Source organism: Nerophis lumbriciformis, linkage group LG37, assembly GCF_033978685.3.
Source record: "Nerophis lumbriciformis linkage group LG37, RoL_Nlum_v2.1, whole genome shotgun sequence".
Lineage (NCBI taxonomy): Eukaryota > Metazoa > Chordata > Actinopteri > Syngnathiformes > Syngnathidae > Nerophis > Nerophis lumbriciformis.
In genome coordinates, this window is record NC_084584.2 from 23,615,146 (window position 1) to 23,687,234 (window position 72,089).

General features: G+C 40.3%; 2 protein-coding genes across 3 annotated transcripts in view; both read right to left on the reverse strand.

Moving 5' to 3' along the window:
* Window positions 1–4,573: 4,573 nt before the first annotated feature.
* nt5c1aa (5'-nucleotidase, cytosolic IAa) lies at window positions 4,574–43,986 on the reverse strand. 2 transcript variants are annotated; one of them, XM_061931094.2, is made up of 7 exons: window positions 43,648–43,986; window positions 34,390–34,434; window positions 19,769–19,936; window positions 19,542–19,671; window positions 13,408–13,530; window positions 6,630–6,814; window positions 4,574–6,565 (listed from the first exon to the last, which is right to left on the reverse strand). In XM_061931094.2, exons 1-7 carry the CDS (start codon window positions 43,795–43,797, stop codon window positions 6,209–6,211), a joined length of 1,158 nt encoding a protein of 385 aa, XP_061787078.1. In that variant the 5' UTR covers window positions 43,798–43,986; the 3' UTR covers window positions 4,574–6,208. The 2 variants fall into 2 exon arrangements, with proteins under 2 accessions (XP_061787078.1, XP_061787079.1); XM_061931095.2 differs by lacking the exon at window positions 34,390–34,434.
* Window positions 43,987–64,460: 20,474 nt separating this feature from the next.
* LOC133577146 (hippocalcin-like protein 4) overlaps window positions 64,461–72,089 on the reverse strand; it is a 74,917-nt gene continuing 67,288 nt past the window's right edge. The window contains exon 4 of the mRNA XM_061930736.2: window positions 64,461–71,587. Coding sequence (XP_061786720.1) covers window positions 71,390–71,587 — 198 coding nt within the window. The 3' untranslated portion in view covers window positions 64,461–71,389. The remainder of the gene's footprint in view (window positions 71,588–72,089) is intronic.

Below are 72,089 nucleotides of genomic sequence, written 5' to 3' on the forward strand. Positions count from 1 at the left end.
CATCCCGCAGGGATTCTTCTTTTGTGTTTCTGCACCTGCGGTTCCCACACAAGGTTGCAACATTGTTTGTCAACACTGTCTGCTCTCATTTTCTCGCACATTTGACTCTCTGATGTTCTGTGTACCTACACTCTGTCCTCCTCCTGTCTAGGCCTGCCGTGTGTGTGTGTGTGTGTGTGTGTGTGTGTGTGTGTGTGTGTGTGTGTGTGTGTGTGTGTGTGTGTGTGTGTGTGTGTGTGTGTGTGTTTGTGTGCACAGAACATCAATTTCCACACTTCTATTAGCCCCGGGTCCAGTGGACCCAGACATCTTATATGTAATAGAAATGTGTAGGGGGGTGTATGGTGTGTGGTCATTAAATATGTATTCTGATATATGTTCTTCACAGAAAATGAGCCAAAGCCAGTGAGTCTCAGTTTGAAAAATTAATCAATTGTATCATTTTTATTTTAATAAAAATCAAAAACGGGTCCCACAGACCCGAACACCACACAAGGGTTAATGAAAAAAAAACTAGTGAACTTGTCTAATTTGTAGAACAGTTATTGTTAAGTCGCTTACTAGTCACACATAAATGTAGATTCAAGCCACTTTTTTTTTTTTCCTGATTTAAAGGGGCTTTATTATGCAAAACCAACTTTTCTTACCCATTGGTATCTGCTGTTGTGTATTTGGGAGGTGCATATGTCCCGCCATTTTGAAATCAAACCATGGCAACATTGCGGAGATACAGTATTTATAAAATCTCGCTTTCCTTTATACGTCCTCCAAAGAGCCGTAGAACCTGTGACGATTTTTGCACCGATGACGTCAGCGATATATCCATGTATGTTAGAAATGTACCTAAAATGCTAGTGCATTGTAGTCTCACGTTGTAGTCAATAAGCTCCTTCTTTTTTTTCTATCCTCTTGTTGTGGGGCAGACTCGCTCGTACATGCACGTGCCATTTCTACTACAAAGTAGTCTGTAAAACATAATCTATGCAACATTTTGATCAAAGAACCAACTTTACATGTTATGTAGACCAGTGTTTTTCAACCTTTTTTGAGCCAAGGCCGTTGAAAAAATGCGGAGGCACACCACCAGCAGAAAACATTAAAAAATGAAACTCAGTAGTCGATGTTGACGGTAAAAAGTCGTTCTGGCAATTGTAGGATATGACTTTTAACCATCACTGTAGCTCTTGTCTCAAAGTACTGTCACGACCTGTCGCTTCACGCCATGACTTATTTGGAGTTTTTTGATGTTTTCCTGTGTGTAGTGTCTTGCGCTCCTATTTTCATGGCTTTCCCTTTTTGTTGTTGATTGTCATCTACGGATGTACTTTGTGGACGCCGTCTGCTGCTCCACACGCTGTAAGTCTTTGCTGTCGTCCAGCATTCTGTTTTTGTTTACTTTGCAGCCAGTTCAGTTTTAGTTTCGTTCTGCATAGCCTTCCCTAAGCTTCAATGCCTTTTCTTAGGGGCACTCACCTTTTGTTTATTTTTGGTTCAATCATTACATACCTTTTTACCTGCACACTGCCTCCCGCTGTTTCCGACATCTACAGAAGCAATTAGGTACCGGCTGCCACCTACTGATATGGAAGAGTATTACACGGTTACTCTGCTGAGCTCTCGACAGCACCGACACTCAACACCACATAATTTGCAAAAAAAATATTTTTAACCCAAATAGATAATCTCCCACGACACACCAGACTGTATCTCACGGCCGCGGCACAGTGGTTGAAAAAAACTGCTGTAGACCACAAGAAAGTGTTTTAACTGTTAGAAAACATTTATAACATGACTCCTTTAATGGCAATTTGTAATGAAAATAAAAAAACTTATCTTTTTTTTTACCCATTCTTCTGGGAAATTTGCCATACTGTATATTGAAATGCAAACATTTACAGCTAGGCTGTCTCTCCCTTCATTAAAAATAACAAACGGCAGTCAACAGCTGGCCAAGGCTTTGAGTCAGGGGGTAGCGGGGGTGGGGGGGGGGGGGTGTATATTGTAGCGTCCCGGAAGAGTTAGTGCTGCAAGGGGTTCTGGGTATTTGTTCTGTTGTGTTTATGTTGTGTTACGGTGCGGATGTTCTCATGAAATGTGTTTGTCATTCTTGTTTGGTGTGGGTTCACAGTGTGGCGCATATTTGTAACAGTGTTAAAGTTGTTAATACGGCCACCCTCAGTGTGACCTGTATGGCTGTTGACCAAGTATGCTTTGCATTTACTTGTGTGTGTGAAAAGCCGTAGATATTATGTGACTGGGCCGGCACGCAAAGGCAGTGCCTTTAAGGCACGCCCCCAATATTGCTGTCTGGGTGGAAATCGGGAGAAATTCGGGAGAATGGTTGCCCCGGGAGATTTTCGAGAGCGGCACTGAAATTCGGGAGTTTCCCGGGAAAATCGGGAGGGTTGGCAAGTATGACTGGGAGACGCAACTGCTCTGTACTTCTCCCTACGTCCGTGTACCACTCCGTACTGCGGCGTTTTAAAAAGTCATGAATTTTACTTTTTGAAACCGATACCGATAATTTCCGATATTGCATTTATCGGCCGATAATATCGGCAGTCGGATATTATCGGACATCTCTACTATTTATCTGTCCCCACTTAAAATGATCTCCTGGTGGCCCCGCAAATGGACTGGACTCTCACACTATTAACTAGATCCACTCGACGTCCATTGCACCGGGGGGGTCCCCACATCTGCGGTCCCCTCCAAGGTTTCTCATTGTAGCTCATTGGGTTGAGTTTTTCCTTGCCCTGATGTGGGATCGTTGTGGCTTGTGCAGCCCTAATATGTTGTTTATAAAGCCCTAAAACTTGTGGTTTTAGGGCTTTATAAATAAACTTTGATTGATTGATTGATCTATATGATGTAGAGCTAGCACATTAAGACAGGCATAGTGCATGTGCCTCACAATACGAAGGTCCTGAGTAGTCCTGCATTCAATCCCGGGCTCGGGATCTTTCTGTGTGGAGTTTGCATGTTCTCCCCGTGACTGCGTGGGTTCCCTCCGGGTACTCCGGCTTCCTCCCACCGCCAAAGACATGCACCTGGGGATAGGTTGATTGGCAACACTAAATTGGCCCTAGAGTGTGAATGTTGTCTGTCTATCTGTGTTGGCCCTGTGATGAGGTGGTGGACACTCTAACCACAAGGCCACTACCATACTTGCCAACCTTGAGACCTCCAAATTCGGGAGGTGGGGGGTGTTTTGGGTAGCAAGGGGTGTATATATTTTCAAGTATTTCTTATATATATATATATATATATATATATATATATATATATATATATATATAATCCGTTCATGAATGAGTATATCCGTTCGGCCACCGTGTTCAATGGAGAAGTCTGATCTACAAAATGTGCAGGCAGCATACCCCTTCCCCTTCGAGCTGTCCTGGATGAACTGAAATTATTTTTTTCCAATCATTTTGGAACTTGCAAGCGTACTTCTTCTTCTTACTCGTCGTCGCCATGTCTCTTCTTCGTTCTTCTGGTTCGTCTCTGTTATGTTTTTGGACATTACTACTTGCCGTAGTTTTGAAGCAATGCATGATGGGAATCCGGATGTTGTGTGTCAGTCTATTAACATGCCGGCTGGAATAAATACACGCTGAGAAATAGCTCCGTACCTGCCTACTTTATATATGTTATAGATCAACCTATGGATAACGGAGACATACTGTATTTTTCGGACTATTAGTCGCAGTTTTTTTCATAGTTTGGCCGGGGGTGCGACTTATACTCAGGAGCGACTTATGTGGGAAATTATTAACACATTACCGTAAAAAATCAAATCATATTATTTAGCTCATTCACGTAAGAGACTAGACGTATAAGATTTCATGGGATTTAGCGATTAGGAGTGACAGATTGTTTGGTAAACGTATAGCATGTTCTATATGTTATAGTTATTTGAATGACTCTTACCATAATATGTTACGTTAACATACCAGGCACGTTCTCAGTTGGTTATTTATGCCTCATATAACGTACACTTATTCAGCCTGTTGTTCACTATTCTTTATTTATTTTAAATTGCCTTTCAAATGTCTATTCTTGGTGTTGGCTTTTATCAAATACATTTCCCCAAAAAATGTGACTTATACTCCAGTGCGACTTATGTTTTTTCCGTTCTTTATTATGCATTTTCGGCCGGTGCGACTTATACTCCGAAAAATACGGTATATAATAGTCTCCTTTTCAGGCGAGAGAGGACGCTAAAGGCAGTGCCTTTAAGGCACGCCTTTTCGGGAGGGGCACTGAAATTCGGGAGTCTCCCGGGAAAATCGGGAGGTTTGGCAAGTATGCACTAAGCCCCAGGGATTAAAACGTAGGGGAAAAAAAGTAACCGCTTATTACTTACCGTACTTATAGTGCCAATGACAAAATCAACTCTTTATTGATAGGAGGTAGCTAATTTTGATAGGTATTAAACTAAAAAAAAACTAAAAACGTTTAGCACGTGCTGAGTATGCCAAGGTAGCTCATTTCGACAGCAGTTTGGGAAGGACTTTTCACAGGAACTCAAATATATGCCCTGTCAGATATCCAACGTATTTGGGAGGAATTTATTACACATAGTGTTTTTACTCTTAAATGAATGAAGACACAAATGGCTCCGGCAGAAAGAGCACTTTTCTCATGGAGAGCAAAAGGGCAGGTGCTTGAGCATCGCTCGGGTCCACCTGTGCACGTGCCTTATGGTACCGCTGGCTGGTTTCATTCACAATGAGGATCATTTTGTGACCCCAAGCAGGTGTTTCTGTTGCAGCTTTAAAGCAGCAGGAACTCATTAGAGGATAAGACTAGAGATGTCCGATAATGGCTTTTTTGCCGATAGCCGATATTCCGATATTGTCCAACTCTTAATTATCGATTCCGATATCAACCGATACCAATATATACAGTCGTGGAATTAACACATTATTATGCCTAATTTTGTTGTGATGCCCCGCTGGATGCATTAAACAATGTAACAAGGTTTTCCAAAATAAATCAACTCAAGTTATGGAAAAAAATGCCAACAACTCGTGGATCGATTGGTACCGGGCCGCACAAGGGAAAAAAAAAAAAATTGCTTTTTTAAATGTTTTATTAAATCAACATAAAAAACACAAGACACACTTACAATTAGTGCACCTACATTATATATCAATATAGATCAATACAGTCTGCAGGGATACAGTCCGTAAGCACACACGATCGTATTTTTTTATGACAAAAAATATATATAATATTGTCGTCCCCCCCGGTCCGTGGGACAAATTTTCAAGCGTTGACCGGTCCGTGGCTCCAAAAAGGTTGGGGACCACTGCATTAAACAATGTAACAAGGTTTTCCAAAATAAATCAACTCAGGTTATGGAAAAAAAATGCCAACATGGCACTGCCATATTTATTATTGAAGTCACAAAGTGCATAATTTTTTTTAACATGCCTCAAAACAGCAGCTTGGAATTTGGGACATGCTCTCTCTGAGAGAGCATGAGGAGGTTGAGGTGGGCGGGGTTTAGGTTGGGGGGGGTGGTTAGCGGGGGGTATATTGTAGCATCCCGGAAGAGTTAGTGCTGCAATGGGTTCTGGGTATTTGTTCTGTTGTGTTACGGTGCGGATGTTCTCCCGAAATGTGTTTGTCATTCTTGTTTGGTGTGGGTTCACAGTGTGGTGCATATTTGTAACAGTGTTAAAGTTGTTTATACGGCCACCCTCATTGTGACCTGTATGGCTGTTGACCAAGTATGCATGCATTCACTTGTGTGTGTGAAATGCCGTAGATATTATGTGACTGGGCAGGCACGCAAAGGCAGTGCCTTTAAGGAACGCACCCAATGTTGTTGTCTGTGTGGAAATCGGGAGAAATTTAGGAGAATGGTTGCTCCGGGAGATTTTCGGGAGGGGCACTGAAATTCGGGGGTCTCCCGGGAAAATGGGGAGGGTTGGCAAGTATGACTGGGAGACGCAACTGCTCTGTACTTCTCCCTACGTCCGTGTACCACTCCGTACAGCGGCGTTTTGAAAAGTCATAAATTTTACTTTTTGAAACTGATACCGATGATTTCCGATATTACATTTTAAAGTATTTATCGGCCGATAATATCGGCAGTCCGATATTATCGGACATCTCTAGATAAGACTATTTGTAAGAAACGTTCCTACAACAGAAGTGTCTTTCTCGTAAAGGTTCAGTTTGTGCTCCATCTTGTCTACTTGCCCACGCCAGACTTGTGCCGGGCGTTGTGTTTCTGCGCTATGCCGTAAGGCACGTGCGCGGCCACGGTGCCCATCTCGGTCGCGCCCTCCACGTGAAACATCTGGTCGTCAAAGTAGATGTGAGGCCTGATCTTCTCCAGCATGGGGCCCTTGGGCGCCCCCGCTAGGAACAGGGCCTCGTCGATCTCCAGACCCCAGGCCCTGAGGGTCTTCAGGGCTCGGATCCCGGAGCTGGCCGCGCTTCGGGCGGTGACTAAGAAGGTCCGGATCGGGCAGTCCAGGCGCTGGCCTTTTGCGTAAAACTTCTTCTGGAGCTTCCCAAGGGCCTCCAGGAAACCTTTCAGTGGCCCCTTCCAGAAAAGAGGATAGATTGTGATTGGGTGATTCTGAGGACGTTTGTTCAAAAGCACATACATGGTCAAGTAGCGTGTCCTCGTTTTCGCGCTCGTGCTCGAAGAACTTGTCCAGCCCGTGGGCCTTGAAGATGCGCTCGGACTCGTCGGAGAAGAGAACGGCGTCGCCGTCAAACGCCACCCTCAGCTGGGACTCGGACACCTCTGTTGCCTTGTCTGGCATGAACATGGTGGCCGCAGCAATGCCTGAACACACCCGGTGAAAGAATGTCGAAATGTTATTCTTTCCATAAATGGCAAGACTTTAAAGCTGGGGTGTCTTGCGCACAGAATTGGGTTTTTTCTGAATGCGATTCAGAAAATGTGTCACGGATGATAGGTGTGTGCTGCTGGTTCAACACATCGCACACACGTGATAACAAGAATGTGCAGAAAATGATCATCTTTGTGATAAAAGCCCCGTATGCACGCAAAATAATCCTTTACACTGCAAAAAGTCAGTGTTCAAAAACAAGAGAAAAAAATACAAAAATTAGGGGTATTTTACTTGAATTAAGGACGATTATCTGCTAATAGAACAAGAAAATTTGGCTTGTCAAGACTTTCCAAAACAAGCAAAATTGACTAACCTCAATGAACCCAAAAATACCTTAAAATAAGTATATTCTCACTAACAAGTGCTTTTTTCTTGGTAGAAAAAAAGAGACCTTTTTGCTCAATATGTTGAAAAATATTCTTAAATGAAGTAAATGCTAGTGCCATTATCTTGACCTAATGGTATGCGCTCGGCATTACATTTCTTGAAAACAGCAAACTTATACTAAAAACTAATTTATTGTTCTTAATGGAAAGGCAACAAGGCAAGCGCTTGTTACTCTCGGGGTCTCCTAGCCGCTCAGGCAAATCATATTGTCTAAAAATGCATTTTTCCATACATAACATGACATCATCGCGCCAAGTGCGTGCTCTTTCAGTCAATTAGTGCGCATATATACAGCCCGGCCCCCGGACAAATTTATTTTTATTGTAATTTTGAAGAATTTACCTGAATGTGCATGAACTATCTCTGTTCAAAATAGTTTGAAATGTCACATGTTAAATGTTTAAATAGTCAGTTTACTGTACTGTGCCAACTGTACTACTATATATGAGTACGTGTTTTCTATTGTTTCATTGAAAATAAAACAGCAAAGTCCATTTGGCTGTCATCTGTTTTAATTATGAGACACATTTGTGTCAAAGTCATGATTTTTTTTTTCATGCTTGAAGTAAGAAATTATTACTTTAAAAAAGTATTTTTTTACTTGTGAGTGTTGATGACACAGCTTTGCAACAGTTGATATTCTAGTTTCAAGCATGTTTTACTCAGCAACCAGCTGTAATATCTTACTGAGATCATTTAGGACACTTAAACAAGTAAAACACTCTAACATAAAATCTGCTTAGTGAGAAGAATTATCTTATCAGACAGAAAATAAGCAAATATCACGATATTTAATCTTACTTAGATTGCAGTTTTTGCAGTGTACAAACCCCGTTTCCATATGAGTTGGGAAATTGTGTTAGATGTAAATATAAACGGAATACAATGATTTGCAAATCCTTTTCAACCCATATTCAATTGGATGCACTACAAAGACAACATATTTGATGTTCAAACTCATAGACTTAAATTTTTTTTTGCAAATAATAATTAACTTAGAATTTCATGGCTGCAACACGTGCCAAAGTAGTTGGGAAAGGGCATGTTCACCACTGTGTTACATGGCCTTTCCTTTTAACAACACTCAGTAAACGTTTGGGAACTGAGGAGACACATTTTTTAAGCTTCTCAGGTGGAATTCTTTCCCATTCTTGCTTGATGTACAGCTTAAGTTGTTCAACAGTCCGGGGGTCTCCGTTGTGGTATTTTAGGCTTTATAATGCGCCACACATTTTCAATGGGAGACAGGTCTGGACTACAGGCAGGCCAGTCTAGTACCCGCACTCTTTTACTATGAAGCCACATTGATGTAACACGTGGCTTGTTATTGTCTTGCTGAAATAACCATGGTAACGTTGCTTGGATGGCAACATATGTTGCTCCAAAACCTGTATGTACCTTTCAGCATTAATGGCACCTTCACAGATGTGTAAGTTACCCATGTCTTGGGCACTAATACACCCCCATACCATCACACATGCTGGCTTTTCAACTTTGCGCCTATAACAATCCGGATGGTTCATTTCCTCTTTGGTCCGGAGGACACGACGTCCACAGTTTCCAAAAACAATTTGAAATGTGGACTCGTCAGACCACAGAACACTTTTCCACTTTGTATCAGTCCATCTTAGATGAGCTCAGGCCCAGCGAAGCCGACGGCGTTTCTGGGTGTTGTTGATAAACTGTTTTCGCCTTGCATAGGAGAGTTTTAACTTGCACTTACAGATGTAGCGACCAACTGTAGTTACTGACAGTGGGTTTCTGAAGTGTTCCTGAGCCCATGTGGTGATATCCTTTACACACCGATGTCGCTTGTTGATGCAGTACAGCCTGAGGGATCGAAGGTCACGGGCTTAGCTGCTTACGTGCAGTGATTTCTCCAGATTCTCTGAACCCTTTGATGATATTACGGACCGTAGATGGTGAAATCCCTCAATTCCTTGCAATAGCTGGTTGAGAAAGGTTTTTCTTAAACTGTTCAACAATTTGCTCACGCATTTGTTGACAAAGTGGTGACCCTCGCCCCATCCTTGTTTGTGAATGACTGAGCATTTCATGGAATCTACTTTTATACCCAATCATGGCACCCACCTGTTCCCAATTTGCCTGTTCACCTGTGGGATGTTCCAAATAAGTGTTTGATGAGCATTCCTCAACTTTATCAGTTTTTAGTGCCACCTTTCCCAACTTCTTTGTCACGTGTTGCTGGCATCAAATTCTAAAGTTAATGATTATTTGCCAAAAAAAAAAAATGTTTATCAGTTTGAACATCAAATATGTTGTCTTTGTAGCATATTCAACTGAATATGGGTTGAAAAGGATTTGCAAATCATTGTATTCCGTTTACATTTACATCTAACACAATTTCCCAACTCATATGGAAACGGGGTTTGTAGATAAGGCGATTTTGGACTTAGACTTAGACAAACTTTAATGATCCACAAAGGAACATTTTCCACACAGTAGCTCAGTTACAAAGGATGGAAAGGATAATTCAGGTAAGAAGTAGACTAAAATGTAGTAGCAATATAAAATATAACTTATATGTAATATTTACATATTATATATACAGTATATAATATATCCTGATATATTATATTATTATCCATCCATACATTTTCTACCACTTGTCCCTTTTGGGATTGCGGGGGGTGCTAGACCCTATCTCAGCTGCATTATAATATTATATTTTGATATATATTATATATATATATTGATCTGCACCACTTTTCAATTGCACATGTATTGTTAGTACATCACACGCAACATGCTCATAGTACACGCCGTTTTATTTTTTTGCACACGCTGTCTCGCGCGTGGCGTTTGGATCTTAGTAAATCAGGCCCAATGTGTCTCGAGAGCCCGTTTGAGCACCAAATGTGAGAGAAATCTTTATCAATTATTGCGCCGCTCTCTTATGAGATCAGAGGCACTTAAGTGGTCGCTTTTTAGATTTTCATGATATCATAAATTAGAAAGATAATGAAACCCCAGCTTGATAAACCTTTCTTGTGGTTACGTTCACCATTTTACTAAGGACAGCTTTGTAATAATTTAAAAAAAAAAGACAGGCTTTGCTACACATCTTAAAATAAAGCCCAGCAGACTATCAGTCTAAAGGTTTATGAACATTATGTTTTTCATGTTGTCTTTCTCCTGCAAATAAGCTAACCTCATTTGAATTTGCTGTTAAAATATGAGTGTATTGTTCACGCTGTAGCTCACATAGCTAATATCTAATGTTGCTAACTTTTTTTGTACTCTTGTCCCACTCTTTTACATATTCTTCTTACATATTTTACTCCGTGCAAGTACAGAGTTAGTGTGTATATGTAAAAAGTGGATACAGTACATAGGGGTGTAACGGTACACAAACATTTCGGTTCGGTACGTACCTCGGTTCAGAGGTCACGATTCGGTTCATTTTCGGTACAGTAAGAAAACAACAAAATATACATTTTTTGGTTATTTATTTACCAAATTTGTAAACAATAGCTTTATCCTTTTAACATTGGGAACACTATAATAATTCTGCCCACGTTAATCAACATTAAACTGCCTCAAGTTGTTGCTCAGATTAAATAAAATGACAAAACTTTTCTTCGACATATAAAAAGTGCAACATTAAACAGTTTCAGGTCAACTCATCATGCTTAATTTATTACAGCATTTGGCAAGCCTGTAGTTGATTTTTATTATGTAAATGTTATATTTTTATCAACATGTGATAGCAGGGACCCTGCCATTCAAAACTAGGCTGCTCCATTACTAATGATTAATGTAACTATAGCTGAAAAAATAGTACAATAGCAATAAGAGAGACTACACACGCACACACACACCGCAAAATGAGCTAACGCTACGCTAAAAGCTAATTAGCCTTCACCTCAAGCCAGGACTGCGAGCGAGCTGAGCTGCAGTTTAAGTTTCTAGAAGGTCAACGGGCTCATAGTGATGTTACTAGTAGTTGACTGGGAGGTGTTTATTATAATTTGGGAAGAGTCTGCTGCCTGATGCTCACCTGCTAAACACCTATCTGCTCGACGCTGAAGCGCTGACTACATGCGCTCTGAATACGCACTGCTGATTGGCTGTTATCGCTTTGTGTGTACCAATCAGATGGTTGTGTGGGTGGGACTATGCTGGGTGCTGAGACAGAGGCAGAAGGAGCAAAGCAGCATGTTAAGACTTTAAGCTTAGAAACTCGTTCGGTACACCCCCGTACCGAACCGAAGCCCCCGTACCCCTAACAGAACGTAATAGCACCTCCAAAACCCTCAAATCGAGACTCCAAACATCCCAGAACAAGCTAGTCAGGTTACTTCTAGACCTCCACCACAGATCACACCTCACTCCTACCCACTTCTCCAAAGTGGGCTGGCTCAGGGTGGAGGACAGAGTAAAACAACTTGCACTGAGCCTAGTCTATAAAATTCGCTACTCCTCCCTGTTACCGAAGTACATGTCAAACTACTTCCAGAACGTAAATGAACGCCATAACCACAACACCAGAGGGAGCTCCACTAACCACGTTAAACCCAGATTGCGATCTAACAAAGGTCTTAACTCATTCTCTTTCTATGCCACATCAATATGGAATGCACTCCCAACAGGTGTAAAAGAAAGTGCATCTCTATCCTCCTTCAAAACCGCACTAAAACAACACCTCCAGGCAACTACAACCCTAGACTAACACCCTCCCCCCACCACATCCCACCTCCCCGGATTGTAAATAATCAATCACTTGTTCTTATGCTTTCTGAGCTCACTATGTTCACTGCTCGCTGTACATTTCCTACCAAGTCAGACCTACACTGTTTCAATGTCCATTTCTCAGATGATATAATTGTTGATGACTGAAGTGCTGATATCAACCAAACCTAACCCCCCCACCCCAATCCCCTCCAATTCCACCCCCCGGATTGTAAATAATGTACATAATTCAATGTATATACTCTGATGATTAACTTGTGTGATGACTGTATTATGATGATAGTATATATTTATACCATGAATTGATTAACGTGGACCCTGACTTAAACAAGTTGAAAAACGTATTCGGGTGTTACCATTTAGTGGTCAATTGTACGGAATATGTACTATACTGTGCAATCTACTAATACAAGTTTCAATCAATCAATCAATCTTGGAGACACACTCTTTTAGGAGACAGATGTAAAAGGAAAACAGCTCATTAGCCACAGACACAAAATAGTGTGTTTCTCAGTAGACGTACAAAAAGCACTTATAAACAGAATTCCAACATCAAAAGCTATATTTTGGTCAGCACATTTTAAATACACGACTGACTCCTGAGACTTATGTAAAATATTTGTAAAAAATATATATATATATATATGGGACCTGTCATAACCGCAGTTCTAATAAAATACACAGAATAGATCCAGCATGCTGGAAGCACGAGGAATTGTCCTGCGAGTTAATTGAAAACGTCAAGGACGTCTTGATGTGCGTATGTGCATGTGTGTCCCGATGCATTAGCATGTGTGAGTCACATGATGATGTCACCTTGAGATGAGGTATGGGACACACTTTTAATTCTTGCCGGAAGCTCTAAACATAGATGATGTCAAAATGTTGTCTGACTGGGAGAGAATTGAACTTTGCAGAATCATTGGTTTTATTTAGTTAAAGTTAAAGTACCAATGATTGTCACACACACTAGGTGTGGTGAAATTATTCTCTGCATTTGACCCATCACCCTTGATCACCCCCTGGGAGGTGAGGGGAGCAGTGGGCAGCAGCGGTGGCCGCGCCCAGGAATCATTTTTGGTGTTTAACCCCCAATTCCAACCATTGATGCTGAGTGTCAAGCAGGGAGGTAATGGGTCCCATTTTTATAGTCTTTGGTATGACTCGGCTGAGGTTTGAACTCACGACCTACCGATCTCAGGGCGGATGCTCTAACCACTAGGCCACTGAGAAGATTGTCTATCTTCTGTAGATTTTTTCATTCTGATAATCGATAATGTCAAAGTGATTGAATTCACTTCCTTCGGGCTTTGTTATTATTGCACAAATTACAGCAAACATTCTTGCAAGAACTCAAACTAAGCTTATTCGTCATTGTCAGTCATCGTTAGTGCTTCTTGGTTGACACCTTGTGTGTTCTTACCTTCAGCCAGCGCTTCCCTGACCTTGTCTGCATCAGCTGACAGGTAGAGGTTGGTTTGCCAGGCCTTCAGATAGCCGATAGGACTGCTTCCACCCGTCATGCAAAACCTCTCTATGAACAGATCTGACGACAAAATCAAAAAGGAAACAGATGTGTTAGAAGTGCATAGGCCAGAGGACGCAGTTCCTATATATAGCTGCAAAGGGAAGAACTAAAAGTGGGACCCGTTATGCAAAACCAACTTTTCTTACCTATTGTTACTTGTTTTTGTGTATTTGGGATCTGCCGAAGTCCCAAAGATGTTTATAAAACAATCTTGCCTTCCTTCAAATTTCCTCCAAATGAGCCGTTTGGAATTTGCCCCAAATTAAGACATGTTTCCCAGTGGTGATGTCAGCGGATATCTCCATATATGGTAAAGTTTTACCCAAAGAGCTTTGCGCGAGTCCACCTGTGTAGTCCGACGCTGTAGGCCAGGGGTGTCAAACTCATTTTAGCTCAAGGGCTGCAAGGAGGAAAATCTCTTCCCACTTGGGCCGGACTGATAAAATCATGGCATAATCATTTAAAAATAAAGACAACTTCAAAATGTTTTTCTTTTGAAAATATACACATTACAAATAATCCGCTTGGCAAAACACTTTGTTAGTGGAAAATTCTGAGGAAAAAATTGGTGCAGTTTCAAAAAACACCATAAAGAACACAATGAATTACTGTGTCCCAGTATATTTACAATTTTAAGCACTTCTTGTTTAGTATACTCTTAATGGCGGTTCATCATTCAAGATGTGTTTGGAAAAGGGTTCCCTCAAGCCGCCGCATTGGTGAAATCCACAACACATTAATTTGTCATGATTGGAATTAGAGCTGTCCGATAATATCGGGCTGCCGATATTATCGGCCGATAAATGCTTTAAAATGTAATATCAGAAATGATCGGTGTCGGTTCGGAAATTATCGGTATCGGTTTCAAAAAGTAAAATGTATGACTTATTAAAACGCCGCTGTATGGAGTGGTACACGGACGTAGGGAGAAGTACAGAGCGCCAATAAACCTTAAAGGCACTGCCTTTGCGTGCCGGCCCAATCACATAATATCTACGGCTTTTCACACACACAAGTGAATGCAAAGGCATACTTGGTCAACAGCCATACAGGTCACACTGAGAGTGGCCGTATAAACAACTTTAACACTGTTACAAATATGCGCCACACTGTGAACCCACACCAAACAAGAATGACAAACACATTTCGGGAGAACATCCGCACCGTAACACAACATAAACACAACAGAACAAATACTCAGAACCCCTTGCAGCACTAACTCTTCCGGGACGCTGCAATATACACCCCCCGCTACCCCTTATCCCCCCCGCCCCCCATCTCAACCCCGCCCACCTCAACCCCAAATTCCAAGCTGCTGTTTCGAGGCATGTTAAAAAAAATAATGCACTTTGTGACTTCAATAATAAATATGGCAGTGCCATGTGGGCATTTTTTTCCATAACTTGAGTTGATTTATTTGAGAAAACCTTGTTACATTGTTTAATGCATCCAGCGGGGCATCACAACAAAATTAGACATAATAATGGGTTAATTCCTAGACTATATATTGGTATCGGTTGATATTGGAATCGGTAATTAAGAGTTGGACAATATCGGAATATCGGATATCGGCAAAAAAGCCATTATTGGACATCTCTAATTGAAATATTACAATTAGAATATTATCAAAACAATTGTCAAAATGACACCATCATAGCTGAATTAAAGGTAACAGGGGGGGGAGTAGCGGGAGGTGTATATTGTAGCTTCCCGGAAGAGTTAGTGCTGCAAGGGGTTCTGGGTATTTGTTCTGTAATGTTTATGTTATGTTACGGTGCGGATGTTCTCCCGAAATGAACCCATTCTTGTTTGGTGTGGGTTCACAGTGTGGCGCATATTTGTAACAGTGTTAAAGTTGTTTATACGGCCACCCTAAGTATGACCTGTATGGCTGTTGACCAAGTATGGGTGGCATTCACTTGTGTGTGTGAAAAGCCGTAGATATTATGTGACTGGGCCGGCACGCAAAGGCAGTGCCTTTAAGGTTTATTGGCGCTCTGTACTTCTCCCTACGTCCGTGTACCACTCCGTACAGCGGCATTTAAAAAAAGTCATAAATGTTACTTTTTGAAACCGATACTGATAATTTCCGATATTACATTTTAAAGCATTTATCAGCCGTCCGATATTATCGGACATCTCTAATATTTACTTATGTAGATCAGTCGTTCTCAAAAGTACCACTTCAGAAAACACTTGGTTCTCCAAGTACCACCATAATGATCAACATTAAAGTACAGTAGCGTAGTAGGTAAATAAGTGAGTATTTATTAAAAACGAGGCAGAGGTTTTATTTAACAAGAACATTTAATACTTTTGAACGCTGTAACATTACACACAGTTTGAACAGTAACACTGTGTTTGAATATAGGAAAATAAACAATGTACCAAAAATAATGACTCAAATGAAATTAATTACACACAAAAGATGAATAAGCATATTAAAACTATCACAATTTAATTTTTAAATATTAAATTAATATGTACTTAAATGTTAAATAAAACTGTACTGTAGTTAAATATTAAGAAAAAAAAAAATACTGCACTTGATGTACTTGAAAAAAATCCAAACATGCTATGATTGGCTGGGATTTTGGGAAAGGGCGGACTTAAGTAATATTTGTTTCCCACACGTGTTGAGTGATAGAAATGAGGAAGTAAGACAGTTCTGTTTCTGTCCTAATTGGTTATTTTGGCGTCGACTACGCCCACAGTAGTCGGGTTGTAACGACTTCCATTGAAGGCTGATAAACCTTTGATAACGGCTCGAGTCACGTCGTTACAGTGTTTAATTAAGTGATTATTTGGCATCCCACTAGATGGAGCTTGCGTACCAGTGCCACAGTTTGAGACTCACTGCTGTAGACCTCAACTATCATAACCTGACCCCTTTAAGATCTCAATATTCGTTTATTTAGCTTTTTCGAGGAGCCCCGGTGGTTCTGCCGCCCTCCAGCGCTTTGTTTTCTCGCTTTGAGAGGGAAAACATCCTGGAGTCTCTGTGCTCTTCCTCCCGCAGCAATACAATCTTGTTGATCGTCTCCGTATGATTTGTTTTTGTCGTTCTCAGAATGTGAAACCATAGAAAAAACAGGAAATTGGCAGAGGCTGCATCAGTGGTCCATTTGGGATATGAACATACACCTGCTTTGACCCACATATGAACTTGAAGTGCCATCCCTTTCCTAACCCATAGGGTTCAATATGATTTGGGTCCACCTTTTGCAACTATTACAGCTTCAACTCTTCTGGGAAGGCTGTCCACAAGGCTGCGGAGTGTGTTTATAGGAATTTTCCATTGCGCATTGGTGAGGTCACACACTGAGAAGGCCTGGCTCTCAGTCTTCGTTCTAATTCATCCCAAATGTGTTCTATCGGGTTCAGGTCAGGACTCTGTGCAGGCCTGTCAAGTTCAGTACACCAGACTCTGTCATCCATGTCTTTATGGACTTTGCTTCGAGCACTGGTGCACAGTCATGTTGGAAGTGTAAGGGGCCCGCTCCAAACTGTTCCCACAAGGTTGGGAGCATGGAATTGTCCAAAATGTTCTGGTATCCTGGAGCATTCAAAGGTCCTTTCCTTTTCCTTTCACTCCTGAAAAACAACCCCACACCATAATTCCTCCACTGACCCCTCTCTGTCAGTTTACGTGGCCTACCACTTCGTGGCTGAGTTGCTGTTGTTCCCAAACTCTTCCATTTCCTTATAATAAAGCCGACAGTTGACTTTGGAATATTTAGGAAATTTCACTTCTGGATTTGTTGCACAGGTGGCATCCTATGACAGTTCCACGCTGGAAATCACTGAACTGCCATTCTTTCACAAATGTTTGTAGAAACAGTCTCCATGCCAAAGTGCTTGATTTTATACACCTGTGGCCGGGCCAAGTGATTAGGACACCTGATTCTCATCATTTGGATGGGTGGCCAAATACTTTTGGCAATATAGTGTATATTGCTCAATTTGAGCAATATACAGCAGATTCTACAAATAGCATGTGATGCTGTTAAGTTTACTACGGTATGTGAAAAGACATCAATGGAATTCAGTCTTAATGACTTTTTAATGATCGTGTCAGCCAGGTTGACCCATCAGTGGCCCCGCGCTGCAGGAAGTTTGTTCAACATCAACATAACATCAGAGGGTTGGTGTTTGCCTTCAGTCTCAGAGGTCTGGTAAGGCTCGAGTGATCTTCGCCGCTCACACGGAGAGCCACCAGTGAGATCTAACGCCAACATCATCTGGGTGGCTCCGTTCTGAAATGTTTTTTTGTTATTCTGGCCTCTTGGTTTAACCCAGGGGAGGCGATCTCAAACCCCGGGGATCCGGTGGTAACATTTTGAAGAGGCGAACAGGAAGCGCTCAGTGACGAAGATGACATTGCAAGGTCGTAGATTTGTGTGGGAATGAGGCTTGAAAAGTCAGCTGTTTTTCGGCAAAGTCAGCGCTTTATATTTGCTTAACTCAGTGTTTTTCAACCACTGTGCCGCGGCACACTAGTGTGCCGTGAGATATTGTCTGGTATGCCGTGGGAAATTATGCAACTTCACCTAATTGGTCCAAAAAATATTTTTTGCAAATCAATAATCATAATAATGTGCCGTTGTCTAGTGCCTGTGCTGTGTAGAGCTTAGCAGGGTAATCTTGTAATACTCCATATGAGTAGGTGGCAGCAGGTAGTTCATTGCTTTGTAGGAGTCGGAACGCGTCGAGGATGGTTTGTCATGATCCCAATATGCAGAGCACAGCGGGAGACAGCGTGCAGGTAAAACGGTATGTAATGCTTAAACCAACAATTAACAAAAGGCAAGTCCCACTAGTGCATAGGGATGGCTATGTAAAACAAAAGTAAAACTGAACTGGCTACAAAGTCAACAAAAACAGAATGCTGGACGACAGCAAAGACTTACAGTGTCTGGAGCAAAGGCGGCATCCACAAAGCACATCCGTACATGACATGACAATCAACAATGTCCCCACAAAGAAGGATAGAGTAGGCACAACTTAAAATAGTCTTGATTGCAAAAACAAAGCGGGTGCGGCTAATAGCACTCACAGGAAGGCGTGAAGCTGCTACAGGAGAACACCAACAAAACAGTTCTACCTTCCACATTTTTCACCCAATTCAAACCGTTCCAACTTCAAACTGTTCAGCCTATTCGGGAATCGCGGGTTTTCCCTTGACAAATTCCAAAAATTCCCAGATTTCCCAGAATTCCAGGTTTTCCGGGACATTTTTCCCATTCAAAATTAATTGGCCATTTTTCAAACTTCCACCATTTCCACATTTTTCAAACCATTCCACCTTCAACATATTCCACCATTCTGGAAATTCAAAGTTCCCTCCGTGCGTCGGTTGAGGCGGGCGAGGTTGGGGGGGTGGGGTTTGGAGGTAGCGGGGGTGTATATTGCAGCCCGGAAGAGTTAGGGCTGCATGGGATTCTGGGTATTTGTTTTGTTGTGTTTATATTGTGTTGCTGTGCGGATGTCATCCCAAAATGTGTTTGTCATTCTTGTTTGGTGTGGATTCACAGTGTGGCGCATATTTCTAACAGTGTTAAAGTTATTTATACGGGCACCGTCAGTGTAACCTGTATCGCTGTTGGCCAAGTTTGCGTTGTATTCACGTGTGTCTGCGTGCTGAAGCCGCACATATTATGTGACTGGGCCAGCATTCGCTGGACTGGGTGAAAAGCGGACGTGATGATTGAAATTTGAGAGGGTTGGCAAGTATGAGAATTAGCGGTGAATGCGGTGTTACCGCGGCACCGCCGCTGAATATAATCAGCGGGCCAGCTCTAGTGTTAATTTGATATCGCCTCAAGGGCCAAGTGAAATTACACGGCGGGCCAAGTTTGGCCCGCGGGCCAGAGTTTGACACCCATGCTCTAACCACTAGGCCACTGAGTAGGTTAGTGGCTAGTGCCTGAGTGAGTTACCTGTAGGACTTGGTAGAATCACTTCTAAACTGTCAATATTTTCATCATCAAGACTGAATTTTAGGCGCAAACATGTGTTCTTGGACATACTGTGATAGTTGATGGTGTTGATGAGGCGGATGCCTACATGAGCGTGGTTGTATGTCACCAGGACAATGTCGAACAGCTCCTCACTTTGCGGATACAACTCACGAAGCCGAGCGTTTACTGCCTCCAGAGCCTGTAGGCGACAACAAACCGGTCCTAAAATGTCTCTAAAACAAAGATCGGCTAGTCTAGTACTTTGCCGTATCTGATGTGTGTATGCAGGATGATACCTTGACGAAGGGGAACGCCGGTCCGGGGGCGAAGGGTTCGTTCTCGTGTTCGATTTGGTACCTCAGGTACTCCTCCACACCGTCATGCTCAAACACTTTCTGCTCCCGTTCCGTTCGGAACAGAACTCTTGTAGAAACGGCGATAGTCACTGCGTTCTCGGGCTTGGGCTGCAAACAAAAGATAGTAGAAGAGATGTGAGTGAAAAGTGGAACGGAGATATTGGCAACAAAGACTTGAACTGGACGGCTGCTAATTATCACATTGATGCTTCTTGCACAACATTCAACACATGCCAATTAGGTGCGGTGATGCAATATTTAGTCAACCTTTCTATTAGGGGCGTGGATAGGGTGAGTCAGCACAGTTCACACAGCACATGGCGCCACCAACAGAGAGAGACCAGTTAGGAGCCGTGTTGTGTGTCCACCAGAACCAAGGAATACAACATAGCAGGATACTGTCATGTCTCCATAAGTGTGGTGTTTGTGTGTCAATACTTTGGCAAAGCTGGGAGAGGAGTACCGGTAGGACGAGGCGACGTTCCAACTGAGGCAAAGTGGCATTAGTGCCTGTCTTGGGTATATAACAGGGGTCTCAAACTCAATTTAATTCGGGGCGGCCTGGAGGTAGAGTCTGCGCCGCACAAAGTATTCCCTTCAGAATCACGTTTTAAAGGCCTACTGAAATGTGATTTTCTTATTTAAACGGGGATAGCAGGTCCATTCTATGTGTCATACTTGATCATTTCGCGATTTGCCATATTTTTGCTGAAAGGATTTAGTAGAGAACATCAACGATAAAGTTCGCAACTTTTGGTCGCTGATAAAAAAGCCTTGCCTGTACCGGAAGTAGCAGATGAGTAGCGTGACGTCACAGGTTGTGGAGCTCCTCACATCTGCACATTGTTTACAATCATGGCCACCAGCAGCGAGAGCGATTCGGACCGAGAAAGCAACGATTTCCCCATTAATTTGAGCGAGGATGAAAGATTCGTGGATGAGGAAAGTGAGAGTGAAGGACGAGAGGGCAGTGGGAGCGATTCAGATAGGGAAGATGCTGTGAGAGGCGGGTGGGACCTGATATTCAGCTGGGAATGACTAAAACAGTAAATAAACACAAGACATATATATACTCTATTAGCCACAACACAACCAGGCTTATATTTAATATGCCACAAATTAATCCCGCATAACAAACACCTCCCCCCTCCCGTCCATATAACCCGCCAATACAACTCAAACACCTGCACAACACACTCAATCCCACAGCCCAAAGTACCGTTCACCTCCCCAAAGTTCATACAGCACATATATTTCCCCAAAGTCCCCAAACTTACGTACGTGAGACTTTTTGAGACTTTTATTAGTAGGTTGCACAGTGAAGTACATATTCCGTACAATTGACCACTAAATGGAGACACCCGAATACGTTTTTCAACTTGTTTAAGTCGGGGTCCACTTAAATTGATTCATGATACAGATATATACTATCATATATACTATCATCATAATACAGTCATCACACAAGATAATCATCAGGGTGTATACATTGAATTATTTACATGACATGCACATAGCGGCACGCACGTACGGGCAAGCGATCAAATGTTTGGAAGCGTACTCACGGTACCGTGTCTGCGAATCCAACTCAAAGTCCTCCTGGTAAGAGTCTCTGTTGTCCCAGTTCTCCACAGGCCAATGGTAAATATTGACTGTCATCTTTCAGGAATGTAAACAATGAAACACCGGCTGTGTTTGTGTTGCTGCAGTCGGCCGCAATACACCGCTTCCCACCTACAGCTTTCTTCTTTGCTGTATCCATTGTTCATTGAACAAATTGCAAAAGATTCACCAACACAGATGTCCAGAATACTGTGAAATTTTGCGATGAAAACAGACGACTTAATAGCTGGCCACCATGCTGTCCCAAAATGTCCTCCACAATCCGCGACGTCACGCGCTGACGTCATCATACCGAGACGTTTTCAGCAGGATATGTCGCACGAAATTTAAAATTGCACTTTAGTAAACTAACCCGGCCGTATTGGCATGTGTTGCAATGTTAAGATTTCATCATTGATGTATAAACTATCAGACTGCGTGGTCGGTAGTAGTGGGTTTCAGTAGGCCTTTAACCTGACTAAATTTGTTAACTACTATCAGCTACTAGAGTAGGGTGACGCTGAGCTATCGTCATCATCGGCGGTCACTCGAACGAGTATGACGATCCTCCTGGTAGGGGTGTATCCCTTTATGGCGGATGCCTGTGCGTGACTTAGTTTAACGTGGGGAGACTGGTGCACAGACAGTCACCACACGATCCTTGACAGAATCGGGTCAGGGTCCAGTGGCATGGAGTCCAAGACGACTGGGGACCCTTTTCTGCTGCAGCCTTCTTCCGCCATCGCAGCCGTTGTGGTAGTTCTTAAATCTACCGTCTTCTGCCTGCTCCGCCGTTGAGGTCTTCACCGTATCCCTGGCTAGGGGGCAGTCAGGTACTAGGCCTTTGCCAAGGGCCACCTGGGGTAACAGTAGTAAAGGGGTTAACCTCCTAGTGCCCCAACCCCATAGAGGAGCCTCCACTGCCGGATGCACTTTAACGTCATGCCCAGGCCTTAAAGGGGATCTGCACTTTTTTGGGGAATTTTGCCTATTGTTCACAATCATTATGAAAGACATGACAACAGATGTTTTGTTTTTTTATGCATTCTAAATATTAAATAAACATACTTAAACAAGTTGAAAAACTTATTCGGCTGTTACCATTTAGTGGTCAATTGTACGGAACATGTACTGTACTGTGCAGTCTACTAATAAAAGTTTCAATCATCCATCCATCCATCCATTTTCTACCGCTTGTCCCTTTTGGGGTCGCTGGAGCCTATCTCAGCTGCATTCGGGCGGAAGGCGGGGTACACCCCGGACAAGTCGCCACCTCATCGCAGGGCAGGTTTCAATCAATTCAATCAATCAATGACTTCAAAGCTCCCATTCACTCCATTGTAAGATGACTTGTTTTTACGTTTATTCGCGAGTTAGAATGCATTAAAGAAAGGATGATATGTTCTTGTCTGTCATAAGGATTGTGAATCATAGGCAAAACATTTTTTAAAAGGGACATTTCTTATGGGGTCAAACTTTTGGGTTTAATAACAGCTCCACCTTATGAAAAATAATATCACAGGCCACACAGCAGGGGTGCATATTTTCACAATTGATCACCCTTTTGTGTGCACAAGCACTTGGTTTCTTCATTTAAAAACACTGTAAAGTGCTAGGAATATAGCAGTTAGCTCTGGGGGGGTGCACATTAGATTTAGGACTAAAATTTAAACTTTTCTAAGTAACCCTGAATAAATACTGACTTCTTACTATTACTTTTGTTAGATAAATGTAACACAACGTACAGGTTCATAATGAATACCTGTGTTACTTAGTACTGTAGATACCGCTGCGTTTCGGTTTCAAAGTTTTCACAATATTGCCGTGACGTGACCGTATCAAACAAAAACTTGGGTGTGTAGTTTTCTTTCTGGCGCTTTAGCGTTGGCTGCGTCTGAAAATGAACTACCGGTACATCTCCCAGAATCCTCTGCGCATCGGGGGAGCGGCAAAGTGAGCGTGTGCAACACGCTGTAAGCGGGAAGTGATCTTTGTAGTAGGCATACTTGCCAACCTTGAGACCTACGAATTCGGGAGATTGGGGGGGGGTTTGTTGAAGTGAGTGGGGCGGGGTTAAGGGGGGAGGAGTATATTTATAGCTAGAATTCACTGAAATTCAAGTATTTCTTATATATATATATATATATATATATATATATATATATATATATATATATAAAATAAATACTTGACTTTCAGTGAATTCTAGCTATATACATATATTTATTTTATTATATATATATATATATATATATATATATATATATATATATATATATATATATATATATATATATATAAATAAAAGAAATACTTGAATTTCATGGTCATTTATTTACACATATACACACATATAAAAGTCTGATCTACAAAATGTGCAGGCAGCATACCCCTTCCCCTTCGAGCTGTCCTGGATGAACTGAAATTATTTTTTCCAATCATTTTGAAACTTGCAAGTAGGGATGTCCGATAATAGGTTTTTGCCGGTTTCCGATATTGTCCAACTCTTTAATTACCGATACCAATATCAACCGATACCGATATCAACCGATATATACAGTCGTGGAATTAACACATTATTATGCCTAATTTGGACAACCAGGTATGGTGAAGATAAGGTACTTTAAAAAATAAAAAATAAGATAAATAAATTAATAACATTTTCTTGAATAAAAAAGAAAGTAAAACAATATAAAAACAGTTACATAGAAACTAGTAATTAATGAAAATAAGTCAAATTAACTGTTAAAGGTTAGTACTATTAGTGGACCAGCAGCACGCACAATCATGTGTGCTTACGGACTGTATCCCTTGCAGACTGTATTGATATATATTGATATATAATGTAGGAACCAGAATATTAACAACAGAAAGAAACAACCCTTTTGTGTGAATGAGTGTAAATGGGGTAGGAAGGTTTTTTGGGTTGATGCACTAATTGTGAGTGTATCTTGTGTTTTTTTTGTTGATTTAATAAAAAAATTAAAAAACCGATACCGATAATAAAAACCCGATACCGATAATTTCCGATATTAAATTTTAACGCATTTATCGGCCAATAATATCGGCAGACCGATATTATCGGACATCTCTACTTGCAAGCGTACTTCTTCTTCTTACTCGTCGTCGCCATATCTCTTCTTCGTTCTTCTCCTTCGTCTCTGTTATATTTTTGGACATTACTACTTGCCGTAGTTTTGAAGCATTGCATGATGGGAATCCGGATGTTGTGTGTCAGTGTATTAACGTGCCGGCTGGAATAAACACATGCTGAGAAATAGCTCCGTGCCTGCCTACTTTATATATGTTATAGATGAACCTATGGATAATGGAGACATATATAATAGTCTCCTTTTCAGGTGAAAGGAGGCTAAAGGCAGTGCCTTTAAGGCACGCCCCCAATATTGTTGTCCGGGAGAAAATCGGGAGAAATTCGGGAGAATGGTTGCCCCGGGAGATTTTCGGGAGGGGCACTGAAATTCGGGAGTCTCCCGGGAAAATCGGGAGGTTGGCAAGTATGGCAGTAGGTAAGAGGAATTGTTTTTTTGAACATCCTGAACATTTCCGAGTTATGTTGCTAATTTCACCCTGGTGAAAACATCATGTCTTTATGCGAGTCTGCTTTCTGCCAAGCAAAGTGCGCCACTACTGTCACAGCCAGCTGATCACTGCGCATGGCATGGATGGAAATCACCAAAAAAAACCTTCTACAGTAAAAAAAATTAGCCTGCCCTACCCCTTTTTGGACTTGCCTCTCGTTTAACAGTTACGGTAACACTCAACAGTTAATTCCCACACACATACACACTCTTAAATTTTTGTCACACTCCGTTCTCTAGTTTACTAAGATTATTGTTTTGTTATTATGTATAAATATATAGTGTAACTTGGGACAGTCCGATATTATCGGCCGATAAATGCTTTAAAATGTAATATCGGAAATTATCGGTATCGGTTTCAAAATTATCGGTATCAGTTTCAAAAAGTAAAATGTATGACTTTTAAAAACGCCGCTGTGTACACGGACGTAGGGAGAAGTACAGAGTGCCAATACACCTTAAAGGCACTTCCTTTGCGTGCCGGCCCAGTCACATAATATCTATGACTTTTCACACACACAAGTGAATGCAAGACATACTTGGTCAACAGCCATACAGGTCACACTGAGGGTGGCCGTATAAACAACTTTAACATTGTTACAAATATGTGCCACACTGTGAACCCACACCAAACAAGAATGACAAACACATTTCAGGAGAACATCCGCACCGTAACACAACATAAACACAACAGAACAAATACCCAGAACCCCTTGCAGCACTAACTCTTCCGGGACGCTACAATATACACCCCCGCTACCCCCTACTACCCCCCCACACACACACACCTCAACCCCGCCCCCCCAACCCCGCCCACCTCAACCTCCTCATGCTCTCTCAGGGAGAGCATGTCCCAAATTCCAAGCTGCTGTTTTGAGGCATGTAAAAAAAAAATAATGCACTTTGTGACTTCAATAATAAATATGGCAGTGCCATGTTGGCATTTGTTTCCATAACTTGAGTTGAAGTTGTTCTCTTATTTTGGAAAACCTTGTTTCATTGTTTAATACATCCAGCGGGGCATCACAACAAAATAGGCATAATAATGAGTTAATTCCACAACTGCATATATCGGTATCGGTAATTAAAAGTTGGACAATATCGGAATATCGGATATCGTCAAAAAAGCCATTATCGGACATCTCTAAGTGTAACCTATTTTTATGGGCTTGCCTCTTTGTGATGTTAAGTTTCTGTTATAAGCTGTTATACAGTATAGGCCTTGAGCTCTTATTTTGAAGGCGCTACGAGCGGAAGTGGTGACACGCTGTCGTGGAGCGGAGGTTTTCGAAAGAAAGGAAATAAAAGTGGTCCTCGTGTAAAACTGGAGCCTCCGTGTTTGTTAATTTGTAGTTTTATACAGTATAGGCGACATATATAAACCCTCCGTTACATTGGTGGCAGCGGTGGGATTTAGGTCCCTCAAAAGAAAGACATCGGATTACCGTAAAGTTCGGAGAATCAGCGAGCTTCATCTCAGTTAGCCGCAGCTAGCAACGGCGGCGCTTCGTCTTGTCAGAAAGCACGGAGACTTCTTTCATCTTGCTGCTGTCTTTTGATTTATGTGGAATAAAGGCGAGGACCACTTTTATTTCCTTTCTTTCAAAAACCTCCGCTCCACTACAACGTGTCACCACTTCCGCTCTTAGCGCCTTCAAAATAAGAGCTCAAGGCATATACTGCGTAACATCTTATAACAGGAACTTAACATCACAAAGAGGCAAGCCCATAAAAATAGGTTACAAATAGTATATATTAGAGATTCCGATATTGTCCAACTCTTAATTACCGATTCCGATATCAACCGATACCGATATATACAGTCGTGGAATTAACACATTATTATGCCTAATTTTGTTGTGATGCCCCGCTGGATGCATTAAACAATGTAACAAGGTTTTCCAAAATAAATCAACTCAAGTTATGAAAAAAAAAATGCCAACATGGCACTGCCATATTTATTATTGAAGTCACAAAGCGCATTATTTTTTTTAACATGCCTCAAAACAGCATCTTGGAATTTGGGAGTATATTGTATATTGTGTATATTGTAGCGTCCCGGAAGAGTTAGTGCTGCAAGGGTTTCTGGGTATTTGTTCTGTTGTGTTTATGTTGTGTTACAGTGCGGATGTTCTCCCGAAATGAACCCATTCTTGTTTGGTGTGGGTTCACAGTGTGGCGCGTATTTGTAACAGTGTTAAAGTTGTTAATACGGCCACCCTCAGTGTGACCTGTATGGCTGTTGACCAAGTATGGATGGCATTCACTTGTGTGTGTGAAAAGCCGTAGATATTATGTGATTGGGCCGGCACGCAAAGGCAGTGCCTTTAAGGTGTATTGGCGCTCTGTACTTCTCCCTACGTCCGTGTACACAGCGGCGTTTTAAAAAGTCATACATTTTACTTTTTGAAACCGATACCGATCATTTCCGATATTACATTTTAAAGCATTTGTCGGACGATAATATCGGCAGTCCGATATTATCGGACATTTCTAGTATTTGTATAAAATAAAACATTGAGCTAAACTACGCCCCCTGTTGTCCGTCCCGCCTTCTCCCCCTGTACATAACAATAGGAGGGGGAGTAGAAGGACAATATAGTGCAAGGACAAATGCATGAGAGAAAGGTTGTTGCATGCTTGAAGGTGCTATAAAGTATGTCCATATCATCTAATGTGTGGGGTTAGGGATGTGCACATAAAGGACACATACATAAAAACATGCTTGTTTTATTAATTACCAAACCACATTGGCCCTGTTTGGGTATTGCAATATTTACCTACACCTATCCACGCATAGAGATGCAGCGATTAACAGGTTTTACTATTAACCGTGATTAAAAACGTCACATTATCTAATCGCAAAGGCTCCACTACACGATGTGTTTCAGTCCTCCTCACTCGCTATAAACGGACATTATGCTGGTACGTTATTTTCGGCACAACCTGCACGGAGCGAAAACAAAATGACACAAAGGGGTGCACTGTACATGTTTATACTGCGCCTACCTATGGAGAAACACGCCAGTATGCTACATTATCTTGAAAATGGCAGCAGGACAAAGCAGCAAGCTTGTCCCACCCAAAATAAGCTGAAGTGCGGGAACATTTTGCGTACTTAAAAAAGGACTTTAGGGAGTCTTTGAAGACGACGGCTCGCCCATTTGCAAAACCTGCCAAAATAAAGTTGTGGCTCAAGGGTCTAAGCCAGCATTACACGCCAAAGTAAGTGTCGGACATAATAACCGAGTTAAATTATGTTAGCGGCAAGGTACTTCATGAAGAATTTAGGTAAATATAAACATACAATTACTAGCTTGGCGTTGAGTCAGTTCAGTTTAAACGAACAGCTAAAAGTTACAGTGACCATTTTAACATTAGTGCTAGCTTCTTCCTGTCTGTGTTGAATAAACTATAAGTATTGTAAGCTAATAGAGTACATGTAAAACACTAACATTACAACAGGAGCTTGTAGAACAACAGCACTATATACAGTATACCAGACTGACCATACGTCCTCTTTTCCCCGGACAAGTCCTCTTTTGCGGGGCTGTCCGGACGGGGTTTCTTAAATGCCTCAAATGTCCGGCATTTTGAGTTAGGGTTGCGTGTATTTTCAACGTGCGTCCAGGGTTAAGAAGGGGTTGAAAACAGAACACATTGTGAGGGAGGGGCAGAGACAGAGAGACAGACAGTCACAAGAGAGAAGCCGAAACGTAAATGCAACTTCAAGGATGATTTGCGGGAAAAGTATCCGTGTTTTCGTCCTGGCCGTGACACATGGAAAGCAGAATGCACTGTGTGCAAAGCAGGAAGGTATATATCTGTGGCAAATAAAGGGGCCAACGATCTACAAGCCCATATCAACACTACAAAGCACAAAAGAGCTGTGCAGGGCGAGAGCTCGTCTGCTGTTTTTTGTTTAAATTTAATTAACTTGTTTTGAGGCATTATTTATGTTTACATTATATACAAGAGGTTATTTTGAATATTTCTACCTCTGCACTTTTTTCCAAAACTGTGAATGTTACAGAATATAAGTGTGACTTATTTTGTTACACTGTCAACCAGTGTTGGCGTTAACGCACTTTTTGTGTGTTTTTAACGCATTGAAATCAGAAAAGACGCATATTTTTATTTTTATTTATTTATTTATTTATTTTTTTTACCATTTGCGGCCCACAGCTAATGTTTTAAAGGCCCACGGCACATTCTAAAAATACTATTAAAATAAACAAAAACATAACAAAAGTGAAATAAAAAAGCTTAAAGGTGAAATGTAATTTAGAAAAAGTTGCAATGTTGACTAATAAAACAAAGCTGTTTTTTTTTCTTTCAAACTGTCATTGCTCAAAACATAATATTGAATCAAAATCAATGTTATTATGAATTATTAACCTATCAAAGGTTCCGATTACTTCACATCAAATATTCCACTTTGAAAAATATTTTTGATGGAAGATTTTGCATATTTTGTGTGTTTGCCATTAAAAACATAGTTTTGTTTGACAAAAAAGGGCAGAAAACAAAAAAACAACATAAAAAACCTAAAACATTTTGAAATGAGGGATAGATCTGAAGTTGATGTAGACTCCAGAGATTTAAGCGTTAAATATAAAATGTGTGTATGCCCTGGCACACCATTATCATCATTTCATGACCCAAGCAAAACACTTTTTACACTTTTATACTGAAATAAATACACCTACAACGTATTAAATAAAAACATAGCAAAAACTACCAGCAGCGGTAAAGTTTAGATCCATGAAGAAAAGAAGAAAGTGAATGAATGTTTATAACTGAATACATTTACATATGTATACACATATCATTTTTTATTATTATTTTTTTTTTTTAGGAATTAAGTAACATTTATGACAACCTTTTTCCAAAACACAATATAGAATGTGAGATATAACAGGCTAATGCATACGTTTATCATTTGTTTTCAAAACGCTTACAATAAAGTGGGACCCCAAAAATGTACTGTGGGACCCCATTTTTATGACTTGATGGGGACCCCATTTTGAAAATTCCTAGCGCCAACACTGCTGTCAACAGAGGAGAAGAAATGCTTTATTTAAATAAATATATTATTTATAAAGCAAGTTTGAGAATCATTGGAAAATGTTCACCTAATCCCGGCCTTGGTGGGCTGCCCGCCTTGGCACGCATATATGTGTCCTCTTTTTGGGATTTCAGAATATGGTCAGCCTGGCTAATAGAGTACATGTAAAACACTAACATAGCATCATGAGCTTATGGAACAACAGCACTATATACAGTATACCATGGGATCGAAGTCGGTGCATTCCAGTTATCATTAGCACATTAGATCAGTGTTTCCCTTACCATAGGGCCAGGGCTCACTATTGGGCCACGAGTAGCCCCCTAGTGGGCTGCCAAAAGATATGTTTCTCAGCTGCGGTCCTTTCAGGCTGCGGCGGTACTCTGTTGTAATACACTTTTCCACCACCTGTGGCAGTAGTGACAACCTCAGACAAACAGAAGAAGTCTGCAGCTAAAAGTCAGAGAAAAGTTTCTTAAAGAGGAACTGCACTTTCTTGAGGGGAATTTTGCATTTTGAATTTTCGTTCACAATCATTTTTATGCATTCTAACTGGTAAATAAAAGTTCAAAAAAGTCTGGTTAAAGTGGAGCCAATGGGAGGTCCTCTATTCCACCCATAAAACCGAATAACAAACATCCAAAAACGGCAAACAATACTCCATTTACATTTCATGACTTGAATATGAACCAAGTATTAGTGATATTGTTATTATAAACACTAACGCAGACAAACTATTTATAGCGGCGCCGCGACCACTTGATGTCAACATTGCATGCCAATGTTGACATCAAGTGGTCTGCTGCTTCCTCGCTTCCTTGCTTGTCAATCTTTATTTTAGATCATAGTGATTAGAGTGTCTGCCCTGAGATCGGTAAGTCATGAGTTCAAACCCCGGCCGAGTCATACCAAAGACTATAAAAATGGGACCCATTACCTCCCTGCTTGGCATTCAGCATCAAAGGTTGGAATTGGGGGTTAAATCACCAAAAATGATTCCCGGGCGTGGCACCGCTGCTGCTCACTGCTCCCCTTACCTCCCAGGGGGTGATTAAGGGGATGGGTCAAATACAGAGGACAAATTTCACCACACCTAGTGTGTGTGTGACAATCATTGGTACTTTAACTTTAAATCATGCCTTTCACCTGGATAGTAGAAGGACGAATACGTATTCCGACAAGTTGGTACACTTTGACAGCTAATTTAGACCCAGAAATGGCGAGAACGGCACGAAAAGATGCTTGACTCGGATTAAGAGTCTTTGTTCGTCTAAATAGAAATATATGAACATCCTAGCAGTCAGCATCCTAATGACAGCAGACCTTGTACAGTAAGTGATGTTTTTATTATGTTTGTCAGCTTTCATGAAGTCTGCAGTGAGTAATAATCAGTGAGGTGGTTGAACAAAAAAAATCAAACGTCCTGATGCACTTTTGAAAACAATATGCCACGTATGCTTAAAATGAGCAAAATACGTAAATATGAAATGTTATTGTAAATGTGCCCGTTACTACATTACATCATGCATATGAAACCTTCATTGAGGTGCTTAGATGTTTTTTTTCTTTAGGGCTTTAGAGGCAGAATAGAGCAGCGAATAGAGCAGCTACCATAGGCTCCAATTTCAGCTGACTTGATCGCATTTATTTACTATTTGGAATGGTCTCCTGCTGGTCTCCTGCTGGCCCCACTATGGACTGGACTCTCACTACTATGTTAGATCCACTAAGGATTGTTCTTTCACAATATTATGTTACTCGACATCCATTGCTTTCGGTCTCCCCTAGAGAGGGGGGGTTACCCACATATGCGGTCCTCTCCAAGTTTTCTCCTAGTCATTCACATCGACGTCCCTTATGTGGGCTCTGTACCGAGGATGTCGTTGTGGCTTGTGCAGCCCTTTGAGACTTTTGTGATTTAGGGCTATATAAATAAACATTGATTGATTGATTGATTGATTTGGCCACCTGCCTTTACTCACATATGAACTTGGAAGTGCCATCCCATGGAATTGTCCAAAATGTTTTGGTATCCTGGAGCATTCAAAGTTCCTTTGACTGGAACTAAGGGGCCAAGCCCAACTTCTGAAAAACCAACCCCACACCATAATTCCTCCTCCACCAAATTTCACACTCAACACAATGCAGTCCGAAATGTAGCGTTCTCCTGGCAACCTCCAAACCCAGACTGGTCCATCAGATTGCCAGATGGAAAAGCGTGAGTCATCAGTCCAGAGAAGGCGTCTCCACTGCTCTAGAGTCCAGTGGCGACGTGCTTTACTGCATCCGAGGCTTGGTGATGTATGGCTTAGATGCAGCTGCTCGGCCATTGAAACCCATTCCATGAAGCTCTCTGCGTACTGTAAGTGGGCTAATTGGAAGGTCACATGAAGTTTGGAGCTCTGTAGCAACTGACTGTGCAGAAAGTCTTTGCACTATGCGCTTCAGCATTCGCTGACCCCTCTCTGTCAGTTTACGTGGCCTAGCATATCATGGCTGAGTTGCTGTTGTTCCCAAACTCTTCACTTTTCCTTTAATAAAGTTGACTTTGGAATATTTAGGAGCAAGGAAATGTCACGACTGGATTTGTTGCACAGGTGGCATCCTATGACAGTTCCACGCTGGAAATCACTGAGCGGCCCATTCTTTCACAAATGTTTGTAGAAACAGTCTCCATGTTGAAGTGCTTGATTTTATACACGTGATTAGGACACCTGATTCTCATCATTTGGATGGGTGGCCAAATACTTTTGGCAATATAATGTATATTATTTAAAAAATCCATTTCATTTAGTGAGAAAATATTAAGTACTGATGAGGTGGCAACTTGTCCAGGGTGTACCCCGCCTTCCGCCCGAACGCAGCTGAGATAGGCTCCAGCACCCCCCGCGACCCCGAAAGGGACAAGCGGTAGAAAATGGATGGATGGATTGACACATATCATTTCCAAGTTTTTGCGGGCCAGATAAAATGATGTCGCCGGCCAGATCTGGACCCTGGGCCTTGAGTTTGATACCTGGTAGTATCCATATTTGGTGGACTGAAAGCAATTGTATATGCTAACTCTTTCTGGATTGCTTCTGTTCGATTAATAGATAACACGTCAACATTTCAAAGGAATGTCTATGATTTTATAAATTGTTTGTTGTGAATGCATAATAATCGTGAAACTGTGATTAATACTCAGATTCAGATTCTATAACCGTTGCATCTCTAAGGCAGTGTTTTTCAACCACAGTACCGGGGCACACTCGTGTGCCGTGAGATACAGTCTGGTGTGCCGTGGGAGATGATCTAAATTCACCTATTTGGGTTAAAAATATTTTTTGCAAACCAGTAATTATAGTCTGCAAATGATGTGTTGTTGTTGAGTGTCGGTGCTGTCTAGAGCTCGGCAGAGTAACCGTGTAATACGCTTCTATATCAGTAGGTGGCAGCCGGTAGCTGATTGCTTTGTAGATGTCGGAAACAGCGGGAGGCAGTGTACAGGTAAAATGGTGTCTAATGCTTAAACAAAAAATAAACAAAAGGTGAGTGCCCCTAAGAAAAGGCATCAAAGCTTAGGGAAGGCTATGCAAAACGAAACTAAAACTGAACTGGCTGCAAAGTAAACAAAAACAGAATGCTGGACGACAGCAAAGACTTACTGCGGCGCAAAGACGGCGTCCACAATGTACATCCGAACACGACATGACAATCAACAATGTGCCCACAAAGAAGGTTAAAAACAACTGAAATATTCTTGATTGCTAAAACAAAGTAGATGCGGGAAATATCGCTCAAAGGAAGACATGAAACTGCTACAGGAAAATACCAAAAATAGTTAAAAAGCCACCAAAATAGGAGCGCAAGACAAGAACTAAAACACTACACACAGGAAAACGGCAAAAAACTCAAAATAAGTCACGGCTTTGATGTGACAGGTGGTGACAGTACACCTACTTTGAGACAAGAGCTATAGTGATGCATGCTTGGTTGTGGTTTAAAGTCATATCCAACAATTGCGACAACGACTTTTTACTGTCAACTTTGTTTCATTTTTTCATCATTTCTGCTGGCGGTGTGCCTCCGGATTTTTTTCAACGCAAAAATTGTGCCTTGTCTCAAAAAAGGTTGAAAAACACTGCTCTGAGGCACACCCCAATTGGCAAGACACATGCAAACATATCATGCAAAACAACAGAACTCATCTTGACTTGACTCAATCGATCAGCTGCGTGTCGGCGATCATGCAGCAGCCATCATGCGGCGGGGAGGAGGTTAAAAGGCCTTTTTCAAGGTGTCATACTCACAAAGAACACGCCTCCTTCCACCTTGCGGGCTCGTCTGCCTGTCACCTTTGACAGAATGACAATGTTATGCATCCGCGTTGATATTTGTCGGTGAGTGATACATGATGTATGATGACAACATTCAGGATATGCATGAGAGCTTTGCAGGCGTGTTTGCTTCTCAGGCCTTATTGGAGGTCCGTCATCAAGCTCTCCTGGATGTTCCTGACCTTTTGCAAACTGCTAATCCATCAGAGTCAGTTTACTCTATGAATAACGTGTCCTGAGCAAGGACTTGGAGGGGGGGGTCTTGTGCTTGTGATCCGGTGTTAACGGCCTGCCCTCTGCCAGCTGGGCAGCTCGGAATGTCTAGATCACATGGCTGGTACAGTAGCGACTATCCCCACCTTTTATGCTGAGTGATAACCCACAAAAGCATGACTCATCTGCTTGTGAGGATGCTCCACACCCGTTGTGGTCCATGACAACAAGGGGTGGGGGAGGGTCTGAAGGGGTTTCCGGGCAACAGAACCAGCGGGGTTTAGCAAATAAAAGAGGTGTGCAGAAACTGAGGGGCTGAGGGCGAGTAGCTTTAGGATATTTATAGGAAGGTAAAAGGCCAGCTATGATGATGTAGTGTGTTAGTGTTGCAGTGGATATGATAGCCCGCGAATGTGACTGCACGTTGAAAGTTTTGAACTTTACAGAGAGCACAAGTGGAAGGAAGATTAACAAACAAGTGTAATATGTGCTCATGCATGATGAAATTATCATTAAACCAGGTTCAATGTCCTAGAGATTGTTTTACTCACTTTATTTTATTCCTGAGACTTCTAATGTATTATTTTGATTAGAGATGTCCGATAATATCGGCGTGCCGATATTATCGGACGATAAATGCGTTAAAATGTAATATCGGAAATTATCGGTATTGGTTTTTTTATTATCGGTTTTTTTGTTGTTTTTTTTGTTTTTGTTTTTTAATTAAATCAACATAAAAAACACAAGATACACTTACAATTAGTGCACCAACCCAAAAAACCTTCCTCCCCCAATTACACTCATTCACACTCATTCACACAAAAGGGTTGTTTATTTCTGTTATTAATATTCTGGTTCCTACATTATATATCAATATATATCAATACAGTCTGCAAGGGATACAGTCCGTAAGCACACATGATTGTGCGTGCTGCTGGTCCACTAATAGTACTAACTTTAACAAATTTTCATTAATTACTAGTTTCAATGTAACTGTTTTTATATTGTTTTACTTTCTTTTTTATTCAAGAAAATGTTTTTCATTTATTTATCTTATTTTATTTTATTTTTTATTTTTTTTAAAGTACCTTATCTTCACCATACCTGGTTGTCCAAATTAGGCATAATAATGTGTTAATTCCACGACTGTATGTATCGGTTGATATCGGTATCGGTTGATATCGGTATCGGTAATTAAAGAGTTGGACAATATCGGAATATCGGATATCGGCCAAAAGCCATTATCGGACATCCTTAATTTTGATCCTTTTCATACATTCTCAGTCACACTACAAAACGTATATGGTGTAAAGCCTTTTTAATGCATTATTTTTTATATATTTTTAAAATATTAATATAATACTATTTTAAATATTGTCATTATTTTTTTACAAGTGTCCTTAAATAATTATTCATACATAAATAAGTAAAAAATACTCATCATAGGGTTTAAAATAGCAAGGAGGCTTCTATTTGTAAATGCATTCATAAGGTTTAAAATAGCAAGGAAGCTTCTATTTGTAAATGCATATTATAATAATTTAGTATTTTTGTTAAAAAAAAATTATGAATAAATATACATATAAACAAACAATTTTATATTAATCTAAAAAAAAAGGTTCGTTATGTCTTCTTGTTTATGTACTTTTTGATGTTCTTCTATTTAGATACTATCCATTGTACCAAAAATAGTGTCTGACTAGAAGAAAATTTTAAATAATGTTAATTTTAATAACATGTTAAAGGTAGTGTATTGAAATTAATTATTATTGTAGTAATAATAACATAGTAATTATAATTCTTGTTAATATATTTTTGTATTTTCTTCATGTCAGACAGTATTTCTAATCCATTGTACTAAAAATATTGTCCGACTAAAAGAATTTAATATGTCAAAGGTAGTGTATTTTTATTATTATTATTGATAAAAAAAAATAATAGTATAGTTTTTGTTCAGATACTTTTCAATTGTCTTCTAGTCAGACAATATTTCCATTCCATTGTACTGAAAATATTGTCTGACTCGAAGAAAATGGAGGGAAAAAAATACATTTAATAATATGTTAAAGCTAGTGTATTTTAATTGATTTTTTTTTATTTTGATTGAAGTATTTATTTCAAACCTGCACAATACAACAACATACTTTTTTTTTTTTTTACATTTTGGCAGAGACATTTATGCATGGCTTGAAAAGGGGTTGGATGAAGCAATTGCTTATAATATCCCAACCCCTCTCACTCACTCCCTATTTAACATAAACAATATAATACAAGAACAATACTATACAAACAAAAACAAGAAAAACTCCTATACACTAACAATACAATAGTACCACTGTTACTATGGGACAAGACAAGACGAGACAAAACACACACACACACACACACACACACACACACAGGCTCAAATTAATAATAAAGACAATAATAATAGTATAATGATAATAATTTTTGTTCTGATACTTTTACATTTTCTTCTAGTCAGACAATATTTCTAATCCATTGTACTGAAAATATTGTCTGACTCGAAAAAAACAAAAATACATTTAATATTATGTTGAAGCTAGTGTATTTTAATTAATGATAAAGACAATAATAATAATAATAATAGTATAATGATAATAATTTTTGTTCTTATACGTTTACATGTTCTTCTAGTCAGACTATTTTTAATCCATTGTACTAAAAATATTGTCCGACTAAAATCATTTTTTTTTTTTTTTTTTTACATTTAATATGTCAAAGTTAGTGTATTTTAATTATTATTATTGATAAAAAAAATAACAGTATAGTTTTTGTTCAGATACTTTTCAATTGTTTTCCTAGTCAGACAATTTTTCCAATCCATTGTTTTGTTTGTTGGTATTTATTTAATAATACCACCTTAACATTTGACAACCAAACAATTACACAAGGTGAATCAGTAAAGAATCTGGGTATTATCTTCCACCCAACTCTCTCCTTTGAATCACACATTAAGAGTGTTACTAAAACGGCCTTCTTTCATCTCCGTAATATCGCTAAAATGCGTTCCATTTTGTCCACTAGCGACGCTGAGATCATTATTCATGCGTTCGTTACGTCTCGTCTCGACTACTGTAACGTATTATTTTCGGGTCTCCCTATGTCTAGCATTAAAAGATTACAGTTGGTACAAAATGCGGCTGCTAGACTTTTGACAAGAACAAGAAAGTTTGATCATATTACGCCTATACTGGCTCACCTGCACTGGCTTCCTGTGCACTTAAGATGTGACTTTAAGGTTTTACTACTTACGTATAAAATACTACACGGTCTAGCTCCGTCCTATCTTGTCGATTGCATTGTACCATATGTCCCGGCAAGAAATCTGCGTTCAAAGAACTCCGGCTTATTAGTGATTCCCAGAGCCCAAAAAAAGTCTGCGGGCTATAGAGCGTTTTCTATTCGGGCTCCAGTACTATGGAATGCCCTCCCGGTAACAATTAGAGATGCTACCTCAGTAGAAGCATTTAAGTCCCATCTTAAAACTCATTTGTATACTCTAGCCTTTAAATAGCCCCCCTGTTAGACCAGTTGGTCTGCCGTTTCTTTTCTTTTCTCCTCTGCTCCCCTTTTCCTTGAGGGGGGGGGGGGCACAGGTCCGGTGGCCATGGATGAAGTGTTGGCTGTCCAGAGTCGGGACCCGGGGTGGACCGCTCGCCTGTGCATCGGCTGGGAACATCTCTGCGCTGCTGACCCGTCTCCGCTCGGGATGGTGTCCTGCTGGCCCCACTATGGACTGGACTCTTACTATTATGTTGGATCCACTATGGACTGGACTCTCACAATATTATGTCAGACCCACTCGACATCCATTGCTTTCGGTCTCCCCTAGAGGGGGGGGGGGGGGTTACCCACATATGCGGTCCTCTCCAAGGTTTCTCATAGTCATTCACATCGACGTCCCTCTGGGGTGAGTTTTTCCTTGCCCGTATGTGGGCTTTGTACCGAGGATGTCGTTGTGGCTTGTGCAGCCCTTTGAGACACTTGTGATTTAGGGCTATATAAATAAAGATTGATTGATTGATTGATTGTACTGAAATTATTGTCTGACTCGAGAAAAAAAAAGAAAAAAAAATACATTTAATAATATGTTAAAACTAGTGTATTTTAATTAATAATAAAGACAATAATAGTAATAATAAAAATAATAATAATAGTATAATGATAATAATTTTTGTTACGATACTTTTAAATTTTCTTCTAGTCAGACAATATTTCTAATCCATTGTACTGAAAGTATTGCCTGACTAGAAGAAAATGGAAAATATTACATTTAATAATATGTTATAATTAATCCTAAAATAATAATAATAATAATATAGTAATCATAAGTCTTGTTCATATACTTCTCAATTTCCTTCTTGTCGGGCAATATTTCAAGGATTCAAGATTCAAGGAGCTTTGTTATATCTACCCGTACACATTTGCACATATACGCTACAAAATTTGGACTTAATCCATTGAACTGAAAATATTGTTTGACTAGTAGAAAATAGCAAATATTATTTCATTGAATAATATGTCAAAGCTGGTGTATCATCATCATCATCATTTCTTTTTATTCCTTTCATGAAAATGCATATATACAAGCCATATATAGTTGACACTTTCATTGTTTTTTGTTTCTTATACATTTCCATGATCAGAAAGGAGCAGATGGAAGAATACTATTCTTATATTTATCTGCCCCCTTTTTAACACAAATTATTTTAGATAACTTTATCACTGTTCCCTCCACCAACACCCGAACTCCAAAGTACTTAAAATTTTTGTTTAAGCATTTTCAAAATGACACGTCCAATCAAAATCAAAAATCAGTTTGATATAATTCCAGTTGTCTCTTTTTGTAACTCTTTTTAAATTCAAAGATATTCTTGCAACTTTTTAAGCCTTTGTCTAGAGAATTCCATGCTTTCCAAGCACATTTGCTTCAAATTCATTCGCACTCTTGGATGTTTAAAATCATACGGCCTTCTGTGGTTCTCCTCTTCAGATGTGAACACAAATAACTTTTGTAAGTCCTTCGGAAGAACTTTATTTCTAGCTTTGAACATCACCAATAGAGTATGCAATTCTACGATATCTTTTAGTTTGAATAATCCTGACCTAATGAAGAGTGGATTTTGTGTGATCTCGATATCCTACTGTAAAAATGATACAAATTGCTCTTTTCTGTGAAAGAAATGAAGGCATTATGTTGCTGTGATATGTATTTCCCCATATTTCTGCACAATAATTGAAATAAGGTAGAATAATTGAGCAATATAACATTCTCATTGTATTATACGGGAAACTGTATTTAACCTTGTTCAAAATAAATAAACTTTTAGATTAGCTTATTTTTCACATGCAATATATGAGCTTTCCATGTCAACTTTTCATCTAGGATGACCCCAAGAAATCTGACTTCAGACTCCTTCTCAATTTTCACATTGTTTATGGATAAACTAACTCCTATCTTTCTTTTATTACTGAATACCATAAATTTAGTCTTTTCCAAGTTTAAAGATAATTTATTTACATCAAACCCATACTTGCCAACCTTGAGACCTCCGATTTCGGGAGGTGGGGTGAGGGGTGTGGGGGTGGGCGTGGTCGGGGTGGGGCGGGGGCGTGGCTAAAATGGGAGGAGTATATTTACAGCTAGAATTCACCAAGTCAAGTATTTCATATATATATATAAGAAATCCTTGACGTTCAGTGAATTCTAGCTATATATATATACATATAAAATAAATACTTGAATTTCAGTGTTCATTTATTTACACATACACACACACATAACACTCATCTACTCATTGTTGAGTTAAGGGTTGAATTGTCAATCTTTGTTCTATTCTCTGTCACTATTTTTCGAACCATGCTGAACACCCTCTCTGACATTGCTGTGTGGCACGCACAAAAGTGCTTTCATCAAATGCACTAGATGGCAGTATTGTCCTGTTTAAGAGTGTCACAACATTGCTGTTTACGGCAGACGAACTGCTTTACGGTATACAAAAAAGTGACTGTTGTTGTTGTGTGTTGTTGCCACGCTGGGAGGACGTTAATGAAACTGCCTAACAATAAACCCACATTAGAAACCAAGAACTCGCCCTCCATCATTCTATAGTTATAACGTGAGTGGGCAGGTACGCTTTTTTATATTGTGGAGGACCTGAGTCCGCCTGAATTTCGGGAGATTTTCGGGAGAAAATTTGTCCCGGGAGGTTTTCGGGAGAGGCGCTGAATTTCGGGAGTCTCCCGGAAAATCCGGGAGGGTTGGCAAGTATGATCAAACCACAATTTTAGTTTAACCATTTCCTCTTCAATATCATCGGCTAAGATTTTCAAGTCATCTCCTGAACAGTATAAATTTGTATCGTCTGCGAATAATACGTACTGTAAAATTTTCCAAACCTCACAAATATCATTTATATATAAAATAAAAAGTTTGGGTCCTAAAATCGAACCTTGTGGAATTCCACATTCAATATTCATACATTCTGATCTATAACCATAAATCTCAACATATTGCTGTCGTTGTTGTAAATAGCTGGTTAAGTATATAATTTAGAAATGAGAATTTGATGATCTATAGTGTCAAATGCCTTCTTTACATCAATGAACACTCCTATTGTGTATTTATTTTGATCAACTGCAGTTGTAATCTCTTCAATAATGTTCATGATGGCCAAGCTCGTAGACCTATTTGATCGAAATCCATACTGACTTTCATTTAATAATTTATGTTTTTCAATAAAGCAGTCTAATTTATTAACAAACAGTTTTTCAAGCACTTTTGAAAATTTAGATAGGAGAGATACTGGTCTATAATTACCAAATGTATGTTTATCTCCTACTTTAAAAGAGCAATTAATTATATAATGTAATGGTGTATTGTAATTAATTATTATTATCGTGATAATAAAGTAATTATAATTATTTCCAATTTACAATCTGTAATACCGATATTGTCTGTCTAGAAGAAAATTTTAAAGAATATTACATTTACTATGTTAAAGCAGGTATATTATAATTAATTATGATATAATAATGCTATTAATTTTATAATTATAGTTCTTGTTCATATACTTTTCAATTTTCTTCTCGTCAGACAATATTTCAAACTCCATTGTACCGAAAATATTGTCTGACGAACGAGAAGAACATTGGAAAAAATATTACATTTAAAACTAGTGTATGATAATTATTATTATTACAGTAATAATAATATAGTAATTATAATTATTTTCATATGTTTTTCTTCTTGTCAGACAATATTTCCAATCCTTTGTATCGAAAGTAATGTCTCGAAGAAAATTGAGAAGAATATTGCATATATTATAATGTTAAACCTAGTGTATTGCAGTTATAATTGTGTATAATTGCAATTATAATTAGATATAGGCTCTGTAACCCAGTTACATAATGGCACCGGTACCAATGTAAACAGTAGTAATAACACCAACAAAATAAGTAGCTATCGATGCCTGCAACAGGCATTTTAACGTCTTGTAACGTCTGCAACAACAACACAGCATTTCCTCATTACGCACCAATGACAGTTACAGCGAGGTTGCATTCACGATCCCTTGGAAATATGAGCGTCAACGTTACAAAAGTCGCTTTTTGCACATTCTCTGTGTTCTGAACTGTTGTGATATTTCTGACGACAAGCTTCCAAGCGGGGTGGATTTGGGTCTGTTTCTTCTCTAGGTAGCACCTCTTATCTCCTTCTAATCTAGGGACTGGGCTGTGTGTGTGATTTATAACAGGGGTTAACATACCAACCTTTTCACAAAATGGACTAAACAAAGTGTGACCACCAATACAGTTCATTTTGCCAATATAAAAAAATATTCCACTGCAAATTAGTTAGCATCGCCAGCATTAACCTATAGCTAGATATCAACACAGCTTTGTTTTCCAAACACGGGAAGGAAAAAAGTGAGTGTGATGGACAATGCTTCATTGAAAGAAATCCTCAAGAACATGACCCAGTGTGCAATTTAAGCGTATAGAACTGCTAGTCTGCACCGTAGTGAGTGAGTCTAATGCCAGCCTTTAAAATCTAAACGGCAGACATTTATCAATTAAAATATGAAGAAGCTGCTGATGGTGTGTTTGACGGTAAAGCAGCTAGACAAAGGTACTGTAGAAGTCCACTCTCCAAGGTAAATACTAGAGATGTCCGATAATGGCTTATTTGCCAATATTCCGATATTGTCCAACTCTTAATTGCCGATACCGATATCAGCCGATACCGATATATACAGTCGTGGAATTAACACATTATTATGCCTAATTTTGTTGTGATGCCCCGCTGGATGCATTAAACAATGTAACAAGGTTTTTCCAAAATAAATCAACTCAAGTTATGGAAAAAAATGCCAACATGGCACTGCCATATTTATTATTGAAGTCACAAAGTGCATTATTTTTTTTTAACATGCCTCAAAACAGCAGCTTGGAATTTGGGAGTATATTGTATATTGTAGCGTCCCGGAAGAGTTAGTGCTGCAAGGGGTATCTGGGTATTTGTTCTGTTGTGTTTATGTTGTGTTACGGTGCGGATGTTCTCCCGAAATGTGTTTGTCATTCTTGTTTGGTGTGGGTTCACAGTGTGGCGCATATTTGTAACAGTGTTAAAGTTGTTTGTACGGCCACCCTCAGTGTGACCTGTATGGCTGTTGACCAAGTAGGACTTGCATTCACTTGTGTGTGTGAAAAGCCGTGGATATTATGTGACTGGGCCGGCACGCAAAGGCAGCACCTTCTAAGGTTTATTGGCGCTCTGTACTTCTCCCTACGTCCGTGTACACAGCGGCGTTTTAAAAAGTCATACATTTGACTTTTCGAAACCGATACCGATCATTTCCGATATTACATTTTAAACATTTATCGGCCGATAATATCGGCAGTCCGATATTATCGGACATCTCTAGTTGTAACATATCAAATTGTGGCAAAAGTGAATACTTTCCGGATGCACTGTAAGTTAGTTGGACTCACTTGTTTTGGTTTGTCGGCGAGGTCCGGGTGGTCCTGATTGCACTCCTGCGTCTCCTCCCATGATGCTATGTTGTCCCCATTGGAAGAAACTTGCATCTCCTTGACTTGTCCGCCGATCACCTGCAGGGGGTCCCGACTCATCTTCACCATAGAGGATGGGTGCCTTCCAAGTTACAACAGTGCCGCTGCTGTGTGTGTGTGTGTGTGTGTGTGTGTGTGGCATTTAGCAGCACTGTCCTGTCATGTGTGTTGGCAAGCAGCTGGGCTTGCACCTGCCTGCTGGAAACCTATCCATGTGTGAAGAGCAAAATCCACAAGAAAAATGGTGGTTGCTAGTCTAATCCCCTCACCGACATAGCAACTTGACTTACACACACAGTTGAAACATAAAGTCTATGCTGATGTGTTGAAAGCTGCGGTCCATCTGCTGCTCTCTTTCACCCCACTCTACTCGACACCCTCCCTTCTTGTCCCGCTAAAACCGCACTCACGACCCCCCGCGTCATTGGCGCACGGTTGACCAATCAGAGTTCTGCCTCGGTCTTCACGTCGAACCAATCGGAGCGTCGCTTCCGTGTTTACGCTCGCACTGCTTCTGCTGTCTGATGTTGACTGGAGAGACACCCGTGAGGTGTTCAGGTACATCAAGAAAAAAGCATCGAAGATGTTTCTTTGTATGTGACAGAGGAGCTAAGCCAGGGGTGTCAAACTCAAATACAGAGTGGGCCAAAGTTTAAAACTGAACAAAGCCGTGGGCCAAGGTTGAACAAGTTAACCTTTTAATAGGGACCCAAACAAGTTTTGCATTGAATATTGAACAAGCAAGGCTTATATAACTTTATAGTGACACGCAAAATCGAGTTTCAAATAATAATAATAATAATTAAAAAATATCAATGGCATATCAAATACAAATTAAATAAAAATGTAATGCCTCTTTTCTATTTGCAGCCTTCTGAGGTAAATATCAACATTAACTTTTTCCACAGGCTAATACATTTGAAAATAAAATAACAATGAATAAACCAACCATTCAGGACTTTAAACTGCTCAGTTTGCAACACACTGATCTAATCTGATGTGCCCAAGCCAGATACCTGCCATCTTTCCTTGGATGCTAGTTCATTAATGTCGGGGCTCAGGCTTTGAGCTGAGGCAACCTTCATTATCCAACCAAGGTGTTCATCGTAGTCCACCCGGACCACAGTCTTTGGGGCGTGCTTTCAAGGCACTGCCTTTAACGTCCGCTTTTCATCCATTCTAACAACGTGCTGGCCCAGTCACAAGATATGTGCGGCTTCTGCATGAACACACACGGGAATGCAACGCATACTTGATCAACAGCGATACAGGTTACACTGAGGGTGCCCGTATAAATAACTTTAACAATTGTAGAAATATACGCCACACTGTGAATCCACACCAAACAAGAATGACAAATACATTTCGGGAGAACATCCGCACCGTAACACAACATAAACACAACAGAACAAATACCCAGAACCCTTTGCAGCACTAACTCTTCCGGGACGCTACCTTGTAGCTCCCGGAAAAACTTAAAGTTGTTTATACGGCAACCCTCAGTGTAACTTGTATCGCTGTTGATCAAGTATGCATTGCATTCACTTGTGTGTGCGTGCAGAAGCTGCACATAATAGGTGACTGGGCCAGCACTCGTTGGACTGGATGAAAAGCGGATGTGACGATTTTCGGGACGGGCACTGAAAATCTGGTACCCGGGAGGGTTGGCAAGTATGAGAATTAGTGGTGAATGCTGTGTTACCGTGGCACCGCCGCTGTATATAATCGGCGGGCCTGCTCTAGTGTTAATTTGATATCGCCTCAAGGGCCAAATGAAATTACACGGCGGGCCAAATTTGGCCCACGGGCCAGAGTTTGACACCCATGATCCAAGCCTTTTATTAGAGATGGGATGTATGGCTTTTTGAAGGGAGCCGGATCTTTAAAGAGTCGTTCAAAAGACTGACTCGTTACGATAGTTACTTTTTTAAAGTTAAAGTTAAAGTACCAATGATTGTCACACACACACTAAGTGTGGTGAGATTATCCTCTTCATTTGACCCATAACCCTCACCCCCTGGGAGGTGAGGGGAGCAGTGGGCAGCAGCAGTGGCCGCGCCCGGGAATCATTTTTGATGATTTAACCCCCAATTCCAACCCTTGATGCTGAGTGCCAAGTAGGGAGGTAATGGGTCCCATTTTTATAGTCTTTGGTATGACTCGGCCGGGGTTTGAACTCACGACCTACCGATCTCAGGGCGGACACTCTAACCACCAGGCCACTGAGTAAATGTTATTTTCATTGTTGTCACAAACGTCTCAATTCCTCCGCCTTCGTTAGCTCTGTACACGTGTGTTCCTGTGTGGCCACAAATGAAGCGCTAGCTGTTCAAAGTCGGGACCCGGGGTGGACCACTCATCTGTGCATCAATTGGGGACTTATCTCCACTCAAGATGATCCCCTGTTGGCCCCACTATGGACTGGACTCTCACACTATTAACTAGATCCACTATGGACTGGACTCTCACACTATTAACTAGATCCACTATGGACTGGACTCTCACACTATTAACTAGATCCACTATGGACTGGACTCTCACACTATTAACTAGATCCACTATGGACTGGACTCTCACACTAGTAACTAGATCCACTCGACGTCCATTGCACCGGTCGCCCAGGGGGGGTCCCCACATCTGCGGTCCCCTTCAAGGTTTCTCATTGTATCCCATTGGGTTGAGTTTTTCCTTGCCCTGATGTGGGATCTGAGCCAAGAATGTCGTTGTGGCTTGTGCAGCCCTTTGAGACACTTGTGATTTAGGGCTATATAAATAAACTTTGATTAATTGATTGATTGATTGATTGATTGATTGATAATACTTTTACTAGGTAGAACATGTGTGTGCTGGGTGGCCGCGCTCGGGAATCATTTTGGTGATTCAACCCCCAATTCCAACCCTTTTTAACCCCCTTTTAACTGTTTATTTTAATTAAGGAAACAATCACTAGTGTCAGTTATACCAGAACTGGGCAAATTAAAGCCACATGCAGCCCGTTAAGCTTTACAATCCGGCCCGTCGGAAAACTTTCCCAAATCATTTTTTTAGATCCTTAAGATGGAAACTGTAGCTGCCATTATAAAGAAAAGTAAAGTACCACTGATAGTCACTATCCGCCCTGAGATCGGTAGGTCGTGGGTTCAAACCCCGGCCGAGTCATACCAAAGACTATAAAAATGGGACCCATTACCTCCCTGCTTGGCACTCAGCATCAAGGGTTGGAATTGGGGGTTAAATCACCAAAATTATTCCCGAGTGCGGCCACCGCTGCTGCTCACTGCTCCCCTCACCTCCCAGGGGGTGGAACAAGGGGATGGGTCAAATGCAGAGCGTAATTTCACCACACCTAGTGTGTGATGTTTTCAAATGACCGTAAGTCTTGAACTATACAAAGTATTTCAATGGTTGGAATCTGCGCTTTTGCACTATATACTAGTTACTATGGTTGTACAGTATACCGGTATAAGTATAGTACCGCGATACTAATGAATCATATTCGGTACTATACTGCCTCTGAAAAGTACCGGTCCGCCTTAAATATGACCAAAGTATGATCCTGTAACGACTTGGTATCGGATTGATACCCACATTTGTGGTATGATCCAAAACTAGTGTAAAGTATCAAACAAGAGAAGAATAAGTGATTATTACATTTTAACAGAAGTGTAGATAGAACATGTTAAAAGAGAAACTAAGCAGATATTAACAGTAAATGAACAAGTAGATTAATAATTAATTTTCTACCACTTGTCCTTAATAATTTCGACAAAATAATAGAATGGAAAATGACACAATATGTTACTGCATACGTCAGCAGACTAATTAGGAGCCTTTGTTTGTTTGCTTACTACTAAAAGAGAAGTTGTCTTATATGTTCACTATTTTATTTAAGGACAAACTTGCAATAATAAACATGTTTAGTGTACTGTGAGATTTTTTGTTCAAATAAAGCCAACAATGCAATTTTTTGTGGTCCCCTGTATTTAGAAAAGTACCAAAAACTATCGAAATAATTTTGGTAATAGGACAACACGACTAGTTACTATGGTAATCTAAGTCACAGCAGCTCAGACGAGGCACCAAGCAGTGTGGGTGCGGAGCGTTTCCACAGAGTGTTTCCAGAGCGGCCAGCCTGAAATGCGTGTGTCGGGGACAGACGCGGAAGGAAAGTTCTGCAAGAAACAAAGTTCTGCAAGAAAAGTTATTATGTATCAGATTGTTGGTGGGGGTTTTTTACCCTTCTCGTTCATATTTCGCTGTGTTTGTTGCATTTTTGTTGCATTTCGCTTGATTGTAAAATATGTCGATCGAAAGGGGGTGTGACGTTCATATGTTGTCAATATTCAGTGTTTTATTGTTCATAGGTAAAATTGTAAATCCCACATTATTGTCATGTACTTTCTTGGTGTCTCATTTAGTAAAAAAAATTCAAATTCCATTCTGTTTTTTAAGGCGGTCTTCATGACGTTTTTAGTATTCAATCAGACATTATTGTGAGGTTTTGTATCAGTGTTCCTAAAAATAGATATACTGACCCCCAGACACATTTTTTTCTCTAAATTTGGCCCACCGAGTCAAAATAATTGCCCAGGCCTGAGTTATATGATACGATGTAGATCAGAATAATTTAATATACACAAACATTACTCTACTGGTGGGAACTGTTCTGAAACATTGTCTATAATTGTATTTTTTGGTGTGTTTTTATTGTAAACAATCCATAAGACACCACTAGTTAGAATTTTCTCTCACCTAAAAAAAATTTGTAGCATTTTAACAATATAGAAAAACAATACACAAATAAGTACAAATAAAATGCTTTAATGGATAAAAATGAGGACATAGTACAATTTTGTACTTAGATTTTTACGATCATACCTGGTGTGTGTATGCTTGAACTACTACCCTTTAGTATAATGAACCCGAAAAGTGAATCCAAATAACAACAATATGCAATAAAAAAATACTGTAAATACAATTAAAAATGTAGGGCTGTCAAAATAACAAGTTAACTCATGTGATTAATCGTAGATTAATCGAGCAATTTATTTTCACCATACAAGCTCTTTTTACCTAAACAGCTATACGGTCAGTGATCAGATCAATGCATACGTCGGTACAAAAATGAGTAAGGAGACTCTGACTGGTCTGATCGCTGCATATTTCACTCCAAAATACAGCCTGAAAGAACTTTAGATAAAACTGTTACCAGGTTTTGTGCAAATAAAGGATATGCATGTAAAATGTTTAAACCATTTAAAACATCCCTGGATGACAATCTGACAATACAATTGCATTTGTGTACAATTATTGAGGTCTTTTCTTAAGCAGATTTGAGATATGCACGCAGTTGATCATTTTTGATTCATCATGATTAATCCAAATACCAAAATATGATGAATCTGATTAATAAATAATAATTTGACAGCCCTAATTTTCATTGTAAACATTCCATAAAGCATTTAATTTAGACATGTCAATTAGAGATGTCCGATAATGGCTTTTTTGACGATATTCCATCCATCCATCCATCCATATTATAGCGTCCTGGAAGAGTTAGTGCTGTAAGGGGTTCTGGGTATTGGATCTGTTGTGTTTATGTTGTGTTACGGTGCGGATATTCTCCCGTCATTCTTGTCTGGTGTGGGTTCACAGTGTGACGCATATTTGTAACAGCGTTAAAGTTGTTTATACGGCCACCCTCAGTGTGACCTGTAAGGCTGTTGACCAAGTATGCATGCATTCGCTTGTGAGTGTGAAAAGCCATAGATATTAGATGACTGGGCCGGCACGCAAAGGCAGTGCCTTTAAGGTTTATTGGCGCTCTGTACTTCTCCCTACGTCCGTGTACCACTCCGTAAAGCAGCATTTTAAAAAGTCATAAATTTTACTTTTTGAAACCGATTCCGATAATTTCCAATATTACATTTTAAAGCATTTATCGGCCGATAATATCGGCAGTCCGATATTATCGGACATCTCTAATGTCAATGCTTTGGCAGTGACATCACTAGTTAGAATGTTCCCTCAACTAAAACAATGTGTTGCATTTTTTAAATATTTTTTTTTTAAAAGACAAGTAATTGGTCAAAATAAAATTATTTAATGGATCTAAAAAGCATAAACAAAACTACACAAAAAATTAGGACGTAATAAAAATATCATACCTGGTTTGTGTATGCTTAAACTACTACCTTTTATAACGATGAACCCGAGAAGTGGATCTAAATAAAAAATAAATGAAATAAAAAATAAATACAATTCACTATAAATGTCAATAACGGCACTCATTTTGTTACCTTGCAATTAACGCAAACACTTCCTTTTTGACCCTCTAGCCCTGCCGTATAGGGGAACCTGGCTGCAGTTCACTTGCTACTGATGATCCACAAGCCAGCAGAAATGGACAAAAAGAAAGTCTACCTTGTGGAAATAACAGGTTCAAAGCCATGGCAAGTGGTTCTCCCGACAAGAAAGGACTATTTTTCGTCATGAGAAGAGGCGACATCCCTGCAGCAAACGCCTGCTGCACGCGTCGGTCTAGAGGTGGGTGGTGCTTCACTTCCGTGTTCAGATTATAGTCAAGGTGCAGTTCTAACATAATATTTAGATTGTTACTGTCACTGATTTAGTAAATAAGATGATATAAAACCTGAAAAAATTAAAGACTTTTCCGTCTTTAAAATAAAAGTGCTACGCTATACATCCGGTTTAACTACATTTAGGGTTTCTCCTTAATGTACGGGCTTGAGCCGCCACACCTAACAAAATAAAGTAATATAATATATTGTAGCGTCCAGAAAAAAACAAAGTCTGACTTTTTTTTTTTTTTAGCTTTAATGGCCAACAATGGCTAACAACAGGCCCAAAAGTATTTACTCAGTGCACACACACGTCTGTCTCTGTGCTTCACTTCAAGACACACAACACTTGTTCATTCTCCGCCGACACGGAGTGTTCACATACCATGGGAAAAATGACCACCAAAACACATGAACATACACTTTAACATCAGCAGGTAGTTACAGTATGAATGGCTATATATAGTTTATTATATGCGCACTATTGACGAATGTTGCATCGAAAATGGGACCGAAGAAAGACGTACTTTAATCACCGTAACAGTGCTCCCGTAACCGATGTTGTGATGTCGTGAGCTATACGCACGGGGTTGTTTGGAGCGGAGGCAAAGTGTTCGCGCTGTGCTCGTACTTTAACATATTTGAGATGTACCCACGGACAGCCATCTTCACAATTTAAAATGACGCTGCTAATTTTAACGAGAGAAAGGCAAGTGTGACGTCAGGCTCGCTTTTCGTCACGTGACAGAATCTAAACGAGTACAGTCTCCAATAACACCAGAACTAGTCGCTAGATTTGTTGCCAGTCCTTTTTATTAAAGATAAAATGACTAAAAGGATTGGAGAAATCTCTTTAAAAAAAAAAAAAAATCTCAACAAAGTACATTGTACAATATGCAGCAACAATTTAAAAAATAGGGAAAAACAATATGTGAGAAAAAATATATGTTAATACGAAATAGTAACAGATTTGTTTTAAATGTTGTGACAGTCTCTCGCTGTTGGGGTTACATGGACCACCAAGGACTGACATGACTGCAAGCAGTTTGGGACTTTGTTTATTTTTCAATAATACTCAGTCTCTGGTCGGGTCGCTTTTCAGCTCCTTCCTCTTCCACTACTCGCTCTTCCGGTCGCTTTTCAGCCTCCCGCGTCGCCGTCTGTCCCTCGCTCTCTGTTGATTTCGTGCTGCATGTGCTCCATGTGGATCCACTATGGACTGGACTCTCACAATATTATGTCAGACCCACTCGACATCCATTGCATTCGGTCTCCCCTAGAGGGGGGGGTTACCCACATATGCGGTCCTCTCCAAGGTTTCTCATAGTCATTCACATCGACGTCCCACTGGGGTGAGTTTTTCCTTGCCCTTATGTGGGCTCTGTACCGAGGATGTCGTTGTGGCTTGTGCAGCCCTTTGAGTCCCTTGTGATTTAGGGCTATATAAATAAACATTGATTGATTCATTGATTGATTGATGTGCTCGCGTCTCTCCAGCTCCTTCTGCCCTGTCGTTCTCGGCTGCCGCCCTTTTACACACTGGGAGGGGATTACACAATTGTGCGCAGCCGGGCGATTCACGCACCTGATGTTTATTACGGCAACGTTCCTGGCGCGCCCCGTCTTGCCGCTGGCCCGTCGGCCACGCCTCCTCACCGCCATCTCGGAGTTGGCCACGGCGTGCCCCGCCTCGTAAACGGTTGGTCTGCCGGCCACGCCTCCCCACAAATGTATATTCAGATTTTTTTCCTTTTTAAAGAATATATGCATCATACCAAATCATGCGATGACGTCATATTGACCACGCCCCCACCACCACAGGTATTTTGGCAATTTAGGGCAAATCCTGCCATTAAATTATTTTAATAAACATGTTCAGGTCGAGTCCTCAATAACAGAATGACTAGCAGGCAACAATATTACATTGTATTTATTAATAGGGAAGGTTAAAACATTGTCATGCAGTAATATGAAGACCATTAACTTGTACAACATGTAATGTACAGAATATCAAAAGTATTTATTCAGGTAGAAATAAATACCTGAAATATCACGAAAATTATCTGTGTAGGGTAAGCTTATCAATGATGAATATTTATACCTACAGTATATGCGATTAATTTTGAGTTAGCTATGAACGAAATGCAAATAATCATGATTAAATATATAAATATTTTGACAGCCCTAATATAAATATGTATTATGTACATATATGCGTGTATGTATGTGTATATATATAGTATATAGGCATAAAAATATGTATTACGTATGTATGTATATGTGTGTATAAATATATATGTGTTTATATGTATGTATATGAGTGTATATATGTGTATGTATGTATGTATGTATATGTAAAAATGTGTATATACATATGTGTATATGTATATAGAATAGAATAGAAAGTACTTTATTGATCCCTGGAGGAAATTCAGCACCACAGTTCGCTCACAATAGACAATAATAATAATAACCGAGCTATATAATATATTATATATATAATATATAAATAATATAAATCTATTCTACATATACTCTACATTTAAGTGCAGTCAATATATATGTGTGTGTATATATATATATATATAGTGTGTGTGTGTGTATATATATATATATATATATATATATTTTATTTTTTTTCTAATATATATATATACATATATATATGACACTATATACACACACACACACACACGTACACACACATATATATACATATATACTGTATATGCACACTATATTGCCAAAAGTATTTGGCCACCTGCCTTGACTCACATATGAACTTGAAGTGCCATCCCATTCCTAACCCATAGGGTTCAATATGATGTCGGTCCACCCTTTGCAGCTATGACAGCTTCAACTCTTCTGGGAAGGCTGTCCACAAGGTTGCGGAGTGTGTTTATAGGAGTTTTCGACCATTCTTTACTCACTGATGTTGGCGGAGAAGGCCTGGCTCTCAGTCTCCGTTCTAATTCATCCCAAAGGTGTTTGTTGTGTTCACTACTGCATTGAGTTAACCATATAGTTAGTTCAGTTACATTGTACAGCCTCTAGATGGCGTAGTGAGTCAGACGGAGGAGGTGCGGTGAGGTGAGGAGAGAAGAAGAATGTAATGTAGGAAAATACAGGTACGTGAATAAAGATGCTGACTGGAAAGTAACGCGTTCGTGTTGGTTACTACTACACACCCAACATAACAAGTGGCGACGAGGATAAAGAAATAAAAGAATAGCTTTACTCGGTTTACAACCGCCCTCTGCGTTCCTGGAGTGCCCGGGAGAGCCGAAGATTACGTTCGAGGATTGGAGGAAGCTATTCGACAACTTCTTGCTAGCAATCGGAGGTCAAGAATTTTCCGCGGAGAGGAAAAGAGCCCTGCTGAGTCACTGTCTGGGAACAGAAGGACAAAGGTTGTACAATACCCTGCCGCTTACTGAGGATACCTACAATGGTAGTTTACTGGCTTTGCAAACATTCTTCACCCCGAAAGTCAACGTGGTCGCCGAGAGGTACCGTTTTCGGCAGCGCGCTCAAGCTATGGGTGAGTCAACGGATCACTATGTGGCAGCGCTGCGTGAGCTAGTGAAAACATGCAATTTCAGTGCAATGGAAAATGAAATGATACGTGATCAGATAGTGGAGAAAACGTGTGTGCCTCGTATACGTGAAAGACTGTTGTTAGAACCTGAGCTAACTCTTGACAAGGCACTTACACTAGCCAGACGAATTGAAATTGCCGTTGCTGATGCAAAAACATTCACTGACAGTGGAACGAAGCTAGTCTCTGCAGTCTACAGACAGGGAAACAAGAAGGCAGGACACCCCAAAGACAAGTATAAGCACAAAGGGGGAAAACGGAATGACGCCATTCAACAATGTTACAGATGTGGCTCTGCTGATCACCTTGCTAACGACCAGTCATGCCCAGCTAAAGAAGTTAAATGCAAAACATGTGGGAAGATAGGCCACTATTCCAGAGTGTGCAAATCCTCTGCTAAATCAGTCAATGAAGTGAGTTTGCCTGAAGTGACTGTCCTTAATGTTGTCAAGAAGACTGATATACAAGGAAAACTAATTGGAACTTTCACTCTGGCTACATCACCTACAAGTACACATACAAGTGACATGTTAGTTGACACAGGATCTGCTGTTTCAATACTACCCGAAAAACTGTACAGAGAAAACTTCCGCACAAGTAAACTTAGCCCACCTACAGTAAAACTGTTGACATACTCAAGACAGAACCTAAAAGTTTTTGGACGTCTTAAAGCGACAGTAACATACCAACAGAGAACTGCAACTGGATTTTTCAACATTGTAAAGTCCGGTAGACCCCTCATTGGGCTAGATCTATGTGAAGACCTCAACATAGAGATTAAAGGAGGAAAGTTGGTGGAACCAACGGTGGATTGTGCCATGCTTTCACAGTTACCTAAACTCCCTGAAACTACAACCACGTTGGACATTGGACATGCTAAAGGTTTTGTACATAAGGTGCAGATACGCACAGATGTTAAACCAGTGCAACAAAAACTCAGACGCCTGCCGCTTTCAGTACGTGATACCGTCACGGCAGAGCTGAATGAACTGGAAAAGCAGGGAATCATAGAGGGAGTTGATTCATCCAAATGGGTTTCCCCTATTGTAGTCACTCGGAGGAAGAACGGGAAAATCCGCATGTGTGTGGGAACCTAACAAGGCAGTGGTCCCTGACAGCCATCCATTACCACTGATCGAGGACGTACTTGCTGAGCTGCGCGGGTCAAAGATGTACTCCACCTTGGATCTGAAAAACGCATACCATCAACTGGAACTGCATGAGGAGAGCAGAAATCTCACTGCTTTCATTACACACGAAGGATTGTACAGATACCGCAGAGTTCCTTATGGACTAAGTTCAGCTCCTGCAGCATTCCAGAAAATGATGACAAAAATACTCAGTGGATTAAAGGGGGTTAAGTGTTACCTAGATGATGTCATAATCTATGGGCCCTCACAGGAAGAACATGACGCTAACCTGAAAGCTGTAATGAACCGTATTCAGGAAGCGGGTCTGCAGCTCAACAAGGAAAAATGCCTCTTCAGTCAGACTACACTGACATTCCTGGGCCACAGACTCTCACCTGAAGGCTTACAGCCAAGCGATGGCCATGTAACTGCAATCCTGAATGCGCCTGCTCCTACTGATGCAGCTATTCCTGGGATTAAGTGCATGGTATAGCAAATTTATACCTAACTACGCCAGTCAGGTAGAACCAATGAGAGCTCTGTTGCGGAAGAATACAATTTTCAAGTGGAATGATGCAGCACAAAAGAGCTTTGATCAAGTCAAAAACATGGTTGTCAACAGCCCAGCACTGACACTGTTTGACCCAAACAAACCAACAGTGGTCTCAACTGACGCTTCTGATTATGGACTTGGAGCTGTTTTGACACAGGTGAATGAGGCAGGAGAGGAAGACACAATCGCTTTCGCCTCCCGCAGTTTATCAGATGCTGAAAGAAAGTACTCTATAGTTGAAAAAGAGGCTCTCGCATGCGTTTGGGCTGCTGAAAAGTGGCGTGTGTGGCTCTGGGGAAGGAAGTTCCTGTTACGCACTGACCATCAAGCTCTAACTACACTCCTGACTACCAAGGGAAATAATCGAGCTGGACTTCGGGTTGCCCGGTGGTCTGCTCGCTTAATGGAGTTTGACTATGAGGTCCAGTACAGAGCTGGAACACTGAACAGCGTCGCCGACTGCTTATCCAGACTACCACTTCCTGCGACAAACAAGGATTATACTGAGACCGTGGAGTCAGTCGCAACAATACTGGACGACATTCAAGCAGTCACTCAAGCGGACTTCAAAGCGGAGAGTAACTTGTGCCCTGTGCTGACCAAACTTCGCGCACAGCTACAAAAGCCTTGGCCAAGACAAAAAAAAGTGCTTGACCATGACCTACAGCCATACTACTTGATACGTGACGAACTGGCAATTTTGGATGACTGCGTGGTCAGAGGCACTCACCGTCTCGTGGTTCCAGGGTCACTACAGAAAAGGCTCATAGATATTGCACATGAGACTCATCAGGGCATTGTCAGAACAAAACAACGCATCAGAGAACTATACTGGTGGCCTAAAATGGACGCACAAGTTGAATCACTCATCAAAGACTGTACTACATGCAGACAAAATGACAAGTCAGTCACTACCTACAATGCCCCACTCCAACCTGTGCCTTTGCCTGATGCCGCATGGGAAAAAGTGTCAATTGACATCGTTGGTCCTTTTGAATCTGCACCAAGAGACTGCAGATATGCTGTAACGCTTGTGGACTACTTCAGTAAATGGCCGGAAGTAGCTTTTGTGGCACAGATTGATAGTGCAACAATCATCCAGTTCCTCATAGCAACCTTTTCACGGGAAGGTAATCCAAAAGAGTTAGTGAGTGACAATGGTACTCAGTTCACATCAGCTGAATTCGAAAATTTCCTAAAACAAAGAGGAATTGTGCACCTGAAATCATCTCTATATTATCCCCGTGCAAATGGAGAAGTTGAGAGGTTCAACCGAGTGCTCAAAGACTGCCTGCAGACTGCTTCTATACCAGGGACACCCTGGAAGCCATTCACAAGGTCCTTTCTTATGGACTACAGAGCTACTCCACACTCAACCACTGGGGTGAGCCCCTCACAGCTGCTTCATGGAAGACAAATGAGAACAAAACTCCAAATCATGGATGTGACTCCTGTCCACGTAAATAAGAATGTGGTGCGTGAACGAGTTAAAAAGATACAGGAATACGCAAAACAGTACACAGACAGGAAGAGGAGTGCAAAGAAGACATTCTTCAACCCTGGTGATCAGGTCAGGATTCGGAAGCCATGGAAGGTAAAGAAAGGAGAACAAACGTTCACAAAGCCAAGAACTGTGGTGCGGAAGAAAGGCCCATACACCTACCTGTTGGATGATGGTAGAGTTTGGAATACATCACACCTTTCTGTACTACCACAAGTGACCACTATGGACAATGACACTGTACAGACCGAACCTAAACAAGAGACAAATGTGAGCAGTAGACCTGAGAGGTGTAGGCAACCGCCTAACTGGACTAAGGACTATGTCATGTACTAAAGAAGTTGCATAAACATGCATGTTGGTGGTTGTTAAAGAAAATAAATAATGCATGCATGAAAAATGTTTAGTATGCAAATTTACATACGGTTAAATGCTGCTGTAATGGTTGATTGGTTGTCATTTTATTACTTCCAAAATAGTATAGGCATGGTGTTACTTGAATCCAATTTCAAAAGCAATTGTAAGTTTTGTTATGAAGGAATTCACTTTTATTGAAAGGGGGAGATGTTGTGTTCACTACTGCATTGAGTTAACCATATAGTTAGTTCAGTTACATTGTACAGCCTCTAGATGGGGTAGTGAGTCAGACAGAGGAGGTGCGGTGAGGTGAGGAGAGAAGAAGAATGTAATGTAGGAAAATACAGGTACGTGAATAAAGATGCTGACTGGAAAGTAACGCGTTCGTGTTGGTTACTACTACACACCCAACATAACAGTGTTCTATTGGGTTCAGGTCAGGACTCTGTGCAGGCCAGTCAAGTTAATCCACACTAGACTCTGTCATCCATGTCTTTATGGACCTTGCTTTGTGCACTGGTGCACAGTCATGTTGGATGAGGAAGAGGCTGGCAACCGGGCCCAAAACCAGTGAAGTTGGCACGTTGTGTAAATGGTAAATAAAAACACAATACAATGATTTGCAACTTATATTCAATTGAATAGACTGCAAAGACAATACATTTAATGTTCAAACTGAGAAACATATTATTTTTTGCAAATAATCATTAACTTAGAATTTAATGGCAGCGACACATTGCAAAAAAGTTGGCACAGGGGCATCTTGGATTCATTGTCACTTCCAAGAGCCGTAACAAATACACAACCATTCAATACCTCACGTGTTATGTGGTTAAGCTACAGCTGTTTGTAATCATACATTTGACCAGCAGGTGGTGGCTTGTGCATAGAAGCTTAGAGAAATTTTTCGACCAATTGATTCAATGCCTCATGAGGCTTCATCTGACCATCACTAGTATATATCTATATAGTTTTGTGATTATATGTATGTGTATATATTATTACAGTATATATATATATATGTGTGTGTATATATGTACATGTATATATATGTGTATATGTTTGGATGTATATACTGATGTGTATATATGCATGTATATACTCATTTTTTAGTCCCGTTGCCAGTCAACTGGCACGCACGTGCAGAGAAATTTGCATGTGCATAAAACTGGCTGTCAAGCCTCAAAACTGGGAATTGGTTCTTATTGTTTACTTAAAAGAGCCATTCAAAAGACTTGAGTCTTTTGCAAACATCACACCTCTGTGTCTACCTTTTTTTTTTCTTTTTTTTTGCTGGAAACCAAAGTAGAAGTGTGAGAGAGAGCGAAATGTGCAATTGACGAAAATTGGCCTAAAGCTATGTGATAGTAGCTGCACCCTTCACTAAACTACTAACTACATGGCCATTAGTGCCCTGACTAATGCATGCTGATAATGCCACCACCGTAATGACTCTTTAAAAAAAAAAACACACAGTGGTTCACAAAACTCTTTTAAATTTGTACTTTTTTGGGACACATCTTCTTGTTCTTCCTTCTTACTATTCTTATTGTTTGCTAATATTATTATTGAACAGGACTATGGAGTTTATTGTGTGTCTTCATTAAGAAAGCTTTGTTTTGACGCTGAATTTATTTATGATTTTTTTTTTTTTTTTACATCAAATTAGGCTGACAAATTGATTGAATCAAAATGTGTGTTTAAAAATGTAGTTTGTTCAAATACAGTGTTTTCAAATTCAGTGCAAAACAAAATGAGTGTAAAATAAATATTTGTTGCTTCCAGACCGGATTGCTTTATCTTAATTTATCGGAAGTTTTGAAGCAACAACAAAAATTTCACACTGAATTATTTTTTTTTAGGCACACTTAATTTTTTTCTGCGCTGATTTATTTTCCTCTGAATTTTTATACACTGACTATTAAAACACTGAATTGGCATGCACTTTAAACACACATTTTGCTCTCCACTTTAATTCATTGAAAATAGTCAGCACAATTATAGCTCAGGCTATTCTGTTACATACATTCAGTTTCCGAAAAATCTTTCATAATGAGGTTCCGCAGCTTCCGAAGCAGAACCTCCAGGTTCTGTAACAGCTTCTTCCCTCAAGCCGTAATACTCTTGAACGCATCATAATTAAAATATCCCCTCAACTCCCCCCAAAATGGATTAACTCGCTGGAATAAAAAAGACAATATAACATACATCCATAAACGTGGACGCATGTGGAAAAGTGCAATATATTTATCTGTACAGTAATCTATTTATTTATTTATATATATTTATATATATATATTTATTTTATATATATATTTATCAATCAATCAATTGATTGATATATATTTATATATTATTTATATATATATATTTATTTATATATGCACCTTATTGCTTTTTTATCCTGCACTACCATGAGTTTATGTAACGAAATTTCGTTCTTATCTGTGCTGTAAAGTTCAAATTGAAATGACAATAAAAAGGAAGTCTAAGTCTAATATTAACTTCCATACTGACCAGACGCCCTCGTGTGGCGTTTTTGAGTACTGCATCCCTCCACTGTGACCTCTACGAGCTTGGCTCTGCTGCTCTCTGCACAAATGTGATGCTTTTTTTCCCCCCTTGAGCTGAAACGTGATCCAGTGAGGGTTTAGAATAGATCCGTATTGATTTGCTCCGAGGGGAGCGGCTAAATGAGGGCAAAAAAAGCCTCGTTTGAGTGAGAAAATACGGCCTTGAAACAGAAAGGCCCACTATAGTACACAGTTACAGAAAGTTTGAGTTAAAACTACAAATCCATCGAATAATTTCCATATTTGGAAAATAACTACCGTGCAAACTAAATTGGTTCTGGCATAAAACTTTTACAACCCTGTACAAAATGTTATTTTTATACATAAATAATGCACCTAGTTTAATTGGGCCGTAATTAATCCCACATTATAATTTTACTACACATTTGATAGGATAAACTGTGCTATTTTGTGGCCTTTGCATGGTTGCTATGGGAACTGCAGGGTGACGTCACTGCAGTAAGGTGACATCATTTGCTAAGACAGTGACTCATAATCTGTGAAGTGTGCCAACATAACATAAAGTGGGCACAGAGACACGCGGTTTCAACATCCATGTGTTTTATTCCATGTAACAAAAATAATTACATCATCTTTTTTTCCCCCCCCTTTCTAACCATAAAACAAGCATCTGATGACGAGACGTACAGGACAGACATTTTACAAGAGAAATGTTCAAGTCCTGAACATAAACATATTTTATAAGCGCCATGTGACCCAATAAATCAACCCTGCTTTGGCTCTTAAATGTTGATTTTTCTCTATGGAGTTTTGCATTGTTACACATTTATATGTTTTTGTCTCTGTGGGGTTTTGAGTTCTTAACACAAATTATAGACACAAAAACATACCTCATTTTCTTTTTTTTTTTGAAGGGAGAAAATTGACTGTTTCTCCGTGGGTTCAAAGTGGTGCTGATCAGGACAAGCGACCCTTCTAATCAGCGAAAATGGGCCACTCTGGGGGGATTATTTAACTAGCCCAGGGGTCGGCAACCCGCGGCTCTTTAGTGCCACTCTAGTGGCTCCCTGGAACATTTTTTAAAAAAGGATTGAAAATGGAAAAATATGGGTGGAAATATATATTTTTTGTTTTAGTATGTTTTTTTGTTTGAGGACAAACATGACACAAACCTTCCCAATTGTTAGAAAGCCCACTGTTGAATATGTTTGTGTGTATACTTCACTGATGAGACTATTTGGTGAACATCGTTTTGTCCCACTCATTTCGGCGGTTCTTGAACTCACCATAGTGTGGACTGTGACACAACAGTTTGTTTACATGTCAAATCTTCCACTCCTTTGTCTCATTTTGTCCACCAAACGTTTTATGCTGTGCGTGAATGCACAAAGGTGCGCTTTGTTGATGTTATTGACTTGTTGGGAGTGCTAATCAGGCGTATTTAGTCAGTGCTGACTGCAAGCTAATCAATCTGTATGTACATATTGCATCATTATGCCTCATTTGTAGGTATATCATACTTGCCAACCCTCCCGAATTTTCCGGGAGACTCCCGAAATTCAGCGCCTCTCCCGAAAACCTCCCGGGACAAATATTCTCTCGAAAATCTCCCGGTTTTCAGCCGGAGCTGGAGGCCACGCCCCCTCCAGCTCCATGCAGACCTGAGTGAGGACAGCCTTTTTTCATGATGGGAGGACAACAGGGTGACAAGAACTAAATCATCCAGACTAGAGATAAATTGTATTATTATGTTTATCTTACCTACAAATAAATATATTTGTTAATTTAAAAAAAAAAACTAAATACATTTTTACTATATTTTGCTAAAAACATCAAAATTAATTGTATTTTTATTTGTATTTTTTCTGACTCCTTATTACATCCAGCCATAGAATTATACATTTAAATAAACATGTTTGAAATAATTAATTTTAAATGATCATAGTAATTCATTTAAAATGACCATATTTAATTATTCAAATAATTGCTTGTTTATCAACAACTTTAGCATTTTATTCATTACATTTTGAAGCTCTCAGAAGCCAAGTTATGTTATATTCATTAAGATTTATTTATGCAAGTTTGAAGTATCAATTATCTAAATACAGTTTTGTTTGCATATTTTCAGGATGTGTATATATATATGTATATATATATATATATATATATATATATATATATATGTGTGTGTGTATGGAATGCTTGACTTGGTGAATTCTAGCTGTCAATATACTCCTCCCCTCTTAACCACGACCCCAACCACGCCCCCACCCCCACCTCCCGAAATCGGAGGTCTCAATGTTGGCAAGTATGAGGTATATTTGAGCTAATTTAATATCCTTTACTTTTATCCTATTTGTGTATGATTTATATCTGCATGTCTCATGACACATTGTCTGTTTGTAATATTGGCTGCATTTCAGATAGTTGTTTGTGTGCCATGTTGTTCCAGACCACAGCAAACTTGCCAAAGATTGTAATAAATCTATTAAAAGAAGACAGCCTTAACTTGGACACACACATCTATACCTGTGGCCAGTAAAAGCCAGTCATTTCCAGGAGCTATCTCACCTTCTGAGTAGCCTCTGATTTGCTATGTGCGGAATAAATATTACATTATAACATTCCTGTCAACGAAGATTTGCTTCAGCCTGCGACACAAAGTCATTTTGATAGTAGGCTATCATAGCTAATATAGACACTTACGTCATGTGTTGCCTTCATTATATAAGGCTTTTCATTTTTTGCGGCTCCAGACGGATTCGTTTTTTGTATTTTTGGTCCAATATGGCCCTTTCAACGTTTTGGGTCGCCGACCCCTGAACTAGCCAGTGGAAACATAACAGAACTATGGTACTTTGCCACGCGTTCTCTTTTGCAGGTTTATTGACTGGCAAAATAAAAGCATTTTGTGGTATGTGAAGCACACAAAGCCACTTTTTTTACTTGTTTACTATCAAAAATAATGTAGAAATCATTTGAATAAGCACGTGTAAACCACATGTATTTACTTAAACATAGAAGACAATGTGCAGTGCTGATTTATTTCAGTTTTGATCATCCGGTACTAATAAAACCAGAGTATTGCACGCTGCAATAATTCAGCTTGACATGTGACTTCCATCCACAGGGTGGCGCTGTGTTACACACCTCTGTGTTCCCTGTACCTGTCCTCGCTATAACCATGACTTGTCTATGCCAGGACTTTGAAAAACAGCAGGCCACGGTGAACAAAACACATTTCATACATAAGACATCACACACACACACACACACACACACTCTGTGTACCAGCAGACCACAAAAGCAAGTTTAGGAATAATAATACTCTGTGTGACCTTTTTGCGCGCACATGAAGTTAAAACTAGTTCTTGTAGCACAAATGATGCAAATACAAAACACTTGCGAAAGTCTCCAGCACACACACTTTCTCTCCCAAACACACACACACACACGTTGTAACTGTTGTCTTATGAAAGTAGTCCTAAGCTAGAAATACATTGTACATATTTGTTTATAGTCGTCATAAATACCGTTGTTATAATGTACATGTAATATTATAATAATTACATTATCAAACATAGGAGGCCATCGTTGAGGAAGAGGAGGAGAGACTGATTCCCGGTGCGTTCAAGGCCCATTTAAATAATCCAACTTTTCCATTCACTTCCTTCTATAACCTTTTGCTATTTTTCCCCCGCATTGATTTTTTTCTTTTTTTCTTTTTTTTTTCCAGATCAGAGCGGAGTTCAACGAGGCTCCTCTCCCCGCACCTCTTATCAAAGCGCTTCCTCTCTGACATTTCCGCGCAGGAAGAAGAAGGACAATACGAGCGGGAAGAGAACGGAAGCAGGAGGCAGCTTTGGCCTTTTAGGTAATGTTGCTGTTGTTGTTCAGGCCCACTTTACACTGGAAATTGTAATATCGCTACAACATTAGAATAATAACTGTTTTCCAAAGCGATTTTTTTAAATGTATTTTCTGGCTACATAATACGATGACAATAGGTCAGATTTATTCAATTACCATATTTTCCGAACTATAAGCCGCTACTTTTTTCCCATGCTTTGATCCCTGCGGCTTATACAAGGAAGAAGAATCCTGATAAACATTGTAAACCTTATTAAAAAAGAAGAAAATCCCGGTAAGGTCTATTCAGGTGTATTGGAGAGGAGGCTACGCCGGATAGTCTAACCTCGGATTCAGGAGGAACAGTGTGGTTTTCGTCCTGGTCGTGGAACTGTGGACCAGCTCTATACTCTCGACAGGGTCCTTGAGGGTGCATGGGAGTTTGCCCAACCAGTCTACATGTGCTTGGAAGTGTCTCTCGGGAAGTCCTGTGGGGAGTGCTCAGAGAGTATGGGGTATCGGACTGTCTGATTGTGGCGGTCCGCTCCCTGTATGATCAGTGTCAGAGCTTGGTCCGCATTGCCGGCAGTAAGTCGGATACGTTTCCAGTGAGGGTTGGACTCCGCCAAGGCTGCCCTTTGTCACCGATTCTGTTCATAACTTTTATGGACAGAATTTCTAGGCGCAGTCAAGGCGTTGAGGGGATCCGGTTTGGTGGCTGCAGGATTAGGTCTTTGCTTTTTGCAGATCATGTGGTCCTGATGGCTTCATCTGGCCAAGATCTTCAGCTCTCGCTGGATCGGTTCGCAGCCGAGTGTGAAGCGACTGGAATGAGAATCAGCACCTCCAAGTCCGAGTCCATGGTTCTCGCCCGGAAAAGGGGGGAGTGCCATCTCCGGGTTGGTGAGTAGACCCTGCCCCAAGTGGAGGAGTTCAAGTACCTCGGAGTCTTGTTCACGAGTGAGGGAAGAGTGAACCGTGAGATCGACAGGCGGATCGGTGCGGCGTCTTCAGTAATGCGGACGCTGTATTGATCCGTTGTGGTGAAGAAGGAGCTGAGCCGGAAGGCAAAGCTCTCAATTTACCGGTCGATCTACGTTCCCATCCTCCCCTATGGTCATGAGCTTTGGGTTATGACCGAAAAGACAAGATCACAGGTATAAGCGGCCGAAATGAGTTTCCTCCGCCGGGTGGCGGGGCTCTCCCTTAGAGATAGGGTGAGAAGCTCTGCCATCCGGGGGGAGCTCAGAGTAAAGCCGCTGCTCCTCCACATGGAGAGGAGCCAGATGAGGTGGTTCGGGCATCTGGTCAGGATGCCACCCGAACGCCTCCCTAGGGAGGTGTTTAGGGCACGTCCGACCGGTAAGAGGCCACGGGGAAGACCCAGAACACGTTGGGAAGACTATGTCTCCCGGTTGACCTGGGAACGCCTCGGGATCCCCCGGGAGGAGCTGGACGAAGTGGCTGGGGAGAGGGAAGTCTGGGCTTCCCTGCTTAGGCTGCTGCCCCCGCGACCCGACCTCGGATAAGCAAAAGAATATGGATGTATGGATTATTAATCTCACAATGGACGATTAAAGGCAATGACTTTTTTGTTTTGTTCTATCAGCTGTTTTATACTGGCGTGTTACAGGCACCTTTTGGAAACAACTAAGGTATGTAAATAAACATTCAACATTTTTCTATATAAATACCTCATTTCAAAAGGTACCAACATATATATATATATCTGCGGCTTATAGTCAGGAAAATACGATATAAATAAACTATTTTCGGGGACCAAATTAACAGAAAGCAAAGAACCGGAGGGCCAAACTTCTCCCTTCACTATTAGTCTTATTTTGTATATTCCGTAGAACCAGCCGTCCTCTACAGTAGACGTTAGATTTTGGTCTATTGACTTTGTGAGCGCTCTGCTGTTTTTAAAGGAGCTTCTGCAAAAAAGCTAGTCAAAGATCATCTCTATGACAGCACTCTAATTCACAACCCTTATGAGAGACAAGAACTTTTTTTTTTTTTTTTTTTAAGGATTCTAAACCCAAAAAAACCACTAGCAAGATGCAGCTAAGTGTAGTCACTTATGTTGCCTTCAAAGTCCTCTAAAACCACTTAAAAAAACGTTGTATATACATGCTTTAAGTATGTATATAATATACCGTATTTTTCGGACTATAAGTCGCAGTTTTTTTCATAGTTTGGCCGGGCTCCAGTGCGACTTATATATGTTTTTTTTCCTTCTTTATTATGCATTTTCGGCAGGTGCGACTTATACTCCGGTGCGACTTATACTCCGAAAAATACGGTAGTAACATACATGTTCATTATAATATGTAATATATGCAATAGGGCTTGGAAGTGTGACTTGGAAACACATTGCCTTGTGGGTCTTGCTGGACTCTGAATCGCTTACTTACACTAACATTAAATACCACAATCATGGTCAGGAATGCTTCAGGAATAAAAAAACACTGGTGAGATTTTTTTCTTCTCATTCCCAGCATGAAAGCAAAGCCGAAGGGAGTCGGGTTATGAAGCTAAAGAGGCAGCAAATAGCCTGTATAGTATCAGTAAGGTGATCAAACATGACTTTTAACACCATCACCTGGTACATGTTGGTGTGGTCCTGGCATGCTCAGACTGGTAAGTTTGAATCAAAGCATGTTTTACGTGGCATTTAGTAAGCTGTTGGCGGTAGCCGAGCTTTGCGACAAACAACGTACGGTACTTACTAGTCAGTTTACTTTTAGTCTTGGGTTAGCGCAAACATAAATGAGTATTCTTTTTGGAGCAGCCAAGTATTTAAAAGTAATAATTTTGGGGAAACCTGCTTAAGATTTGAGGCTGGGCACCCTCATTCCATCTCGGACACATAGGAGATGAAAGCCGTAGATTACACAGAATTCAACGAATGAGTCTTAACAGACTTAGCTTTCTAAAATTCTTCACCAGTATAAAAATGTATACAAGTTTGGCTTCAACAAATCCTTTGTCCATTGGATGTGCTCATATGGATCAATTCCAACCAATTTTACTTATTATTTCGAGGTATCGATCCTTTGGAATAGAGTACAGTTTGCCTCGGTGCGGTCCCTTGATTTGTTTTATTTTGTATGATCTATTTTAGCTCCGATTTGTTGCTGTCTCTCACATTACCGCAAATACAGTACAGCCATGTAAACAAAACCTACGTCCAGCAAAAAATAGCTACCCGGCACCCACAATGCATTGCGAAATGACGTTCCATTAGAGCACTATATACTATGGTTAGAGATGTCCGATAATGGCTTTTTTGCCGATATCCGATATTGTCCAACTCTTAATTACCGATACCGATATCAACCGATACCGATATATACAGTCGTGGAATGAACACATTATTATGCCTAATTTTGTTGTGATGCCCCGCTGGATGCATTAAACAATGTAACAAGGTTTTCCAAATTAAATCAACTCAAGTTATGGAAAAAAATGCCAACATGGCACTGCCATATTTATTATTGAAGTCACAAAGTGCATTGTTTTTTTTAAACATGCCTCAAAACAGCAGCTTGGAATTTGGGACATGAGGAGGTTAAGGTGTGTGGGGGGGGTGTATATTGTAGCGTCCCGGAAGAGTTAGTGCTGCAAGGGGTTCTGGGTATTTGTTCTGTTGTGTTTATGTTGTGTTACAGTGCGGATGTTCTCCCGAAATGTGTTTGTCATTCTTGTTTGGTGTGGGTTCACAGTGTGGCGCATATTTGTAACAGTGTTAAAGTTGTTAATGCGGCCACCCTCAGTGTGACCTGTATGGCTGTTGACCAAGTATGCGTTTGCATTCATTTGTGTGTGTGAAAAGCCGTAGATATTATGTGATTGGGCCGGCACGCAAAGGCAGTGCCTTTAAGGTTTATTGGCGCTCTGTACTTCTCCCTATGTCCGTGTACACAGCGGCGTTTTAAAAAGTCATACATTTTACTTTTTGAAACAGATGCCAATAATTTGCGATATTACATTTTAAAGCATTTATCGGCCGATAATATCGGACTGCCGATATTATCGGACATCTCTACTTTAGATCCATTTCAGTCTGAATACAAAGCTTTGCATAGTACGGAATCTGCACTTTTAAAGGTTTTTAATGACTCGCTTTTAATGACTGACTCTGGCAGCTCTGCCATTTTAGTGCTTTTAGATCTCACAGCTGCCTTTCACACAGTCCACCACACAAGTCTTTTAGAGCGCCTAAGAGACTGTGTGGGTGTCAGGGGGACCGTATTGGAGTGGTTCAGATCCTACCTGTCAGAGAGGTCCTTCTCTGTCAGGCCGGGTGGACGCCACCACTTCTTCTGCTCCGCTTTACTGTGGTGTCCCCCAGGGATCTATTCTGGGCCCCACCCTGTTTGCTCTTTATCTCCTCTGTCAGAATAATTGTATCTAAGTTATCACAAAACTTTGTGTTACATTGAGTTCAGCTCGCCCTGCGAGAGGACAAAAGCTGCCTTTGATCCTACCAAGCAAAAGGCTTGTAAAACTCCACTGTGTAGGATGGGGAGCGACATGAGGGTATCGGTTTCTTTTATGCATTGTAATCCACAGGAAGATTTTTTCTTGACCCGAGATCTACAAAGCGGAGAGGAGTCAGGGCCTGACCTCCCTCCAGGCACCTTGTCTTTGAACTGTTTTACGACCTTTTCTTTGTACTGTTTTGTAACCAAAGGCGATGGCTGTTTATGACCCCCGTCCCTTTAGAAACAGCTGTAGCTATGTAATCAGGGAAAGTCCAAATAAAAGAGGAGGCGTACAATCTTTCGTCAGAGCGTGGGACGACACTGTACTACGCGTTTCTCCTCAATTGACCTAAATTGAATTCTGTCTCTGTTTAATTCCTTGCTTCTTGTCTTGTTTAATAGATGTCATCAGTGTTTGAACCTGACATACTCCCTCTTGGAGAGATTTTTAAGAGGCATGGAGTGTCTTATCACTTTTATACAAACGACTGCCAAATTTATATGCCGATTTCAAAAGGCCACGGCCCCCTGACACCCCTTCTCAACTGTCTATGCGACGTCAAGGCTTGGTTAGCCCAGAATTTTTTTAATAATGAATGAGGGAAAAATGGAAATTCTAGTTTTTGGTCCGGCCCTCATTGACTTGGGACCTTTCTTCTGTCACCATCCTTGGCGTCCTATAGACAATGATTTTAAACTTGACAAACAAGTCAATGGTGTTTTAAAATCGTGTTTTTATCATCTTCGTCTTTTAGCAAAGGTAAAACCGTTTTGATCTTTTAACCTTTTTTGAACAAGTCGTGCATTCCTTTATTTCAAGTCGCCTGGACTACTGCAATGCACTTTATGCTGGCATTAGCCAAAAAGCTCTCTCCCGGTTGCAGTTAGTCCAGAACGCGGCAGCACGACCAGGAAACGCCAGCATATAACCCCAATTCTTGAAACTTTGCACTGGCTCCCTGTTCATTTTAGAATTGATTTTTAAAATGTTGCTGTTTGGTTTTAAAGCTTTGCATGGACTGGCGCTTCATTTTATCTCGGACCCCATCCAGATTTACACTCCCGCGCACGCTCTGAGGTCCGAGAGCCAGCTCCAGCTCGTGGTGCCCAAGACTAGACTTAAAACCAGGGGAGACGGGGCCTTCTCTGTGGTCGGCCCTAAGCTCTGGAACACTCTGCCCCTCCATGTTCCAACTGCTCCCACAGTGGAGTGTTTTAAGTCTTGTCTTAAGACCCACTTTTATTCTCTGGCTTTTAACACGACGTGAGTTGTGTAGTCCTCCTGTGTTTTTAAATTTGTATTTCTACTTATTGTTTCCATTGGTTTTTACCCTTTAAAATAGTTTGTAATCATATTTATTTTGATACTGTTTTTATATTTGTTTTTATTCAGGCATTGGCGGAGCTAAGGATAGTATTTAAATCTAGTTTTTAATATTTTTATGCAGCACTTTGGAAAAAATGTTGTTGTTTAAACCTCTAAAGCACTGGTTCTTAACCTGGGTTCGATCGAACCCTAGGGGTTTGGTGGAGCCTCCGCCGCGGAGGTCAAGACACACCCGACTCATTGTGTAAATAAAAACTTCGTCATTTCCATATTTTCTAATATAAGTGTTTTGGCCCACTTACAATGACATTAACAAAAAATATTGTTTTTCATGAGCTGTGTACTTGTATTGTATGTCTGGGTGGGGGTCCTGCTTTGGAAATAATGTGTACCCCTTTTAGATATTGCATTTAGTTCCCACTAAAACATTCACATGTTGCACAATGAGATGTAAACTTGGGATTATGTGTACATTCCTGTAACTTTGTTTGTAAAATATATATATTTATTAATATTTATTTGATATAATAACATAATTTCATGATTCATATTTATAAATTAAGATTAAATTAAGAAGAAAGAAAAGTTTTTCTCTAAAGAAGGGTTCGGTGAATGCGCATATGAAACTGGTGGGGTTCGGTACCTCCAACAAGGTTAAGAACCACTGCTCTAAAGGCTTAGTTGGCCACATGTGTGGACAGCACCTTTTAGCTCTTATTTCCAAAATTGTGTACACTACTGAATTGGGGTCTTATGGCCCTTATGTGGACACTTATACTGCCATCTGGTGGTGTCAGAAGAGTACAACATACAATGGAATTTGGAAAAAAAAAAAGTGTAAAAATAACAATTAGCATGTCACTAAACATGAAGTACACGTTTGTGTACTTATGGACTAAGTACATCATATTAAAAGATGATTCTTAGTTTTTATTCTAATTGGGGTCCAATAAGCCCAAATAGCAAAGAGAAATAAAAAAAAGCATGTAAACAAACAGCTTGGGCTTTAAGAGGTTAAATGTGCTATATATATATATAAAGTGGATTGGATTGGATGTTAGAATGCGGAAAAAAAAAAACTTTTATCTTGTCTCTCATGATTGTAAACGATAAGCAAAATAAAAAATAAAAAAGTGCAGTTCCCTTTTAACATGGAAATTGTTTAAAGGTCCTTTTTTTCATCTATTTTGACAATCGGGTGATGGTATGCAGAATGCTGGCGCTAACAACTCATACAGTGGTTTGTACGGATCAATAAATCATTATCAGGTTCTCAAAAGTGTTTCAATTCGGAGGGGGGGCCATGAAAACAATGGTGAATAATTGCAAACAACTGATAGGATCGCAATTATTGACGTTTATGCTTCTCTAAACACGAGACAATACAAAAGCCGTCGTTGTTTTGCCTCAGATTTCAAATTGTTGCAGTACCTTGATGACATAATGAGCGTTTAATGGAGTTTGGCCTGAAGCCTGCCTGCAGACGTCACCTTGTAATCTGGTTGGTAACGCTCGTCAAAGTGGGAGGGGATTTGGCTGATTACGCTCGTTCAGTTTGATGATGGCCTTGCCATCAGAAGCACATTTCTCAGAAACAATCTTTTTTTTTTTTTTTTTCAATCTTCTACCATCGAAATGACACCGGGAATGAGATTCTCCTCCTCGTCCTCCGCATCGCAGAATTCTGTCCTCCACCGCCACATCCCCAACCCCCCCCGCCACCCTCGCCACCCTCCACCGCCGTCTACTTCTGCATATCGCACTGCAGCAGTAAGACGATGGAGGGGTCCGACTTGGCGGCCTCCTTGAACTCCTCCAGGGAGATCTCGTCGTTGTGGTCTTTGTCCATCTTGGAGAAGATCTTGTCGACGCGCTGCTGCGGGGTCAGGCCGTCCTCGTTCATGCGCATCATGATCACCGTGCCCACCATCTTGTAGATTGCCTGCGGAGGGACAGAACAGACATCTTGACCCTGGGGAACCTCACTCTCTTAGTTTGGCACCCATCTGTGTTAAGGGTTGCAGTACCATATATCAGTCTCTTCACCTTTTCTCTGGATTTTTTGGGGATTTTTCCAAAAGTTGCGATGCTTCGAGGCTTATTTTTTTCAATAACATTGAATCAACTTATGATTTTATAAATTTGGGTAAAACTTTAGTATGGGGAACATATGAACCATTAGTTAGTTGCTTATTAACATGCAAATTAGTAACATATTGGCTGTTAATTAGTCATTATTAAGTACTTATTAATGCCTTATTCTGCATGGCCTTATTATACAACCAGTAAGCCCTACCCCTACCCCTAACCCTAACCCTAACCCTGACCCTGACCTTAACCATTACCCTAACCCAGGGGTGTCTAACTCAAATACAGAGTGGGCCAAAATTTAAAACTGAACAAAGCCGCGGGCCAAGGTTGAACAACTTAACCTTTTAATAGGG

Excerpts from the sequence above, each read along its gene's own strand:
- nt5c1aa (XM_061931094.2), bottom strand. The coding sequence starts at position 43,797 with ATGGTGAAGATGAGTCGGGACCCCCTGCAGGTGATCGGCGGACAAGTC. Across the intron at positions 34,435-43,647 it reads TCGCCGACAAACCAAAACAA|GTGACAGGCAGACGAGCCCG; the intron begins GTGAGTCCAACT and ends ATTCTGTCAAAG. Across the intron at positions 13,531-19,541 it reads CAACACCATCAACTATCACA|ATCTGTTCATAGAGAGGTTT; the intron begins GTATGTCCAAGA and ends TTTTGTCGTCAG.